Source organism: Calonectris borealis, chromosome W, assembly GCF_964195595.1.
Source record: "Calonectris borealis chromosome W, bCalBor7.hap1.2, whole genome shotgun sequence".
Classification (NCBI taxonomy): Eukaryota; Metazoa; Chordata; class Aves; order Procellariiformes; family Procellariidae; genus Calonectris; species Calonectris borealis.
In genome coordinates this window covers 36,306,178-36,378,064 of record NC_134351.1, presented here as the reverse complement: position 1 = coordinate 36,378,064, position 71,887 = coordinate 36,306,178, and the positions used below count along the sequence as shown (strand labels likewise).

Sequence of the window (71,887 nt, the reverse complement as noted above, 5' to 3'; positions counted from 1 at the left end):
TAGGTCAGGTTGGCAGATGGGTGCTTCCATCCCCCCACAGCAGGGAGTCACCCATTACAATCACTCACTGCTTCTTCCTGGTGGTCTTGCATGGTTTACGATCAGGTGAATCAGATCCTTTGCTTGAAAACACATCTGTCTCCCCTTCAACTTTGAGGGCAGTGAACCTATTTTGGAGTTGTAAGCTCTTAGAGCAGAAGCCTTCCTCTTAATGCCAGAAGCCACCAGCTTTCATTCTTCACCCTCTCCAGAGGTTGCACTTACCTTAATACTAAGGGTGGACACTGCCTGCATCTCTACTGCAGTTGGGGTACGGGGCTCTTCAAGCTTCTGCGTGTCTCAGAAAAGATCCTGTCCATCTCCCTTTCACCTTCTCTGATGCTGCACAGCCTGCTCACTTCCTCCCATAACTCCTCCGTTTGGTGACACAGCTCCTCCAAGACAGCATACCTCCTGCAGGACAGAGAGCCATCTCTCCTGGCATCAGAGTCCCCAGGCAGTCCCTGCAGCCTGGGACTTGGAGAGCTGCTGCCACCATCTGAAGCTCCATCAGCATTGAAACCTCTGCCCTAGCAGGGACAGCTCTCTAACACCTTCTGTTCTGGGTTCTGACAAGGCTGCCATAAATCCAGTAGTTTTCCAATACACATATGCACTGTTACTGTATAACACATCCATCATCTATAGTGTATCTAAATCCTAAATGATCCTTACTGAGGATGGGAAGTGCAGCTATTCTGAGCATCTGCTTTTGTAGGAAGCACAAAGTTAGATCTACTGCATGTGCTTTTTTATGTTAAGCTTCGCATATTCAGTAGTCCAATAAGTCAGTAAAGTGTTAGATTTGGTATGCATGTAGAGACCATCCATGCAGAAAATCTTCTGCTTTCCAGACAGAACTACGGTCTCTATAAAGTTGACCAACTTCAGACAGGTTTGAAGGAGTTTGCACTAACTCAAGCCATATTTGAAATATTTTTCTCAAAACTTCAGGTGCACGTGCACACCCATAAACAAATGAAAAAAAACACAACAACAGAATACCCAAAACCCACTCAGGGACTGGGTCAAGGTGAATACTGACAATTTTCTTGTCTAGAAAAAAGGTTAGGAAACTCTGTTATAAACTATGATGGCTTTAATACTGGCTAAGATGTTTTTTAAGCTAGCGAGGATTTTAATCCATAGGAAGCATGCTAAGGGAAAGAGCCAAAAATCCAATCTACTGTGCAGACTCCCTAGAGGGCATTACAATCAAACACAGTGCAGAACACAACCATGTCCCTTCTAAACTATATTTAGTATTCTAGCTCTGGCCCCTGTTTGACTGTCCATCATCATCTACTAAAGCAGATATTTCAAGCACATGCTTATATATTACTGACTGCAACTGTAAGCTTGTCCTTTGGTGGTGTTTTCCAGAAAAGACTGATTTAAGTATGTGTTTAATTGTTCATTTTTCTCAATTGAACAGCACTAGCAAATATTTTCTCAAACCAAGTCTTGGAAACATTCAATTCAAGTGATTAATACTCAACTTGAATTCTACTGAGGCTTATTTACTATTAAAAAAACTCAAATTACTCTAAATTATTACTTAGCAAATCTTTAGAATAAAAAGAAAATACATTTAACTAAAAAGTTGCAAACAAAAAGTTTTAATTTGAATATTTGTTACATATTTATGCACTAATACCAGAACATGTATTTCTTTCATAACTAATTATCACAAAATGCTGTGCTAGGTATTTGTATGGAATGTTGGAAGCTACTCATTCTCGAGAGTGAAACAGACCGCCCAACATACCATCAATGAATACTCCACACGGATTATACTACAGTCAAGGATTGAAGGGGAAACAGGTGGAATTTTCAACTGTTTGCCATTCCAGGTTTCTGTTTTGCCAGATGACAAGGATTCCCCACGGAGGTTGGCAACAAGCTGTTTGACTTCCTTCATTTTCCCTTTGGCATAGAATGCCTGTGTTTGGTAAATGGTTGCCTTTGGCACCACCATACGGGAAGAGCAATTCTCAATCTCAGCAAAGATCTGAATTGATTCACCTGAAACAAACAAAAAAAAACCCCAGAATTTCACGTTCTCTTTACGTTTACAAGGCAGCTTAAGCAAACTGTCACATTCTGTATACTGTTATAACGCACCAGATGCTGCTATCACTGCTCTACCTGGAAAAACATCCACTGATGCTAATAGAAGCAAGATCCCCATGAGCTGTTCCAAAAGGAAAAAAAAACTACAAAAAAACCACCCCAAATATACCGGTCTAATAGATTAGGTCCTTTAATAATCTAGAGATACAAGTAGTGCTGTCTTAGTTAACAGACTATACTGAGAAGATTGCTAAATGCAGACTGAGGTGGTAAAAATATTCTTAATGTTTCATTTATATAAAACCACTAAGTACAAACTGTAGCTTTAAAAGGGAAGGAAAAACATATCCTATAATTACTTCTATTACATACCTGGGGTGTAGCCCTTTCTTTCAATTTTGGCACTTAAGGATATTGGGCCTGAGGTACAAAGCCAACAACATAGAGTCTTTTCTTTTGTGCCTGCTTGGGGTGACTGCAAGAAGAGAAAAATATTGTCCATTAAATTAGGAGCTCCATGAATCTCTTCAGGTATTTAAATCAACACAGGAAAATAATCATTTTCATAATGCGCTTATTATTACATATTTTGATAAACAAAGCTACTTTCATAGGAAAAGTCTCAAGGAATTTAAACAGCATTATACAAATACAATGTTTGTCCTAATTCCATTGCTGTATTAGTATTGCTTTTTCTGCCATCCTCCATACTACAGCCATACTTAAAACAGTTTTTAATACTAAAAATAAATACTGTATAGCTTAAAACAAAAGGCTTCATCCTAACATACTGTTGCAGAGCTTTTCATTTAACTAACAGTAAATTAGAACATCTTCGCACTTTCCATTAAGCTGTATTTCAGAAACAAAATAACTAAGCTAAACTACTGTAATCTTGACTCCTGCTATTTCCTCGGTTTCTGAATGATCCTGTTTCATCTATATTAAAAAGACTTATTTTACACAACATCAGGATTTAGGGCTTGATCCAAAGCCCATTAAAGTCGAATTAGACACCTTTGATTTTAATGGAGTTTGTGCAAGGTCCCTTTGCAAGCCTGATTTTTCACCCATACACACAAGAAACCTATTTCAATGGACTTCTAAATTTTTTTTTCCTCTAGATTAAAATTTGAAGAAGGGATAAAATAAAGGAATTTTAGGCCAGACTGAAATCAAATCCTCATTGAAAGCAGTTGTGATATTAAAGTTATTTTAATAAAATGAAGTTTCAGGAAAGGATTATACAGAATTGTGATAATTTCTCCCCATCAGTAGAAAACTATCCATATGGAAATTATCAATTATGCACTGCAGTAAATTTTTTACTTTGCATTTTTAAGTTAGCAGTCCCTCACTAAAATATTAAGAATTGCACCGTTCCTTCCATAGATTATTCTTTATTTATAATTGAAGAGGAACAGTTCACCAAATTTTCCTACTTAATGACATTCTACAATTTAGTAGTATCAATTTAGATTGACAAATGCATTTTATGTATCGTAAAAATCAAGCAACTCCAAGTACAGGATAACTTAGCCTTCAAAATACCAGCAGTTAAAGAGTTGCTAAACTGATATAATACTTAAAAGAAGAGCTAACTAGCAAATAAATATTAGGTAAAATTACATGTTGATGTTGTTTCAGTTATTATACTTCATTATTTTTATGCCAGAAAAAGAATGAGTAATTCTGTCAGTTCTTACCAGTAATGAAGGAGTGTTGATATCTATATGTTCAAAAACTGTAAATTCCTTCTTTAATTTTACCGGTAGAAGCCAAGGCCTATGCAATTCAGCTTTCACCCAATAGCGCACACTGCCATGTCTGCCTTCGAACGAGGTAGCAAGTGGTCTGTGCAGGACAAAGGTCAAAGTTGAGTAAAATTTTTCTCTCTTTCCAATAACGATACAATTGATCAGATTAGGAATTAGTATGTAGAACTGTATTTTTAGTGCATCATAATAAGCATAACTTATTTGCAAAGTTTCCATATCTCAGAAAAACATAAGACTAAAGTTGGGAGAAAATATCATCTCCAATTCATCCAACGGTAGTTTTGTAGAAGTTTTAAGAGTCAATTAAAGAATTGTGCTAGAAAATGCCAGAAGAGTACACATTTCCTTTAGACTTAAGAGGCCACTTTCAAGTGTAGAATAAAGCATGCCCTTTTAAGGTCAAATTAAGACCACCAAATAAAATTAGCATTAGTACCATCCAATTATTGTTTTGGACATTGTATTCTGTAAATAATTGTGTATTATTTACTTGGCTGGTATCTCGGTGGTTTATTTTAGCTATAACCGAGTGCTTTTGTAGTTTGTTTTGCCTTTGTTTTGCCTAAATGTTTCAATTTAGAGTTCTGAATAGAGAGGCTATTTTGAGCATCTTCTATTTTTCCTTTACCCTGATGAGGCCATCTTAAAACATTTTTTTTTTTTTATATATATATATATATATATCTATATCTATCTAAAAATATATATATATATATATATATATCTCTAAAAAGATAAAGACTATTCTGCTCCGAACGCTGAAAGACAAAGGAAGTCCTTTTGGGGAGTTGGAGGGAAAAAAAGATGTGGAAAGGGACTCCAAACCTTTCAGCATTACCTGTTTTTCCTCCCCTCCCCCTCCCCCCAACATCATAAGATGAAGGACATAAGATTTTTATATTCCAGTCATGTCCAGTTAACTGTAACTTGTCTTTTCCTAACTTTTTTTGCCTTTAATCTCAAAGGAAGAATTTTTATATTGCACTATGTTTGAAATGCATCATAATAAAAGATAAGTTATGGGCAAAGCTTCCCTCCCTAACTTCTATAGGGAATAATACTAGCTGTGCTAGTACTTCACTAGAATAATTCTTTCTGCTACAGGTTTGACATCTCTATTTGTACATCTGAAATGTTTACTTTTTTTTCTTAATAACACAAATGAAAGGATTTTCTAATCAGTCTTCAGTGTTTCATCCTGCCCCAGTATCCTTTAAGGCAAAATCAGTAAGGACAGTCAGTGTCTTGTTTTTTTCACTATTGCTTTGTATTTGGTTGTACTGGGTCTGGCTGGGATGGAGTTAACTTTCCTCATAACAGCCCATATAGTGCTGTGCTTTGCATTTGTGGCTAGAACAGTGTTGATAACACACCAATGTTTTAGCTATTGCTGAGCAGTGCTTGCACAGCATCAAGGCTGTCTCTCCAACACCCCATTCCCAAAGGCCAATAGGCTGGGTGTGGGCAAGAGGTTGGGAGGGGACATAGCCAGGACAGATGACCCAAACTGACCAAAGAGATATTCCATACCATATGAGGTCGTGCTCAGCAATAAAAGCTGAAGGGGGGGAGACAGACAGGGCTCACAGAGACATTCATGGTTATGGTGTTTGTCTTCTCAAGCAACCACTACACATACTGAGGCCCTGCTTTCCAGGAAGTGGCTGGACATCTGCCTGCCATTGGGAAGTAGTGAATAAATTCTCATTTTTGCTTTGCTTCCATGTACAGCTTTTGTTTTTCTTATTAAACTGCCTTTATCTCAACCCACAAGCTTGTCCATCTTATTTTCTCTCCCTGTCCTGTTGATGAGGGGGAGTGAAAGAGCAACTGCATGGAAAGCTGGCAGCCAGCCAAAGTCAACCCACCACATTGGTTTTGTTTTAAATAAATTTTAGAAATATTCTATGGATACAAAATAGCAAGAAACAGTAAGGAGGCAGTGGCAAACTAGTGTTCTTCAGGCCTTTTATTACCAGCCTTCATTTTTTCAGTATTATCAAAGATGGCTTCATAGTTATTCCTTCAAGTCACTTGAAAAGAGCTTTAGTGTTTTAATCAATGCTTGTGCTATATTTTACTGGTCATCTATTTAATCTCAAACATAATATTCCATTTCACATATACTGTTTTGTTCTTTCATATTTGAACATCCCTTCTAACTCAAGGGAATATCGGTATCATCCTTATCACTTCTTATAGATGAGATTTTCACCTGAACCTTAAATTGACTTCTAAAAGTCTCCATATATATGGGTCTTCTTCAGTGTTCCAATAATATCTACTGTAAAACCCTGTGCTATTCACTGAAACTGATCCGTAAAAGCGTTTATCATCTACAGGTTCTGCTAAAGCCAGTCCCTCTAATAAGCAGATGGTTTATTAGCTTTAATATTAGGTATTAGTCTAATATTCTGCCAACTTTTTTTAACCTTAATGACTTCAGCGCTTGGCTTTTACAGTAAAAGGCTCCTCCTGCCTCCCTTCTTTCATCTATTTCCAGACTCTCTCTGTTCCTTTATATTTAAATTTTCCTGCAACTTGTGTTTTAGCTAATTTCCATGTTGGCAACTCCTCTACGTATAAATCTTCCCTTCACAATGTATACATTAGACACCTCAAACTTTTTTTTGTGTGTGTGTGTGTATGTGGCAATTTATCTTAAGACTTCTGCTATCACTCTTGCTTCACCTTTGCTTTCTGAGACAAGCGGGATTAGGTATGGGAATGTTTCTTGCTTCATCCACCCATCCATTTGCTTATTTCCATCCTGGCTTTTTGCATAAAGGTCAGCCTGAGTACATATATCCTATTTAAACTAGAAAAAATATCTTATTTTGTTCAAATGTGGTTAAGCTTGCCACATCTGTTTCAGACTGAGCCCGAACAGTTAAGCTGTTATCTTATCACTAGTTCTGATGGCCTGCATGGCTCCAATAAAATCTTGTTTCATTTAGAAGATACCTCAGCCACTCTGCAGGACTCAAATGACACAAGTTCCCCTCCCTTCTCCTGTGAAGGGGTAAAATACTACAAGACATAATGAGTCAATAGACCTCAGTCAAAAGAGAGAGTAACCAACCGGGCAACAATTACTCCTGTTTTGTGAAAAAAACTCTTAACCAGTTTAAAAGCAACCTCTTCAGTTTAATGAGATTATGTCCTCTATTACATGTCTGAGCACAACTACTACCATTGAAAAGGTTTCCCCTCCACCCACAAGAATTTTTCTTAAGCAGGTATGTATCTTAGCCTTCTCTCACACAAGCTGTGTACTGCATGTAAGTACTTACATCTGTGGAAGCTCAAAGCTGAATGCATATTCATGCCTTCCTGAATGAATGGTGTGAAGGCCTTCTTCAGAATTGTCATCATCTAGGAGGGAAAAAACTCAATATGCTATTCCACCCGTGAACATTTTACACAGCATAATATATTATATAGGTTTCTTTTCCAGAATAAGAGGGATTTACACATTCTTTACAATACTAAGAACACAGCGTCCCAGAAACAAGTCTCTCCAGCCCATTTGTATTAACTGCTAGATGTATGGCTGCAGAATTTTTAAGGTTAGGTGAGATTCCAAGATTAACCTTACATAAAAGCAGAAGTTAACTTGTATTAAGTCTGCTACATTAATAGATTAAATTTAGTAATTCAGCTTCCTTCTATCTCCTGCCTAGCAAGTGTCCAAAAATTGATTTTTTTAAAAGTGCACAAGCACCACCTAGAAAGTACCAAACAAATTCAGGGGCACAAAAGGTGGCAAGCTGTCCAATTAATGTTGTTTAGAGCTAATGTATCAAAAATTCAAAGTTTAGCTCGATTTTGCTTGGATAGCAAAGACCCAAACATTTCCTAATTTCAACAAGAAAGCTGACCTTGGTTTATAGTCATGATTCCTTGTATTGCTTTAAATGCTCCAACAAATTTGTGGTTTGTTCTGATATAATTACCATAAAACCAGAAAAATGCTGATTCCATCAAAATAGAAAGTTATTTAGAGAAAATAATTGAGCATCTCATATACAAAAGGGTTGGGGTAAAAAAAACACATATAGTGGGATTATGCAAAAGACACTACCTATTGTTAATAGTCTGAAACATCATGAAGGAATGTTGGTACATTTTAAGATTTTTTTTAGTTCCCATTGTCCTACAAAAATGCTGATGCTCTAATTTCTTTAGTGCACCAGAAATGCTGAAAAAAAACTATGCAAAAATATAAAACCACTAGAACACTATTTACACAAACGCATCCTCAGCACGTAATGTCATGAAATAAGAATCTTCAATACACTGAAAGAGCAAAACAATGTGTATAATGCTTTTTTGTTAAAAAACACTTGGAGGTTTTTGTTTGTTTGTTTTTTAAAAAATTAAAAATAATAATCTTTTCCTTGCACATAAGTTTTTTCATCCCTTCTTCACTTCCTTCCTGCCAGATCAGCAGTCCCATTGAGCCTGAGCAGCAGAACTGTGGTAAACAAGTACTGAGCTGTCAATCACAGACTAGGCTGGAGCAGGAGAGGACCGGCCTAAACAGGCGCGAGTAGATCTCCTGCCAGCCACTCATATACATACAGTACACATTACACCCCACCACGTTTGCTCAGCAACTCTGCTCACAGCCTAGCCTGACTACCGCAGAGGTAAGGAGAGAGGGAGGGGCACCACCCATGCCTCAACATCCGGTCTCGTCATATACCACAGGGCCATGCTGCTGGCTTGCCCCGGCCTGCCCTGCACTATGTGCAAGGCGACACCCCAATCCTGCACTTCTCTCAGGAGCATGTGCTGACCATTACCGAAAGGCGATTACGGATAGTGCTGGCCGGGGGCACGGGAGGGGAAAGACAACCGAGTGAGGGATGTGAGAGGTTGCAGGGTCCCAATGGCCGCCCCTGCTCACAGCTCCTTGCTGGCCCAGTGGATGTGCGCGGCAGGAGCTTGAATGCTTCTGTCTGTCTGTCCCCAGAGATGGGCTTTCCCGAGAAAGGCAGCGTGCCCTCTGAGCCGACAAGGCCGACATTGCCAGGCAGGCCCCGTTCCCAACAAAAAGTGACCAGGGTGACAGCACTCCCCCTTAGCAGTGCAGCGCCCCCAGCGTCCTACCAAGGCCGCGATCGGATCCATAACTGGGGGGGGGGGGGGGGAAGGCAGGCAGCAAGGGAGAAAGCAGTAACTGCTGAATTGAAACGCCCCGCCCCACCCCACCCCCCCGGTTTCCCAGCAAGGTAAATTTGTACTCCTCGCTTCACAGATAGTGCCCTCCCCCACCGTGAATACTCTGTAACTCCTCAGGGAAGCGGGGCCCGGAGCGCCCCCAACCCCGCACAGAGCTGACCTCGGGGTGGCCAGAGCCCGTTCGCCCCGCCCCCAGCACACACCAGAGTGCGGGCAGGGGAACCTGCTCCCTCAGCCTCGCTCTTCCCCCACGTCCCAGCCCCCTATAATCAGCGGCTGGCATCGCCTTAGCAACAGGCTAACAAACCCCAGCAGGCCAATGACAAGGCGGGGACAGGGCGTGGCCTTCCGGACTATGCTAGGGTACGAGGTGTTGAGTTAAACTCCACTCCGTGCGGCGGGCGTTCGCAGTCCTGCCCCTGCAGCCGAGGGAGGGGCAGTGATGTCCCGGGACAACTGCTTAAGTTTTTACGTGCCGCACATGCAGCGGTGCGCACCCTGTCTCGCTTCTGGTGTCGGAACGTGTCAGATCTGTCCCTTCCCTGCCACCTTTTGTTCCCTTTTCAGCCAAAACCAAGCACCTACTATCGGGGTCAGCATTTGGATCTACAGTCCACATGCAAAGTCATTGCTGCTGCTTAAGCAGACAGAAGCATGGGGTCGCCCTCCTACTTGTAAGCATACATCCTGCTATGAACGACTCGTGCATGTTTGCACGTTTCTGTCATCTGCAAACCAGAGGTGAACGAACTTTCACATGAGAGAATTATTTCTAAGGCGGCAGTATAAAGAACATTTGAGCTACAAAGCCACCTCATGAGTGACCCGCGCTTGCTTGCATCACGATAACATAATTAAAATCAATAGCAACTCCACTCTGCTACAGTATTTATTTCAGAAGTGCTTAATAAAAGGCTCAATGCAATCTATAGTCGAACTTCTTTAAAAATTGCATTTTACTGCAGAGGATCTCTGCAGTAAATATGCTGCATATTTAAAACAAAACCAAAACAACACACCAAAACACCCGACCCAAATTACGTAATCAGTTTTAACATTTTCTTGTGCTAGGAATTAAGTCATCGCCACCACCTGACGTGTGCAACCAATCTGCGGAGAGGAGGAGTACTCCCTCCCTTCTCCCCAGGACCGGTCCCAAACAGGATTGAACCGCTTCTAACAAAGGGTGGAAACTTCAGAAAAAACAAGCTTGGAGTCCCTTATACTTTCACAACGTAACTATGCGAACAATAGATTACCAAACTTAAGACCCACAATCCCGCTCACAATGTAATACTCCATTTCCATACCCAAAATAAGGGAATTTGCAGGGCACTTTCCGTTTCTATAGGGGCTTAGCAGACCAGGTTTTCATTGAATGCAGGTTCCAGAACTCCTCAACTCAGAAGCGATGCTCCGATCGCACAACCATGAACTCTTATTTGGCCTTTCAGACAGATTTTTACATTTGGGTCCCCCATAGAGGAGTTGAATAAAAGAAATGAAAGTAATTTACAAGTATACTAGCTTAGAACAAAGGAAGAGATGGAAAAATACAGGTGGGGTGGTGATAGCATGTCAAAGTAAGCCCCAGGGAATCTTTTATCTGCCAACAATGAACCAACCTTAAAAATCATCGCATATCAGTCTGAAAGTCAGACCTGTATCTATTATGTGTCAAAAAGTCTAGTGTTATGTTTTAATTACACTTACGATTCGATAGGATGCTACCAAGAAAGTAATTTACTGCATATCTGGTTTTGATTTAACAGTTATTTTCCCCATAGAAAAACAAATCCTGCTAATATCACTAAGAAAAAAAACGACATTGCATATCAAAAAAACGCAATTCCTTATGAAAAGGCTCTGTTAAAAGGCAGGTATTTTAAGAAAGTCCTGTTTGCAGGTACTTTGAAAACGCACCTCAACACGGTTTTAATATTAAGTAAATGTTCAAATAATAAAAAATAAAACCTAAGAACGTAACCGGCATTTCCTCATCTTTAGAAATAGTGAACTCTATGAGACTGCATATTAAAAAGGGATAAACCAAGACGATGCAAAGATGTGTCTTTTTCTGGAAAAATGTCTACATGTAGTGAATGAATAAGTGAAAAGCTTACCTCTTTCGTGCCCGAGTAAAACGTCCTTATGGTTAAAATACTCTACTTCTTCAGTGTAATTTTGTGTATAGGCAGTGTTGGATCCAGCATTTCTAGATTCAGTCCAACGTACTTTTGCATGTCCTCTTGCATGAATTTTAAGAGATTTTACTCTAATTTCCCCAGTAACTTCTAAATTGACCCTTCCTGAGACTGTGTCCCCGCTAGAATAGACGGGGATATTGCTGTCATTGAGACAGTCAAAGCTTATTGTCAAACTCTTCACCTTCCCCAGCACCATATTTTATAACAAAGTGTATAAAAATATACTGTAAGGAAAAAAAAAAGTCAAGGTCTCATACAAAATGCGATCTTCACTTTACACCAAACGACGCCTCTGCCACGCAAAGAGCCTGCCAACAAGATCAGCGTGTCCCCTACAAACGCTTCATCGGAATTACTGAGAAAACCCCAACTTTGGCGGTGGCAGCGGCCGCCCAGCGCTGCGATCTCCTTACAAAGACAGCTGCCTGCACGCTGCCAGCTCACTTTAACAGCTTTGTGAAAAACAACCCCGCCGCGCATGCGCGAGTCGAGTCGTGGCGGCGGTTTCCTCCATCGCTTGCGCGTATCTTCCCTGTTGTGTGTGTTTTTCTTTTGTTATTGCTTCAGTCTCGCGCAGAGAGCCGGAGCATTCCCTGGTGGAGCCAGGGCTCCGCTGCGAGCCTGCAGTGCGGTGTTGAGATAGGTGCCGAAGAACTGAGAGAAAAACGTCTGCGGCGGGGGGTGTGAGGGCTCCTTGTCCGGAGGGCTTCGACGTCTCGTCTCGTCTCGTCTCGTCTCGTCTCGTCTCACTGCCTGGCACGGCCTGGGGGCCCTGGCTGGCTGGCCGGGAGGTGTCTCGGAAGGAGCTGGCAGCTGAAATCGGGCAGTGGGCGGTGAGCGCTGGGCCCCGGAGTCTGGCCGCGGCCGGCACGGGTTCTCCCTCTCAGCCACGGGTTGCCTGGCTAACAGCAAAAATAGCAACGATTCTGTCAGGGAAATGCTCGGCATGTCGCTCAGTTACAGATCTCGCCCAAAGCTTTTGTTCGTGAAGCGGCTAGTCCTGAGCAGGTTGTAGGCAGGGAGCCGGGCCGAGGCCGGCAGGTGAGCGGGGCACGGCCGCCTTTGCCGGCCTGGCCCTTCCCCCTCTTCCCCCCCAGCAGCACCCGCCGTATTCACTGAGGGGTGAGGGTACAAAAGCGAGGCATTATGCAAAAGTAAACATTTAAACTTCTATCAAGGTGAAGTTTCCTATGTTAATCCTTTTAAATATAATTGTTCTACAGTATCTTAGTTTGGGGTCTGGTTTGTTTGCTGCTGCTGTTTTTTTATCCAAGAAATGGCACCATTTCTTCCATCCATGGAGTTCAGACAGGAGGGTCACAATTCCTGTCCTTCCAGTTCTGGGTTCATTGTCACCATGTACCTCTGTCAGCATGGATCTGCACAGAATTTAAAGTGCACAGCAGTTACCTTCTGCAGGTCCTTGAAGATCTGCGAAGTTTAAAGACCCAAATCTTGCTAACCAAGTGGATATTCGTATGGATTTTTTTGTATATGTGTTGATAAGGAAGGGGACCTTCTTACATAATTTGGATATGGCATTATGGTGTTTTCTCATTTATTTTTTTAATACAGATGATGTATTTTGTATACTTGCTGGGTTCGCCCATTCCAGGCTTGTTGGAGATGGATAAAACATTTTGGTTTGCTGGTGTAACGCCACCCCACCCCCCATTATATATGATCTACAGACAGTGTAGCCCTAACTTGCCTTCCTCTCTCAGTAGAATTGCTGTCTCTTGCCAAGCCATTTTTGGACACACAACTTCAGAATAACATGGCTGCTGTCATGATGTGGGATGTGTTCTAAGCATTTCATGCGAGTAGGCTATTAGGAAGATCATTTCATTTGTGAGCCAACTTGTAGTATATTAGATTTGAGCAATATGCAGACTGTTGGAATCCTGATCATATGTCATACTGGGCAGCAGACAGCTCTTTCCGGTTTCTGGATTATAGTCTGGTGGAAAATGCAGTGGATGGTAACCCTACTTCTCAGACATATTGGATATGTTGAGAACAGCACTGATAAATTTAAGTTTCACTGCAACAGTGGCACAGCAGCAATTCAGAGCAATTTCTGGGGCTGCAGGCATAGTTCAGACTTCTTGGATGTTTTTCTAAACACATAGAACTGAGTCCATTGAAATTTCTGGGAAATTTGGATTTCTACGCAATGCAAAAATCCACAATCTTTGAAGCTCTCCAATTTGCATATATTGATATGCTGTTGTTCTGAGTTGATTAAAAGAGATCCTGAGTGATCAGATGTACTGATTTACATGAAAATGACCTAGTTTTCAAGACTAGCTAGTAGTATAGGGACAACTTTTATCCAAGATAAGAAGTAACGGGTGCCCCCCCCCCAGCAACCATGTGTACCATTTGCCCTGGAGGTCACGCCCCCTCTTCTGGTCACGTGGTCTGTCGCGATTGGGTAGCAGGACCAGTTGCCCCTTCCAGTTTACCCATAAGTACATCAGACCGGGAAGTCCCTTCCCCCTACATACACAGGGGGCCACTATTTTTTTTCTTTTTTTTTTTTTTTTTTCCAGATGCCATTTTATGGCAGGGAGCTGCCATTTTGTTAAACATCAAAACCCATGTGTTTTCATACTGCTCTGTGATTGGCTGACAGCCATTTCTTGATATCGTCATACCCACGTGTTCTCAGGCAGCCCTGTGATTGGCTGGCAGGACCAGCCACCCCTTTCTGTTTACAGAAGCATGTCAGAAAAGGAAGCCCCCTCTCACTACAGGCAGGCAGGGAGGATGCCACTTTTGACAGCGTCATTCCCCATGTGTTTTCGAACTGGTTTGTGATTGGCTGAGGGCTGTTTTTGACACTGTCATACCTACATGTTCTCAGTTCTCCCTCTGGTTGGCTGCCTGCTTCCTTTGGACCAGGAAATGCTCAGATATAAAAATATATACTTTTATATACAATGTATACAATATATACATATATAGAAATATATATATAAAGGAGTGTACAAATATATATAAATATGTATTTTATTTATGTATACATAGTTACACTATTTTTTATGTATCCTTATATATGTATACGTGTATCTATAGATAGATAGATAGATACATTTATAAAGATATAGCACGATTGGCTGTTGCTGTCAGATGACCCGGACATCAAGTGTCCCTGATAGTCCGCCAGAGACATGGCATCGCTTACGATCCTGTGTTTGCCATCGGTGATCGGGTGAGTCGCCGCGTGGGCGCATTGATGCTCATCTTTCTTACTGCCTCAGTAAAGTTTGGTTTATAATGTGTTGTCAGACTCCATTACTGTTTGGACCACACACTCCCGAGTCCTGAAAGGGCATTTGAAAGCCCAGCTTCACCCCCACCCTCAAATGTAGCAGGGGTGGTGTAGGAGGCAGCAGACCAACCCTGTGGCTTCCATGGAGCATGTTCAGCAGTGGGAATGGCCGATCCAGAGTTTTGGAGCTAGATGTTATGTAGAAGAATACAGATTTGTTAATTTAGATCAGGTATCAATATATGAAGCTTATGAAACATTTGTTCAGGGTCTAAAGCAAATTTTTTATCATTTACACCAGCTGTTTGAACCTGGTGATTATGCTCAGTTCTGTCTTGAAGCTGTCAGCATGCATGACACTATATTCTCCCACTATTAATTGAAATAATATGAATGCTGCAGAATTTTTAGACTGGGTCGGTACTCTCCTTCAAAGTAAGAGAGAACTGTGTTTTGATCAGAGTTTCCGCCTGGCTGTCATTATTGTAAAAAGCTGTTGGGGGTGGGGTACATAGAATCCTGCAGTCTGTCCTCCATTCCAAAATTATAGATAAAAAGTGTTTCTATTTAATTGATCTAAATAACAGTGACAATAATCTCTGTTTTTCTGGGAAACTTGCAGTGCTTACAGCCATGAGGGACCTGACAGATGCAGAATTGTTAAGCAGAGCAAAAGTCCTACTTGACAGACTGGGGTGGCCTGTGCACAGGAAGGCCATGCTGAGTGACATCCCTTTGTCTGAGGATCTGCTACATGTTAATATATGCATCATCCACCTATCTGTGGGGAAAAAGGGTTGGGGGATTTTTAAGCCAAACGACAGTTTTAGATATCCCAAGACCTGTTTCCTCCTTTTACATGATGTACATTATTATGGTGTTAAGGATGTCAGGAAGGTATTTGGGGTGAGCTTTGTCATACATTGTATAACCATGGCCATAGCTGTAAATATTATTGCTGGCTCTGCTTGTCTCATGACTGTGCATTTAACTTGGGGACAAGGATAAGACGCCCAAGCTTCAGGCTGTTGTGCGGGTCTAGGAAATGCTTACAGATGCACAAGGCTCTGGCTATTTAAAACCAAATTGATTGTTTGGCTTTGATTTTCTGTGAAAAGTGTAAGGCCTATGTAGAAAAGCATCATGAATGTAAAGGCTGGAAGTGCAGAATGTGCTATAAACAGATCTGTAGCATAAACCAGCACCAGTGTTTCATGCCCGTGATTGAAAATCCAGAAGGGCAAGGATATATTATTTATGGTATGGAATATATGTGGGAAACCGTGACATGTATCATGAACTATATTTTTGCCATTGAGTTAGCTCTGAATGCCCCTTGGGATGAAGAAGGAGCAGAAAGGAAAACTGAAGGAGAAAGAATGGGAATTTAAAGGGGACACATGTTTTATGGACTTTTTTCAGTTGTTTATGGATACAAAGTTTTGGGGCTACACTTTCCTAGCACTTAATGCCAAAGGCTATGGTAGCTACTTTGTTGTTAGTCAGCTTCTGAAGGACAAAATGTGTGTGCAATTAACCACCCAAGGTGGTAAGCTCATGTACACAGAAGTACCCAGCCTGAGTATACATTTCACAGACTCTTTAAATTCTTTACCCATGAAACTAAGCAGCCTTCCCAAGCTTTGGGTATCGAGGGCTGCAAAAGTTATATTTCCCCCATTTTTTCAACACTGCTGAAAATCAAAGTTATGTGGGCCCTCTTCCACCACTGGAAGATTATGGGGTGGACAGCATGATGCTTGAAGAGAAAAAGCAGTTCTTAGAATGGCACACAGCTCATCAGGAGAAGATGTTTGACTTGCACAAAGTACTGAGTTACTATTGCCAGCAAGATGCAAAAATTTTGAGGGAGGCCTGCCGATCATACAGGAATGAGATTATGGTGATGACCCGTTGAACATTCTATGAGAAAGATGGCGATGAAAAGGTGAAGGTGTATCACTGTATAGATCCTTTTCAGCATACTATGCTGGCCTCTACTTGCATGGCCATGTACCAGTTTATGTTCCTTAAACCTAATATGGTTGCACTTCTCCCTCCAGATGGCTATCACTGGAGGAAACAAATATTTGACCCCATCTATTGAATGGCTTCTGTATGTGGATGAAAAGGAAAGGAAAATATTCAAATCCATCATGCATTACAAGGTAGTGAATATCAAGTAGGATCCTAATTCTTGGATGGCTGTGCATTCATTGATGGGGTACTGACAGCTTTTGAATTTAATGGATGCTTCTTCCATGGCTGTATCGAATGCTACCATGAAAATGACTGGAATCCTCTGACGGGGACCTCCTTTGGTTATTTGTATTACACAACACAAGAAAAGATGGACCACCTAAAGAGAGCGGGTTTTAACATCGGATCTATATGGGAGCAGCAGTGGGTTGCTATGACAAAATCAGATGGGGAGCTTGCAGAGTTCTTAGCTAGGACCAAACTGCCCACGCTGCTGGTCCCCAGATATGTGCCTTTCAGTGGCAGGACAAATGCCATTTGTCTGTATCACAAAGAAGCCCCTGATGAAAAGATACATTACTATGATTTTACTAGCCTCTCTCCCTTCATCAACAAAGCAAAACAATACCCTCTTGGGCACCCCAAAGTTATTTTTGAAAATTTTGACACCCTGACAGCCTACTTAGGGATGGTCAAAGTACACGCCTCGGGGGCTCTTTTCCCCTGTGCTTCCCATGAGGATAAATGACAAGCTATTGTTGCCCTTGGGCTGCACTTGTGCTGAAACCTGCCCGGTCCTCTGCAGCCACAGTGATGAAGAAAGAGCCCTTTGTGGGTACCTGGTATTCCCCAGAACTGAACAAGGCTCTGGAGAAGGGCTAGAGAGTTTGTGAAAACTATGAGGTTTGGCATTTTGAGCAGAGGGGTAGCAGTCTTTTCTCAGATTATATAAAACTCCACCTCGGCCAGAAGCAGGAAGCTTCAGGCTACCCAGCCTGGTGCACAGATGATGACAGAAAAGCTAAATACATTGAAGATTACAGGCAGAAAGAAAACATCATTTTGCATCCTGAACATATTAAGAAAAACCCTGCCAAATGCCAAATTGTGAAACTGTTTTTAAATTCTCTGTGGGGAAAATTGGGACAGAGGTCCAACCTACCCAACACCACCATTGTAAGAGAACCAGACGAGTTGTATGGTTACCTCTTTTTTCCAGCTTACGATGTGTCCTCCTGTGATTATATCGATGAGGATGTGGCCACTGTCTCATGGAAGTACGCCAAAGGATGTGTGACCCTGGAGTGCAACACTAACATTTTCATAGCTTGCTTCACCATGGCATATGAGTGCCTAGAGCTTTATGATCTCTTAGATGCCCTGCAAGACCGTTGCCTTTATGATGACACAGACTCTGTAATATTCATGAATCGTCCTGGGGACTGGAACCCCTTGCTTGGTGACTATTTAGGCGAGTTGATGAGCGAGTTGCTGCCAGATGAGCACATTACAAAGTTTGCATCATCAGGCCCCAAATCTTACAGCTACTTGCAGTCTGGAGGAAAGTGTTGTTAAAAGGTTAAAGGAATCACTCTAAATGCAACAAACAAACAGAGAAAAGATGAATTTTGAGGCCCTGAGGGATCTCGTGTTGGATTATGACATAAATCCAGACAGTGACGACCCTAAAAAGATCATGATAGAACTGTGCTCTATCATCAGGAACAAGCAGAAGTGGGCAATAGAAACCAGGCCCCTTGGGAAGACGCAGAAGGTGGTCTATGACAAAAGGGTACTAGCTAAAAAATTTAAAAGCCTCCCCTATGGTTTTTTATTATGGGCATGTGCTGGAGGCACCTCTTTTCTGTTATTCTGGTAGAGCCTAGCCAACTGTGGGAGAAGTTATTTTGTCAAAACTCTTTTGGAGAATGCCGACTGCTTGCTGTCTGTTATGCCTGAGAATATTGCGTGGTGTGGCAGTTGTTGGCAACTGCTGTGTCAGGAACTGCTCCGTAAATAACCTTTCATCAAATTTGTGGAGGACTTACATGAAGGCCTTAGCCATAATCATTTATTTCCCCCCAGTAAAGTAAATATGGTTGTGGTTGATGATTTGATGAACTCTGCTTGTGAGTGATGAAACTGAGAAAGCTTTGACTAAGGAATCTTTGCATCCTGTACATTGTCCAGAATGTTTCTTGCCAGAGTAAAAAGATTCACACCATCACTCTCACCACTAAATATATGGTGCTATTTAAGAACCTGTGAGATAAGCTCCAGGTTGCATCCCTAGCCAGGCAGATGTATCCTGACAAGGCCCAGTTCTTTTTAGAAGCGTTTGAAGGTGCTACGAAGGCACCATGTGGGTAGCTGGTTGTTAATTTAAATGCTTCTACCCCAGAGGCTTTTAGGCTAAGAACTGTTTTTTCCTGCCAGAGCAGCCAGCCATTTACATCTTGGGGAAAAAAAAAAAAAAAGACTGATGTTTGGCAATAAATAAAGAGGGGCAGGTCTGACACCCTGAGCTATTGGTGCAGACTTGGGAACATGATGTCCCAGTGTCTGAAGAGTAACCTGTCCCTCCTGGAGCTGTTGATCCGGTTTTCCCCCCCAGCAGAGGAAAGTAATGCTCTGTGCTGCTTCTGATGATGACCTGATAAAAGCCATTTCTGAAATTCACCTGAATACTTTGAAGGGGAACATTCCGTTAACACCCCACCAGATACGCATGCTGAAAAAGGACCATAAATTCATTAAAAGTCTGAGTAGTAAAAGTGTGTTCTTCAAAATAAAAGCTACCGGTGAAGCACGCTGGTGGGTTTATCAGTCATCTTCTAAGTTTTGCTCTTCCACTCATCACGGAGCTTTTGGTAAAGCAGTGATGGAATATGCGGAAAAACTGTATCTGGTGCCTGCAAATAAGGTAGAGCAGCTAAGGGTGCTGCCATTACCCAAGGAAGACATGAGGGCTGATGCAGTCCTCTCTTTGGATGCTGAAATGAGGGACATTCTCCAGAAACCAGGCTTGATGGCCTACAAGAAAGCTAAGGTGTATGCAGCCACTCATTAAAAGTACTTGGCACATGTGAAGCAGACCGATCAGGAAAGGGAGAAAATAACTTGTTTTTCTGGAAGAAAATGAGACAGAAGTGGAAAAGCCCCTGGAGACTCCTGAGATGCATGTCTGGGTCTTCTGAAACATATTTTGAGTAGCTCTGGTCATAGGGAAAGCTCCGTATTCATATTTTACAAAAGGCATCACCATCTGCTCATTTTGTGCTAGCTCATTAGAATATAGTTTTAAAAGCTGTTCAAGAGGTAATCCCTTGTTATGATAATGTAGGAAAAAGACACAGTGGTATACGCAGGCCATGGATAGGGGATGCTGCAGTTGCTTCCTCTGGAAAGCAATATCTGTAGTGTCATGGTTTAAAAAGGACATGATGCTTTCCGGAAAGAGAGTGCTGTTTGTAGGGTAGCCATATGAGTCAAAAAACTCTGCAGTTCTGATCTGCCAGGAAATTCCTAGCCAGTTGTGGGTTGACCTCGGCTAGCAGCTAAGCACCACACAGCCACTCGCTCAGTCCCCCACAGTGGGACGGGGGAGAGAATCAGAAGGGCAAAAGCAAGAAAACTTGTGGATTGAGATAAAGAGAGTTTAATAGGTAAAGCAAAAACTGCACGTGCAAGCAAAGCAAAATAAGGAATTTATTAATTACTTCCCATCGGCAGGCAGATGTTTAGCCACTTCCTTGAAAGTATGGCCTCACTATGCTTAATGGTTACTTGGGAAGACAAACACCACAGAAACAAATGTTCCCCCTTCTTCCTCCTTTCCTTGAGCTTTTATTGCTGAACATGACTTCATATAGTATGGAATATCTCTTTGGTCAGTTCAGGTCAGATGACCCGGCTGTGTCCCCTCCAAACTTCTTGCACACACCCAGCCTACTTGCTGTGGGGGCAGAATGGGAAAAAGAGAAAGCCTCGACACTGTGCAGGCACTGTTCAGTAGTAGCCAAAACATTGGTGTGTTATCAACACTGTTTTAGCCACAAATGCAAAGCACAGCACCATATGGGCTGCTACGAAGAAAGTGAACTCCATCCCAGCAAGACCCATTACACCAGTGCTTTCCAGGTTGGTTATGTGGATGCGTATTCACCAACCCACTCACTGGTCTTGGAGAAACATGGGCCATAGGGAGCCAGTTGCTTGTGTAAATGCCTAGAAAAGTTCCTCTGGAGTAGGGGTCTACTGAAGAAAACCACAAGAGCTGTTCAGTGTCCATCCTCACATGTAGTTGAAGAGCACGTCTCCTCTGGTTTATTTCTATCATGTTGTCAAATTCACTGTACACGATCATATTAATGGTTGTGCTGAAGGCCCCTGCAAAGTAGTTTCCTGTTGTAATCAGGGAATAGTGATCAGCACATTCTTGGTCTGGAGACAGCTCAAAGGCGAACAGGGTATAGCCACTAGTGAATTCTTCCCTGTCAGCCAGCAGGGAAAAGTCTTTCGTATAGCTGCCAATCATCTGAATGAGCTGCGTGTATTTTCTCACACAGCAGCCATTCTCAAATTCAGGCTGCATTGATTTCGCTGGCATTTGTTCACCATCCACATACAGGGCTACAAAATTTACATCATAATGTTTAAAACTGCCGCTAAAAGTGTCATTATCTATGAACCCAATAACAACAAGCTTGGGCAGCTGTCCCAGAAACAAATTTTCTTGGTTGCTGACATGACTGATGGCCAGTATGCTGAACACTTTGAAATTTTGGCTTCTTTGATCATGGGGAGGTTTACACGGCACCGGGCCTGCTGGCGACAGACGGAGTTCAGCTGTCTCACAGGGGGAAAAGGATTCTTGCGTATGAGTTGGCGGGGCTCATCGAGAGGGCTTTAAACTAGGTTCGAAGGGGGAAGGGGATAAAACCAGGCTCACTAGAGAAGAGCCTAGGGGCGGCATGCCAATGTTGGGGGAGAAATCAGTAGCCCAGCTCAAGTGCATCTACACCAATGCATGCAGCATGGGCGGCAAACAGGAGGAGCTGGAAGCCATTGTGCACGGGGGTAGCTATGACTTAGTTGCCATCACGGAAACATGGTGGGATGAGTCTCATGACTGGAGTGCTGCAATGGATGGCTATAAGCTCTTCAGAAGGGACAGGCGAGGAAGGAGAGGCGGTGGGGTAGCCCTGTATGTTAGGGAGTGCTTCGACTGTCTAGAGCTCAATGATTGTGATGACGAGGTCGAGTGCTTGTGGGTAAGGATGAGGGGGAAGGCCAACAAGGCAGATATCCTGCTGGGAGTCTGTTATAGACCACCTAACCAGGACAAGGAGGCAGACGAAATATTCTACCAGAGGCTCGCAGAAGTCTCACAGTCGCTAGCCCTTGTTCTCGTGGGGGACTTCAACTTTCCAGACGTCTGCTGGAAATACAACACGGCAGAGAGGAAACAGTCGAGGAGGTTCCTGGAGTGTGTGGAAGATAACTTCCTGACACAGCTGGTAAGCGAGCCTACTAGGGGAGGTGCCTCGCTTGACCTGCTGTTCACAAACAGAGAAGGACTGGTGGGAGATGTGGTGGTCAGAGGCTGTCTTGGGCTTAGCGACCATGAAATGATAGAATTCTCGATACTTGGTGAAGTAAGGAGGGGGGCCAGCAAAACCGCTACCATGGACTTCCGGAGGGTGGACTTTGGCCTGCTCAGGACACTGGTCGAGAGGGTCCCTTGGGAGACAGTCCTGAAGGGCAAAGGGGTCCAGGAAGGCTGGACGTTCTTCAAGAAGGAAGTCTAAAAGTCGGAGCAGTTATCCTCAGGGTACTCAGCCCCCTGAGCTGGAAGACAAGGACGACGAGCAGGATAAACCCCCCATAATCCAAGAGTAAGAAGTTAAAGATCTGCTATGCCACCTGGATGCTCACAAGTCTATGGGGCCGGATGGGATCCACCCGAGGGTACTGAGGGAGCTGGCGGAGGAGCTTGCCAAGCCACTCTCCATCATTTACCAGCAATCCTGGTTAACAGGGGAGGTCCCGGACAACTGGAGGCTTGCCAATGTGATGCCCGTCTATAAGAAAGGCCGGAAGGAGAATCTGGGGAACTACAGGCCGGTCAGCCTGACCTCGGTGCCAGGGAAGATCATGGAGCGGTTTGTTTTGAGGGCGCTCACGAGCCATGTCCAGGACAACCAGGGGATCAGGCCCAGCCAGCACGGGTTCATGGAAGGCAGGTCCTGCTTGACCAGCCTGATCTCCTTCTATGACCAGGTGACCCGCCTAGTGGATGAGGGAAAGGCTGTGGATGTGGTCTACCTGGACTTCAGTAAAGCCTTTGACACTGTCTCCCACAGCATTCTCCTAGAGAAGCTGGCGGCTCACGGCTTAGACAGGTACACTCTTCGCTGGGTAAAAAACTGGCTGGACGGCCGAGCCCAGAGACTTGTGGTGAATGGAGTTAAATCCAGTTGGCGGCCGGTCACGAGCGGTGTTCCCCAGGGCTCAGTTTTGGGGCCGGTCTTGTTCAATATCTTTATCAACGATCTGGATGGGGGATTGAGTGCTCCCTCAGTAAGTTTGCAGTCGACACCAAGTTGGGCGGGAGTGTTGATCTGCTCGAGGGTAGAAGGGCTCTGCAGAGGGACCTGGACAGGCTGGATCGATGGGCTGAGGCCAACTGTATGAGGTTCAACAAGGCCAAGTGCCGGGTCCTGCACTTGGGTCACAACAACCCCATGCAACGCTACAGGCTTGGGGAAGAGTGGCTGGAAAGCTGCCCAGAGGAAAAGGACCTGGGGGTGCTGGTTGACAGCCGGCTGAACATGAGCAGGGAGTGTGCCCAGGTGGCCAAGAAGGCCAATGGCATCCTGGCCTGCATCAGAAATAGTGTGGCCAGCAGAAGCAGGAAGGTGATCGTGCCCCTGTACTCGGCACTGGTGAGGCCGCACCTCGAATACTGTGTTCTGTTTTGGGCCCCTCACTACAAGAAAGACATTGAGGTGCTGGAGCGTGTCCAGAGGAGGGCAACGAAGCTGGTGAAGGGCCTGGAGCACAAGCCTTATGAGGAGCGGCTGAGGGAACTGGGGTTGTTTAGTCTGGAGAAGAGGAGGCTGAGGGGAGACCTCATTGCGCTCTACAACTACCTGAAAGGAGGTTGTAGCGAGGTGGGTGTTGGTCTCTTCTCCCAAGTAACAAGCGAAAGGACGAGAGGAAATGGCCTCAAGTTGCGCCAAGGGAGGTTTAGATTGGACATTAGGAGAAATTTCTTTACTGAAAGAGTGGTCAGTCCTTGGAACAGGCTGCCCAGGGAAGTGGTTGAGTCACCATCCCTGGAAGTATTTAAAAGATGTGTAGATGAGGCTCTTAGGGACATGGTTTAGTGGGCATGGTAGTATTGGGTTGATGGTTGGACTTGATGATCTTAGAGGTCTTTTCCAACCTTAATGATTCTATGATTCTATGTGCACCCAGTCCATCTGGTAGTTACTGTTGGCCATAATTAATACCTCAGCATTCCCCAAACACACTCCAGGCACCACTTGCACCTTCTTCACAAACACCGAGGCATAGGTAATAACCAGCTTGCTGGCGAATTCTTGCTGTAGTGCTTGGATGGCATCGGTTGTTGCGTTTCCTATATTTTCCAGGGTAGCAGAGAGATTAACGATCGCTTTCTCCAACTCGGAGACCCCTAGACAAGGAAGGAGGGCCCAGGGCAAACTGGTGAAATACAGATCCTTGTTCTGCCAAAGGGCTGATACCACGTTGATGTTGCAGGGAGTCAGGGTAATTGCGGACATGGGTCATGAAGAGGCTTTCTTCAACATTGTCGTGGTTTAACCTGGCAGGCAGCCAAATACCATGCAGCTGCTCGCTCACTCTCCTCACACACAGTGGGACGGGGAGAGAATCGGAAGGGTAAGAGTGAGAAAAATTTGTGGGTTGTGATAAAGACAGTTTAATAGAACAGAAAAGGGAAAATAATAATAATAATAATGATAGCATATACAAAATGAGTGATGCACAATGCAATTGCTCACCACCCGCGCTGACCGATAACCAAGTAGCGATCGCTACTTCCTGGAACACGCCTACCGTTCATATACTGAGCATGACGTCACATGGTATGGAATACCCTGTTGGCCAGCGGGGCTGGCTGTTCCGATTATGTTCCCTCCCATCTTGTGCACCTAGCTCAGTCAGTAGGCATGGGAGCTGTCCTTGGACTAGGAGGGTACTTAGCAACAACTGAAAACATCAGTGTGTTATCAACATTCTCCTCATACTAAATCCAAAACACAGCACTAGGAAGAAATTTAATCCTATCCCAGCCAAAACCAGGACAGTATCCACCCCTTATTCTATACCATTTACATCATGCCTAGGTTTCACAGTTTTCGATACATTTTAATTAATCACCACCATCTTTATTTTTTATATATATACACACACACACAGAGATATCATTCCCTTAGTCTATGGACTATCCCTTTAAAATGCCCATTGAGTTCATTTAGTCCACGACTTTTGGCTCCATCTGTTATAACAGTCTTTCAGGGCAGGAGAGATGGTGTGTGGTGTTGGGCCGTTGCATCCTGAAGCCAGTTCTCATGTCAGTATTGCTGTGCTCGTCTGGTTCTATCATCGTTGCACTTTGCTCGGTTTCATCGGAGTTAGTTCATTCTTCATTAATCTGGGTGATTTCTACTGCTAAACCATTGATAGCAACCATAGAAATAATGATATACAATATCATATAACAATTAACATCATACAATTCAGTTCACTGGCTATTTTCACCCAAAATCAAATCTCCTTGAGGTACACACCGGACTTCCCCATCCTTTCGCATCACCCACCAAGTGCACCCAGGTCCTTGAGCAAAAGCAATCCCACGGATGGGTTTTCCCTTGCCTGAGGCAGGAGTAACACAGACTGTCTTCCCCAGCATATTTCTTATATGCACGACAGGGACTTTATCTCCATCTACAGTACGTAAGAGTTTTGATTGGGCAGGGCCAGCTCGATTGAAAGATCCCCTACTGTTGACTAACCAGGTGGCTTTTGCTAAATGTGTGTCCCAATGCTTGAATGTCCCACCACCCATTGCTCTCAGCGTAGTCTTTAGCAGTCCATTGTATCGTTCGATTTTTCCGGAGGCTGGTGCATGGTAGGGGATGTGATAGACCCACTCAATGCCATGCTCTTTGGCCCAGATGTCTATGAGGGTGTTTCGGAAAGGAGTCCCATTGTCTGACTCAATTCTTTCTGGGGTGCCATGTCGCCACAGGACTTGCTTTTCAAGGCCCAGGATGGTGTTCCGGGCAGTGGCATGGGGCACAGGGTAAGTTTCCAGCCATCCGGTGGTTGCTTCCACCATGGTGAGCACATAACGCTTGCCGTGGCGGGTTTGTGGGAGTGTGATATAATCAGTCTGCCAGGCCTCCCCATATTTATATTTCAACCATCGTCCTCCATACCAGAGAGGCTTTACTCGCTTGGCTTGCTTGATTGCAGCGCACGTTTCACATTCATGGATAACCTGTGCAATAGCGTCCATGGTCAAGTCCACCCCTCGATCACGAGCCCATCTATATGTTGCATCTCTTCCTTGATGGCCTGAGGCGTCATGGGCCCACCGAGCTATAAATAATTCACCCCTATGTCGCCAGTCCAGACCATGAGAGGCACTTCAATCTTGGTCCACCTGCTGGTTGTTTTGGTGTTCCTCAGTGGCCTGACTCTTGGGTACGTGAGCATCTACATGACATACTTTTACAACCATGTTCTCTACTCGGGCAGCAATATCTTGCCACAATGCGGCGGCACAGATGGGTTTACCCATCTGGTAAGTTGTTCTGCTGCCAGTTGTTCTGCTTCCACTGCTGCAACCACCCCCACAGGGCATTTGCCACCATCCATGAATAAGGGCATATTGCTTCTCGTTTTCTGGTAGTTTATTATACAGTGGGGCCTCTTCAGCATGCGTCACCTCCTCCTCTGGGGATATTCCAAAATCTTTGCCTTCTGGCCAGTTCGTGATCACCTCCAAGATTCCTGGGCGACTGGGGTTTCCTATTCGGGCCCGTTGTGTGATCAGTGCGACCCACTTACTCCACGTAGCATCGGTTGCATGATGTGTAGAGGGGACCCTCCCTTTGAACATTCAGCCCAGCACCGGCAGTCGGGGTGCCAGGAGGAGCTGTGCTTCATTACCAACCACTTCCAAAGCAGCTCGAATCCCTTCATATGCTGCCAATATCTCCTTCTCAGTTGGAGTGTAGCGGGCCTCGGATCCTCTGTATCCCCGACTCCAGAACCCTAAGGGTCGACCTCGAGTCTCCCCTGGTGCTTTCTGCCAGAGGCTCCAGGTAGGGCCATTCTCCCCGGCTGCGGTGTAGAGCACATTCTTTACATCTTGTCCTGCCCGGACTGGCCCAAGGGCTACTGCATGAACTATCTCCTGTTTAATTTGTTCAAAGGCTTGTTGTTGCTCAGGGCCCCATTTGAAATCGTTTTTCTTCCTGGTCACTTGATAGAGGGGGCTTACAATCAGGCTGTAATCTGGAATATGCATTCTCCAAAAGGCCACAACGCCTAAGAAAGCTTGTGTTTCCTTTTTGCTAATTGGTGGGGACATGGCTGTTATTTTCTTGATCACATCCATTGGGATGTGATGATGTCCATCTTGCCATTTTATTCCTAAAAACCGGCCTTCAGAAGGATTTGAATTATTTTCTTGCCTTTCTCAAAAACTTCTTCTGCTGTGTTGCCCCATGCAATGATGTCATCAATGTATTGCAGGTGTTCTGGAGCCTCACCCTCTTCCAGTGCGGTGTGGATCAGTCCATGGCAAATGGTAGGGCTGTGTTTCCACCCCTGGGGCAGTTGGTTCCAGGTGTACTGGACGCCCCTCCAAGTGAAAGCAAACTGTGGCCTGCACTCGGCCGCCAAAGGGATTGAGAAGAACGCATTAGCGATATCCATTGTGACGTACCACTTGGCTGCCTTCGACTCCAGTTCGTATTGAAGTTCTAGCATGTCCGTCACGGCAGCACTCAGTGGTGGCGTGACTGCGTTCAGGCCACGGTATTCTACTGTTAGTCTCCACTCTCCATTGGACTTTTACACTGGCCATATGGGACTGTTAAAGGGTGAGCGAGTCTTGCTGTACACTCCTTGGCTCTCCAGTCGATGAATCAGCTCATGGATGGGAAGCAGGGAGTCTCGGTTGGTGCGATATTGCTGCCGGTGCACTGTTGTGGTAGCGATTGGTACCTGCTGTTCTTCAACCCTCAACAACCCCACAACAGAAGGGTCCTCTGAGAGACCTGGCAAGGTGGACAGCTGTTTAATTTCCTCCATCTCCAGGGCAGCTATACCAAAAGCCCACCGATACCCTTTTGGGTCCTTGAAATACCCTCTCCTGAGGTCGTCTATGCCAAGGATGCACGGAGCCTCTGGGCCAGTCACAATGGGGTGCTTCTGCCACTCCTTCCCAGTTAGGCTCACTTTGGCCTCCAATACAGTTAACTCTTGGGATCCCCCTGTCACTCCAGAAATACAAATGGGTTCTGCCCCTTTATAGCTTGATGGCATTAGGGTACACTGTGCACCAGTGTCTACGAGAGCCTGATACTCCTGTGGGTCTGATGTGCCAGGTCATCGAATCCACACAGTCCAGTAAACCCGGTTGACCCTTTCCTCCACCTGGCCGGAGGCAGGGCCCCTCTAGTTCTGGTCATAGTATCCATCTCTCACTTCTTGCAAATGCGAGTCAAGAATTCCTTCGTTACAATCCAATGTAAGATCAGCCCTTCTACTCTGTCTGGGGAACTGTTCACTGGAAACTGGACTGTCATGAGACAGGTTTTTCCTGACAACTGGAGCAGCATTTTTTCTGGGAGAACCCCCTTGTGTGATTGTTTTTCCTTGCAACTCACGTACCCGTGCCTCTAGGGTCAAGGTAGGTTTTCCATCCCACTGCCTCATGTCCTCTCCGTGGTCACGCAGGTAAAACCACAGGGTGCCCCGTGGTATGTACTTTCTATATCCTCTCTCTTGAGGAGAAAAACGCTGACTCCTAATGGCTGAGATACTGGTCCATACAGGTAGAGAATAGGTCCTATCATCTTTGAATTCCTGGACCTCCAGGGACAGTTTCTCCACAGCCGAGACAAGGGAGGAGGAGACACTTTCTTCGTATTCCCGGAGTCTGCCAACCACGTCATCCACCGTTGGTGCTTCTTCCTCTGCCCAGGACAGTACTGCCAATGAACTGGCATATGATGCTGGTGCGCTCCGTACCAACTTCCACCATATGGGTCGCGTGCACTGGACTTCATCTGGATCTTTGGGCGTTTGGTCATTTTCCAGGTCACTATAAACCACCTCCAGCATGCCTAATTCTCTCAGGTACTGGATACCTCTCTCCATAGTGGTCCATTTGCCTGGGCGATATATAACATCTTCCTTGAAGGGATACCTTTCCTTCACGTCTGACAGCAGTCGCCTCCAGAGGCTGAGGACCTGTGTCCCTTTTCCAATTGCTTTGTCAATACCTGCTTCCCTAGCAAGGGATCCCAGCTGTTTGGCTTCCTTCCCCTCTAATTCCAGGCTACTGGCCCCATTATCCCAGCATCGGAGCAGCCAGGTAACAATATGCTCGCCTGGACGACGGCTGAAATCTTTCCGCATATCTCGCAGCTCACTCACGGATAGGGATCGGGTGGTTTCTGTCTTGTTTATGAGTTCTTCCTCTTCCTCCTCCCCTCATCGTGATGGCCCTGCTTTTCCATCATCCCTTTCTAAACGACCTGACTTCCGCTTCCAAGATTTCTTCTTCTGTACAGGGGCGACGGATACCAGCAAGGGTTGATCCTCTGGTTCAGCTGTAGTACCTGTTGCTGGGGTTTGGGTAGCCGCAGTGCCTGTCGTGGTGGTTGGAGTAACTGTAGTGACTGTTGCCGGGGTTTGCGTGGCTGCAGTGCCTGTGACGGGGGTTGGAGTAGCCGTGGTGTCTGTTCCTGGGGTTTGAGTAGTCACAGTGCCTGTCGCAGTGGTTGGAGAAGCTACAGTGACTGTTGCCGGGGTTTGAGTAGCCACAGTGGTTGTCGTGGGGGTTGAAGTAGCCGCAGTGCCTGTCGTGGGGGTTTGAGCAGCCACCGTGTCTGTTGCCGGGGTTGATTTCTGGACAGTATTCCTGAATAGTTGTTTAACCCTAAAGAAGGCCTGAACCACATTCAGGAGACATAGCAATATGTACACGCTTGTTTGAACATCCCAAGGATATTCAAAATTCTCAGGGAATATTGTGGACATCTTCGTGAAGAGGATAGAAGATAAAGGAGTTTCTGGAGATATGGAAGGTTAGATGAACAAGTGGGAGAAAGTGTCCCATCCCGTCTCCCCCTTAAATTCATTCTCCGAGGAGAAAAAAGTGTAATTACTAATAGTTTCTAAGAGGTGGTTCCCGAGGTACAGAGGTGACGGCAGTGCTGAGTACAGATACCAGATTAGACTTACGACCAATGGTTTTATCACATCATAAAACAGCAGCAAAATGATAACCTTGGCCCAGTTCCGAATAATGTTAAACAGCACAAAAGGGAACATATACTGCAAGCAAGGTGTTACATAACCCAACATTGAGAGCCAGCCCCACAACTTTGACAGCCAATACATCAACATTGTGACCAATCAATATAATGAATGCTTATAACAATTTTGCCTTAACACACTTTGGTCAGATCTATCATTATCTCAACCCTTCGAGCCCCACGTTGGGCACCAGAAAGGACTGTTGTGGTTTAACCTGGCAGGCAGCCTAATACCATGCAGCTGCTCGCTCACTCCCCCCACCCCCCCAGTGGGATGGGGAGAGAATCGGAAGGGTAAGAGTGAGAAAAACTCGTGGGTTGATATTAAGACAGTTTAATAAAACACAAAAGGGAAAATAATAATTATAATAATAATGATAGAATATACAAAATGAGTGATGCACAATGCAATTGCTCACCACCCGCGCTGACCGATAACCAAGTAGCAATCGCTACTTCCTGGAACACGCCTACCATTCATATACTGAGCATGACGTCACATGGTATGGAATACCCCGTTGGCCAGCTGGGCTGGCTGTCCTGATTATGTTCCCTCCCATCTTGTGCACCTAGCTCAGTCAGCAGGGCATGGGAGCTGTCCTTGGACTAGGAGGGTACTTAAAAACAACTGAAAACATCAGTGCGTTATCAACATTCTTCTCATAGTAAATCCAAAACACAGCACTAAGAAGAAATTTAACCCTATCCCAGCCGAAACCAGGATAAACATGCACTCCAGGCACTATTCATCCGGGTGTGCAGGTCCCCTCCTGGCTCCATGGGACGTTTTTCATGGCACGGTTGCCACACAGCCAGTATAGGCCGAGTGTACCTATTTTGCTAAGGTCACGGCAGTGAGTGGTGCCTCTCAGGCAATTGCCAATATTGGCATGGTAGGTTTGCCTGGTGTAGGATGGACCCTGCTGCATGGTTAGTAGTTGATCAGAGTACGGATCACAGCCCGTAAAGTTCTGGAGGATGTAGAATTCTAATCTGTTCTTCACCAAGGCAGCAGTGGATAGTCACTCTACTGTAAAGGCGGAGCCCCCCCCCCCCCCCCCCGAGACCCAGAGGTTGATCCGGAGTGGTTAACAGCTGTTACAGATTCCCCACTCAGATTGTGGGCAGTGAAGTTTCCCTTGAGGTCAAAAGTATAAGTAGTTTTACAAAAGGGATAGCTACCCACTGGTTGAGACTGGTTGGGAAATGGATGACCTGTTGCCCTGTAGCATAGAGAGGCCTCTACCCATGGGGCTACAATCCAGTCATCGCATGCCCTCCTCCAAGCGTCGGTGGTTGAGAGAGTAGCCCGAACAGAGTAATACCTGACAAAAGTTTTAGGTGCATGGCCCCAAAATTCCACCGATACCGGCATTCCCACCATGGGAACCCCTTCGTCCCCAGATGCAGGATGTTGTGTACAAATCCAACAATCAGTTCCCTTTCCAACATCCGCCAGCACCTGAAATGTGCGAATTAACAAGTTAGAATCCCAACCAGCCCTGTTGGACTGTCCCTAAGAACAGTATCCACAGGCTTGCACAGAATAACCAACAGTAGTACAAGTAAAACAACTACAGTAAACAGCAATATAGCAGGAGGATTTTCCAGATCAGTCCATCCGTCCAGTGTGGTCCAGTAGTTGGGTCGAGTCGGCGGCTCTAGGCATTCGCAACAACTTCTAATCTGGGGCTAGGACATAGGGTAAGCAAAAGGGTCTGCCGGAAAACAGAGCTAGGAGGCAGATCTCCGTCTGGCTGCAGATACCTGCCCACAAGTTTTCTGGCAGCACCTTAGAGAGGGAGGAAGGAGGGGCCGAAGGAGTTAACACCAGGGCGCTGGGAGGTGCTACAAGGCTCACGGACGCCACCTGCCGATGGCCATTCAAAAGCTGTAACAAAACATTGTTTGGCAATTTATCAATTTGGGGGGGTCGGTTTGTGTGTAAGCCCCCTTTCCAGCAGGAGCCGCCAGAGGCAGCCTCTCTCTGTTTGGCTGGCAGAGGTGCCCCGTCCTCTGCCTGGGTGAGAATTCCTCCATATCTGACTGCTGGGCACGGAAGCCATTGCCACAGCATGTACTCGAGAAGTGGGGGTCTTATCAAAAACTGACCACTCATCCCCTCCCAGTCTGACAATTTCTGTCCACGTGGGGGGTCCGTCATCAGTACCCTGTAGCTGCTGTAGCGCTATACCCAAGGGCGTCAGATGGGGGGCCACGGTTTTGGCCAGGCAGCACCGTCTCCCATAGGATGCCTGGAGGGCCAGGGGATTTCTTCTGATACCAGCTTGGTCGAGTAAATCGTGGATGGCTAGAGTGCTCCACAGTAGTTTCAAACTGCTCGACTGTGGCCCATGATTTGGGTTTCCCTTCTCACTCATCACGGGGCAGAGCCCACACCATGCCCAAGGTGGCGTCCCACAGAGTGAAAACATTACCTGCCCCTGGGACTGTTTGCAACTGCACCCTGGGTCCAAAGGACAGGACAGCCACTTCCCCCTCATTGAGGTAAGTTTGAGCTGCCCCAGTGCACCAGAGCCACTTGAGCCACTCCACCCAGCCTTCCCCTGGCTTTTTATGAAACCAGATGCCCAGGGAGCATAACTGTTCCCCAGTATAGGCTTGCATCCAGTGAGTGCTTGAGGCAGGTAGGGGAGGGGCTTCTGCTCCTGGGCTATGACCATGCCAAGGCCTGGGAGTAGGGTCAGCAATTTCCTCCTTAATTACAGGTACAGCAGTGTGGGGATTTCAGGTCTATGTAATCTTGCTCATTCACAGCTATGAAAAAGTCCAGAGGTGCAGACTCTGAAATAGCAGAAAGTGGAGGCACCTCAATAAACAGGCTTTTCTCAATCCTGGTCTGTGCTGGGGACACTTCAAACAAATCCAGCTCAGATTTGGTACATTTTTATGAGCAGCCATGAATGAAAGCCATCCCTTTTAAAATGATTTCCTTTTCTAGCGGTAGAATGGGACCTCTTTATCTGGGTTTTCTGTTTCTTTTGCACTGTTTGGCCTGATGACTTGTTCTTTTTCTTCTTCTTGTCCTGGTCAGACTGTTGTCTGGTGCCCTCCTACCTTTTTCTTTTAAAGGGCTGAAGCAGGCCTTCCCTTTGGGGGCGTGACATGGATTTCTTTCTTTTAAGGCTTTTTCTTTGGATATAAGCAAGTTCTGAACCCTCCTGATTTGATGGTGTTTCCAACTTGTCCATGAGAAACTTGGAAACATGTCCAAACACATTTTTTTGCAATATCTTGAACAGTGCTTTTAACATGTGTCTTAACACGTTAAACACCTGCACCATTCTTCACAGGAATGCCTTGAAAACCAGGGAGACCATTGCCGGCCTGGGCTCTGTAATAATTAATGTACAAGGACGGGTCCCCAAAATTTCTTACCACTACCATTTTGGTGTGGTTTCTTAAAATATCAGAGAATTCGGGGGCCAAAGATGCAGCTTCACACTTCCTCAAAGCGAAATGAGATGTGCTTGTTCTTTATTTCAGTGCTGATCGTGTCGATGCGCCGGCAGTTTACAGGCACATAGTGCGACTTATCATACGTTGCCATAACGACCTCGTCGTTATTACCGCCAGTCAGAACGCAGCAGAATAATGGAACTAAAAAGTCTCTGACAAGCTGGTGCTCTACAAGATCCGTGTAGAGGTAGAGTGAGTTAAACCCACCGGTGATGTCCACCACAAAGGGAAATTTCTTAGCAGCAACATCCAGAGAAGCCCCCAAAATATGTGCTAGATCCCCAGTAGTAGAAAAAGTGTAAGGCTTTTCATCCATTTTGAGCTTTGTTTTCCTTATGACAGGGTCATAGACCAGGCCCACTGCTGGAGAGTCAATGGCTGAAGCTTTGTTTTGGGGGTTAATAAGATGGTTCATACATTCCATCAACACAGAGAGGGACAGATAATAGCCTTTCCCCAAAGTATACTACCATGTCTTACCCTGCAGCGCTATTTCAAAGATGGTGTCTTCATTGATGTTATTCCAGCTGTGCGGGTACTGTATTTCTGCCAGCCCCACCTCCCACTTCCTTGAGAACTCCAGGGATGTCACCAGCTGTACAGTAAAGTTCGAGCTGGTGTTTTGTGGGAAGATTCTGGAGCTGGCATTGCTGAGTAGCGCGATGTAGAAACTGCCATCCTTCTCCCCACACTAGATGTCCTGAACTTGGAAGGCTTCTATCCAGCTGCTAAATTTCTGGGGCCAGCAACCCCACTTCACCATCAGCTGTTTCTTTCTTCCTTTCCCTTTTGCAGCAATTGTCTTCTCAATTTTGTAGATTCTGTCCTCATCAGGATTCACTTTCTGAAGTTCTTCAGGGTAAAATGTCCCCTCAGTTGCTTCATGACCATAGTCTATTAAGTGGTATACAGGTATCTGTCCCCTTCTCACAATTTCAGCTACTACGAAAATTCCATCTGTGAAAGTCTGCTCATAACCTTTCTCAAATCTCTCTTTTGTTCTAGACACCCTGATGTGGTCTCCCTTTTTGAGCAGAGGCACAAGTTCTTTAATTTTAAACACAGCCACGTATATGGTTTTCCAAACCCTCACAGAGTTTAAAGGGTTCATGTCCACAGGCCTGGCTCTGATAGTTCTGTGGAAGCTATGGTTATAGCTCTTTATAAACTCCGACAACACATCAATGTAGGGAAAATTGTTGCATGCTGTAAAATATCTCCACATCTTGGTTTTGAGCGTCCTGCTAAAACACTCTATGACAGAGGCTTTTACTTCATTATTAGTAACAAAATAGTGAACATTGCACTACTTTAACAGCTTGTTTAAAGGCTGGTTTAAAAATTCTTTTCCCTGATCAGTCTGTAATTTCTGAGGCTTCTGCCCCCCACTAAAAATTGTTTTAAAAGCCCCATCTATTTCAGAACCTGTTTTGCCTTTTAGACCAATAGCCCAGGCATGCTTGGATAATATGTCTATCACCGTTAAGAAGCACTTAACACCATCGTTGTTTCTGGAAAACTGTTGCATATCCACTAAGCCTGCCTGCCATTGTGCATCATCCTGTTTCCTTTAAAGTGCTTTCTTGCCACTCGGTTTAAGCTGTAAGCATCCTGGCTTGCAAGCCGGGTTGCTGCTTGGCATCTGTTCAGAACAGCAATTCTCCTTTTAGCACCTTCAAAAAGGGGATTTATACCCCCAAAGCTTCCCACCTCCCCAGGAGCATAGTAAATATCTTTTAACAGAAGTGGCGGTGTGGACATGCGTACATAGTTGTTTCCTCTCACATATTCTTGCTCCTCTCTCTCACAGCTGCTGCGCAGCGTTTTTTTACCTTTTCTTAAATATGTTATCACAGAGGCGCTACCAATGTTGCTGATTGGCTCAGCTTTGGCCAGCGGCAGGTCCGTCTTGGAGCCAGCTGAAACTGGCTCTGTCTGACATGGGGGCAGCTCCTGGTGTCTTCTCACAAAAGCCACCCCTGCAGCCCCCCCCCACTACCAAAACCTTGCCACATAAACCAAATACAACAAGATATAAGGAGAGTGGAGGGGAATATGGAGGGGCAGGTGTGTCTTCCTCTATAGGGTCGGAAGGGGGTCAGGGTCTGATCTCGGGCCAAAAATGTCCCCGTCCCAGTTATCATCATTATCATCGTCTTGGTAGATGGTGGCCCTAACTTGGGCTGTTGTAACAGGACGCTGGGCCTCGAGGGAACTGGGCCCCACTGGGCCAAGGGGGCTTACTTACGCTCCAATATTGATACGTGGGTTTGAGAGGCCAGGCAGTTGGATCACCATTCTGCTGCGTCCCTCTTGTCCTCTTGCTTAGCTTCTTCCTCCCGTTCAAGGGCGCTACACAGCCCGGTAATTTAAAGCCCAGGCAGCATCTAGGGCACAACTCAGGAGGCCGATCAAGGCACCTTTGCCCTTACCCTGTTTGCAATGGCTGGCCTCACGCCACTGTTCAAATTCATCCCTGATAGCCTGGTGGTTCATCCAATTATCTCGGACCCAATCCTCTACCCATTGGGGAGAGCTCCAACCTTGCTCCTTTCCTAAAGTCTCCAGCAGGTGTTGGAAAGACTCCATCCTGCCGACTATACCAATTAGTGTGGTCCGAACAGTAATGGAGTCTGACAACACATTATAAACCAAACTTTACTGAGGCAGTAAGAAAGATGAGCATCAATGCGCCCACGCGGCGACTCACCCGATCACCGATGGCAAACACAGGATCGTAAGCGATGCCATGTCTCTGGCGGACTATCAGGGACACTTGATGTCCGGGTCATCTGACAGCAACAGCCAATCGTGCTATATCTTTATAAATGTATCTATCTATCTATCTATAGATACACGTATACATATATAAGGATACATAAAAAATAGTGTAACTATGTATACATAAATAAAATACATATTTATATATATTTGTACACTCCTTTATATATATATTTCTATATATGTATATATTGTATACATTGTATATAAAAGTATATATTTTTATATCTGAGCATTTCCTGGTCCAAAGGAAGCAGGCAGCCAACCAGAGGGAGAACTGAGAACATGTAGGTATGACAGTGTCAAAAACAGCCCTCAGCCAATCACAAACCAGTTCGAAAACACATGGGGAATGACGCTGTCAAAAGTGGCATCCTCCCTGCCTGCCTGTAGTGAGAGGGGGCTTCCTTTTCTGACATGCTTCTGTAAACAGAAAGGGGTGGCTGGTCCTGCCAGCCAATCACAGGGCTGCCTGAGAACACGTGGGTATGACGATATCAAGAAATGGCTGTCAGCCAATCACAGAGCAGTATGAAAACACATGGGTTTTGATGTTTAACAAAATGGCAGCTCCCTGCCATAAAATGGCATCTGGAAAAAAAAAAAAAAAAAAGAAAAAAAATAGTGGCCCCCTGTGTATGTAGGGGGAAGGGACTTCCCGGTCTGATGTACTTATGGGTAAACTGGAAGGGGCAACTGGTCCTGCTACCCAATCGCGACAGACCACGTGACCAGAAGAGGGGGCGTGACCTCCAGGGCAAATGGTACACATGGTTGCTGGGGGGGGGGCACCCGTTACTTCTTATCTTGGATAAAAGTTGTCCCTATACTACTAGCTAGTCTTGAAAACTAGGTCATTTTCATGTAAATCAGTACATCTGATCACTCAGGATCTCTTTTAATCAACTCAGAACAACAGCATATCAATATATGCAAATTGGAGAGCTTCAAAGATTGTGGATTTTTGCATTGCGTAGAAATCCAAATTTCCCAGAAATTTCAATGGACTCAGTTCTATGTGTTTAGAAAAACATCCAAGAAGTCTGAACTATGCCTGCAGCCCCAGAAATTGCTCTGAATTGCTGCTGTGCCACTGTTGCAGTGAAACTTAAATTTATCAGTGCTGTTCTCAACATATCCAATATGTCTGAGAAGTAGGGTTACCATCCACTGCATTTTCCACCAGACTATAATCCAGAAACCGGAAAGAGCTGTCTGCTGCCCAGTATGACATATGATCAGGATTCCAACAGTCTGCATATTGCTCAAATCTAATATACTACAAGTTGGCTCACAAATGAAATGATCTTCCTAATAGCCTACTCGCATGAAATGCTTAGAACACATCCCACATCATGACAGCAGCCATGTTATTCTGAAGTTGTGTGTCCAAAAATGGCTTGGCAAGAGACAGCAATTCTACTGAGAGAGGAAGGCAAGTTAGGGCTACACTGTCTGTAGATCATATATAATGGGGGGTGGGGTGGCGTTACACCAGCAAACCAAAATGTTTTATCCATCTCCAACAAGCCTGGAATGGGCGAACCCAGCAAGTATACAAAATACATCATCTGTATTAAAAAAATAAATGAGAAAACACCATAATGCCATATCCAAATTATGTAAGAAGGTCCCCTTCCTTATCAACACATATACAAAAAAATCCATACGAATATCCACTTGGTTAGCAAGATTTGGGTCTTTAAACTTCGCAGATCTTCAAGGACCTGCAGAAGGTAACTGCTGTGCACTTTAAATTCTGTGCAGATCCATGCTGACAGAGGTACATGGTGACAATGAACCCAGAACTGGAAGGACAGGAATTGTGACCCTCCTGTCTGAACTCCATGGATGGAAGAAATGGTGCCATTTCTTGGATAAAAAAACAGCAGCAGCAAACAAACCAGACCCCAAACTAAGATACTGTAGAACAATTATATTTAAAAGGATTAACATAGGAAACTTCACCTTGATAGAAGTTTAAATGTTTACTTTTGCATAATGCCTCGCTTTTGTACCCTCACCCCTCAGTGAATACGGCGGGTGCTGCTGGGGGGGAAGAGGGGGAAGGGCCAGGCCGGCAAAGGCGGCCGTGCCCCGCTCACCTGCCGGCCTCGGCCCGGCTCCCTGCCTACAACCTGCTCAGGACTAGCCGCTTCACGAACAAAAGCTTTGGGCGAGATCTGTAACTGAGCGACATGCCGAGCATTTCCCTGACAGAATCGTTGCTATTTTTGCTGTTAGCCAGGCAACCCGTGGCTGAGAGGGAGAACCCGTGCCGGCCGCGGCCAGACTCCGGGGCCCAGCGCTCACCGCCCACTGCCCGATTTCAGCTGCCAGCTCCTTCCGAGACACCTCCCGGCCAGCCAGCCAGGGCCCCCAGGCCGTGCCAGGCAGTGAGACGAGACGAGACGAGACGAGACGAGACGAGACGTCGAAGCCCTCCGGACAAGGAGCCCTCACACCCCCCGCCGCAGACGTTTTTCTCTCAGTTCTTCGGCACCTATCTCAACACCGCACTGCAGGCTCGCAGCGGAGCCCTGGCTCCACCAGGGAATGCTCCGGCTCTCTGCGCGAGACTGAAGCAATAACAAAAGAAAAACACACACAACAGGGAAGATACGCGCAAGCGATGGAGGAAACCGCCGCCACGACTCGACTCGCGCATGCGCGGCGGGGTTGTTTTTCACAAAGCTGTTAAAGTGAGCTGGCAGCGTGCAGGCAGCTGTCTTTGTAAGGAGATCGCAGCGCTGGGCGGCCGCTGCCACCGCCAAAGTTGGGGTTTTCTCAGTAATTCCGATGAAGCGTTTGTAGGGGACACGCTGATCTTGTTGGCAGGCTCTTTGCGTGGCAGAGGCGTCGTTTGGTGTAAAGTGAAGATCGCATTTTGTATGAGACCTTGACTTTTTTTTTTCCTTACAGTATATTTTTATACACTTTGTTATAAAATATGGTGCTGGGGAAGGTGAAGAGTTTGACAATAAGCTTTGACTGTCTCAATGACAGCAATATCCCCGTCTATTCTAGCGGGGACACAGTCTCAGGAAGGGTCAATTTAGAAGTTACTGGGGAAATTAGAGTAAAATCTCTTAAAATTCATGCAAGAGGACATGCAAAAGTACGTTGGACTGAATCTAGAAATGCTGGATCCAACACTGCCTATACACAAAATTACACTGAAGAAGTAGAGTATTTTAACCATAAGGACGTTTTACTCGGGCACGAAAGAGGTAAGCTTTTCACTTATTCATTCACTACATGTAGACATTTTTCCAGAAAAAGACACATCTTTGCATCGTCTTGGTTTATCCCTTTTTAATATGCAGTCTCATAGAGTTCACTATTTCTAAAGATGAGGAAATGCCGGTTACGTTCTTAGGTTTTATTTTTTATTATTTGAACATTTACTTAATATTAAAACCGTGTTGAGGTGCGTTTTCAAAGTACCTGCAAACAGGACTTTCTTAAAATACCTGCCTTTTAACAGAGCCTTTTCATAAGGAATTGCGTTTTTTTGATATGCAATGTCGTTTTTTTTCTTAGTGATATTAGCAGGATTTGTTTTTCTATGGGGAAAATAACTGTTAAATCAAAACCAGATATGCAGTAAATTACTTTCTTGGTAGCATCCTATCGAATCGTAAGTGTAATTAAAACATAACACTAGACTTTTTGACACATAATAGATACAGGTCTGACTTTCAGACTGATATGCGATGATTTTTAAGGTTGGTTCATTGTTGGCAGATAAAAGATTCCCTGGGGCTTACTTTGACATGCTATCACCACCCCACCTGTATTTTTCCATCTCTTCCTTTGTTCTAAGCTAGTATACTTGTAAATTACTTTCATTTCTTTTATTCAACTCCTCTATGGGGGACCCAAATGTAAAAATCTGTCTGAAAGGCCAAATAAGAGTTCATGGTTGTGCGATCGGAGCATCGCTTCTGAGTTGAGGAGTTCTGGAACCTGCATTCAATGAAAACCTGGTCTGCTAAGCCCCTATAGAAACGGAAAGTGCCCTGCAAATTCCCTTATTTTGGGTATGGAAATGGAGTATTACATTGTGAGCGGGATTGTGGGTCTTAAGTTTGGTAATCTATTGTTCGCATAGTTACGTTGTGAAAGTATAAGGGACTCCAAGCTTGTTTTTTCTGAAGTTTCCACCCTTTGTTAGAAGCGGTTCAATCCTGTTTGGGACCGGTCCTGGGGAGAAGGGAGGGAGTACTCCTCCTCTCCGCAGATTGGTTGCACACGTCAGGTGGTGGCGATGACTTAATTCCTAGCACAAGAAAATGTTAAAACTGATTACGTAATTTGGGTCGGGTGTTTTGGTGTGTTGTTTTGGTTTTGTTTTAAATATGCAGCATATTTACTGCAGAGATCCTCTGCAGTAAAATGCAATTTTTAAAGAAGTTCGACTATAGATTGCATTGAGCCTTTTATTAAGCACTTCTGAAATAAATACTGTAGCAGAGTGGAGTTGCTATTGATTTTAATTATGTTATCGTGATGCAAGCAAGCGCGGGTCACTCATGAGGTGGCTTTGTAGCTCAAATGTTCTTTATACTGCCGCCTTAGAAATAATTCTCTCATGTGAAAGTTCGTTCACCTCTGGTTTGCAGATGACAGAAACGTGCAAACATGCACGAGTCGTTCATAGCAGGATGTATGCTTACAAGTAGGAGGGCGACCCCATGCTTCTGTCTGCTTAAGCAGCAGCAATGACTTTGCATGTGGACTGTAGATCCAAATGCTGACCCCGATAGTAGGTGCTTGGTTTTGGCTGAAAAGGGAACAAAAGGTGGCAGGGAAGGGACAGATCTGACACGTTCCGACACCAGAAGCGAGACAGGGTGCGCACCGCTGCATGTGCGGCACGTAAAAACTTAAGCAGTTGTCCCGGGACATCACTGCCCCTCCCTCGGCTGCAGGGGCAGGACTGCGAACGCCCGCCGCACGGAGTGGAGTTTAACTCAACACCTCGTACCCTAGCATAGTCCGGAAGGCCACGCCCTGTCCCCGCCTTGTCATTGGCCTGCTGGGGTTTGTTAGCCTGTTGCTAAGGCGATGCCAGCCGCTGATTATAGGGGGCTGGGACGTGGGGGAAGAGCGAGGCTGAGGGAGCAGGTTCCCCTGCCCGCACTCTGGTGTGTGCTGGGGGCGGGGCGAACGGGCTCTGGCCACCCCGAGGTCAGCTCTGTGCGGGGTTGGGGGCGCTCCGGGCCCCGCTTCCCTGAGGAGTTACAGAGTATTCACGGTGGGGGAGGGCACTATCTGTGAAGCGAGGAGTACAAATTTACCTTGCTGGGAAACCGGGGGGGTGGGGTGGGGTGGGGCGGGGCGTTTCAATTCAGCAGTTACTGCTTTCTCCCTTGCTGCCTGCCTTCCCCCCCCCCCCCCCCCAGTTATGGATCCGATCGCGGCCTTGGTAGGACGCTGGGGGCGCTGCACTGCTAAGGGGGAGTGCTGTCACCCTGGTCACTTTTTGTTGGGAACGGGGCCTGCCTGGCAATGTCGGCCTTGTCGGCTCAGAGGGCACGCTGCCTTTCTCGGGAAAGCCCATCTCTGGGGACAGACAGACAGAAGCATTCAAGCTCCTGCCGCGCACATCCACTGGGCCAGCAAGGAGCTGTGAGCAGGGGCGGCCATTGGGACCCTGCAACCTCTCACATCCCTCACTCGGTTGTCTTTCCCCTCCCGTGCCCCCGGCCAGCACTATCCGTAATCGCCTTTCGGTAATGGTCAGCACATGCTCCTGAGAGAAGTGCAGGATTGGGGTGTCGCCTTGCACATAGTGCAGGGCAGGCCGGGGCAAGCCAGCAGCATGGCCCTGTGGTATATGACGAGACCGGATGTTGAGGCATGGGTGGTGCCCCTCCCTCTCTCCTTACCTCTGCGGTAGTCAGGCTAGGCTGTGAGCAGAGTTGCTGAGCAAACGTGGTGGGGTGTAATGTGTACTGTATGTATATGAGTGGCTGGCAGGAGATCTACTCGCGCCTGTTTAGGCCGGTCCTCTCCTGCTCCAGCCTAGTCTGTGATTGACAGCTCAGTACTTGTTTACCACAGTTCTGCTGCTCAGGCTCAATGGGACTGCTGATCTGGCAGGAAGGAAGTGAAGAAGGGATGAAAAAACTTATGTGCAAGGAAAAGATTATTATTTTTAATTTTTTAAAAAACAAACAAACAAAAACCTCCAAGTGTTTTTTAACAAAAAAGCATTATACACATTGTTTTGCTCTTTCAGTGTATTGAAGATTCTTATTTCATGACATTACGTGCTGAGGATGCGTTTGTGTAAATAGTGTTCTAGTGGTTTTATATTTTTGCATAGTTTTTTTTCAGCATTTCTGGTGCACTAAAGAAATTAGAGCATCAGCATTTTTGTAGGACAATGGGAACTAAAAAAAATCTTAAAATGTACCAACATTCCTTCATGATGTTTCAGACTATTAACAATAGGTAGTGTCTTTTGCATAATCCCACTATATGTGTTTTTTTTACCCCAACCCTTTTGTATATGAGATGCTCAATTATTTTCTCTAAATAACTTTCTATTTTGATGGAATCAGCATTTTTCTGGTTTTATGGTAATTATATCAGAACAAACCACAAATTTGTTGGAGCATTTAAAGCAATACAAGGAATCATGACTATAAACCAAGGTCAGCTTTCTTGTTGAAATTAGGAAATGTTTGGGTCTTTGCTATCCAAGCAAAATCGAGCTAAACTTTGAATTTTTGATACATTAGCTCTAAACAACATTAATTGGACAGCTTGCCACCTTTTGTGCCCCTGAATTTGTTTGGTACTTTCTAGGTGGTGCTTGTGCACTTTTAAAAAAATCAATTTTTGGACACTTGCTAGGCAGGAGATAGAAGGAAGCTGAATTACTAAATTTAATCTATTAATGTAGCAGACTTAATACAAGTTAACTTCTGCTTTTATGTAAGGTTAATCTTGGAATCTCACCTAACCTTAAAAATTCTGCAGCCATACATCTAGCAGTTAATACAAATGGGCTGGAGAGACTTGTTTCTGGGACGCTGTGTTCTTAGTATTGTAAAGAATGTGTAAATCCCTCTTATTCTGGAAAAGAAACCTATATAATATATTATGCTGTGTAAAATGTTCACGGGTGGAATAGCATATTGAGTTTTTTCCCTCCTAGATGATGACAATTCTGAAGAAGGCCTTCACACCATTCATTCAGGAAGGCATGAATATGCATTCAGCTTTGAGCTTCCACAGATGTAAGTACTTACATGCAGTACACAGCTTGTGTGAGAGAAGGCTAAGATACATACCTGCTTAAGAAAAATTCTTGTGGGTGGAGGGGAAACCTTTTCAATGGTAGTAGTTGTGCTCAGACATGTAATAGAGGACATAATCTCATTAAACTGAAGAGGTTGCTTTTAAACTGGTTAAGAGTTTTTTTCACAAAACAGGAGTAATTGTTGCCCGGTTGGTTACTCTCTCTTTTGACTGAGGTCTATTGACTCATTATGTCTTGTAGTATTTTACCCCTTCACAGGAGAAGGGAGGGGAACTTGTGTCATTTGAGTCCTGCAGAGTGGCTGAGGTATCTTCTAAATGAAACAAGATTTTATTGGAGCCATGCAGGCCATCAGAACTAGTGATAAGATAACAGCTTAACTGTTCGGGCTCAGTCTGAAACAGATGTGGCAAGCTTAACCACATTTGAACAAAATAAGATATTTTTTCTAGTTTAAATAGGATATATGTACTCAGGCTGACCTTTATGCAAAAAGCCAGGATGGAAATAAGCAAATGGATGGGTGGATGAAGCAAGAAACATTCCCATACCTAATCCCGCTTGTCTCAGAAAGCAAAGGTGAAGCAAGAGTGATAGCAGAAGTCTTAAGATAAATTGCCACATACACACACACACACAAAAAAAAGTTTGAGGTGTCTAATGTATACATTGTGAAGGGAAGATTTATACGTAGAGGAGTTGCCAACATGGAAATTGGCTAAAACACAAGTTGCAGGAAAATTTAAATATAAAGGAACAGAGAGAGTCTGGAAATAGATGAAAGAAGGGAGGCAGGAGGAGCCTTTTACTGTAAAAGCCAAGCGCTGAAGTCATTAAGGTTAAAAAAAGTTGGCAGAATATTAGACTAATACCTAATATTAAAGCTAATAAACCATCTGCTTATTAGAGGGACTGGCTTTAGCAGAACCTGTAGATGATAAACGCTTTTACGGATCAGTTTCAGTGAATAGCACAGGGTTTTACAGTAGATATTATTGGAACACTGAAGAAGACCCATATATATGGAGACTTTTAGAAGTCAATTTAAGGTTCAGGTGAAAATCTCATCTATAAGAAGTGATAAGGATGATACCGATATTCCCTTGAGTTAGAAGGGATGTTCAAATATGAAAGAACAAAACAGTATATGTGAAATGGAATATTATGTTTGAGATTAAATAGATGACCAGTAAAATATAGCACAAGCATTGATTAAAACACTAAAGCTCTTTTCAAGTGACTTGAAGGAATAACTATGAAGCCATCTTTGATAATACTGAAAAAATGAAGGCTGGTAATAAAAGGCCTGAAGAACACTAGTTTGCCACTGCCTCCTTACTGTTTCTTGCTATTTTGTATCCATAGAATATTTCTAAAATTTATTTAAAACAAAACCAATGTGGTGGGTTGACTTTGGCTGGCTGCCAGCTTTCCATGCAGTTGCTCTTTCACTCCCCCTCATCAACAGGACAGGGAGAGAAAATAAGATGGACAAGCTTGTGGGTTGAGATAAAGGCAGTTTAATAAGAAAAACAAAAGCTGTACATGGAAGCAAAGCAAAAATGAGAATTTATTCACTACTTCCCAATGGCAGGCAGATGTCCAGCCACTTCCTGGAAAGCAGGGCCTCAGTATGTGTAGTGGTTGCTTGAGAAGACAAACACCATAACCATGAATGTCTCTGTGAGCCCTGTCTGTCTCCCCCCCTTCAGCTTTTATTGCTGAGCACGACCTCATATGGTATGGAATATCTCTTTGGTCAGTTTGGGTCATCTGTCCTGGCTATGTCCCCTCCCAACCTCTTGCCCACACCCAGCCTATTGGCCTTTGGGAATGGGGTGTTGGAGAGACAGCCTTGATGCTGTGCAAGCACTGCTCAGCAATAGCTAAAACATTGGTGTGTTATCAACACTGTTCTAGCCACAAATGCAAAGCACAGCACTATATGGGCTGTTATGAGGAAAGTTAACTCCATCCCAGCCAGACCCAGTACAACCAAATACAAAGCAATAGTGAAAAAAACAAGACACTGACTGTCCTTACTGATTTTGCCTTAAAGGATACTGGGGCAGGATGAAACACTGAAGACTGATTAGAAAATCCTTTCATTTGTGTTATTAAGAAAAAAAAGTAAACATTTCAGATGTACAAATAGAGATGTCAAACCTGTAGCAGAAAGAATTATTCTAGTGAAGTACTAGCACAGCTAGTATTATTCCCTATAGAAGTTAGGGAGGGAAGCTTTGCCCATAACTTATCTTTTATTATGATGCATTTCAAACATAGTGCAATATAAAAATTCTTCCTTTGAGATTAAAGGCAAAAAAAGTTAGGAAAAGACAAGTTACAGTTAACTGGACATGACTGGAATATAAAAATCTTATGTCCTTCATCTTATGATGTTGGGGGGAGGGGGAGGGGAGGAAAAACAGGTAATGCTGAAAGGTTTGGAGTCCCTTTCCACATCTTTTTTTCCCTCCAACTCCCCAAAAGGACTTCCTTTGTCTTTCAGCGTTCGGAGCAGAATAGTCTTTATCTTTTTAGAGATATATATATATATATATATATATTTTTAGATAGATATAGATATATATATATATATATATAAAAAAAAAAAAATGTTTTAAGATGGCCTCATCAGGGTAAAGGAAAAATAGAAGATGCTCAAAATAGCCTCTCTATTCAGAACTCTAAATTGAAACATTTAGGCAAAACAAAGGCAAAACAAACTACAAAAGCACTCGGTTATAGCTAAAATAAACCACCGAGATACCAGCCAAGTAAATAATACACAATTATTTACAGAATACAATGTCCAAAACAATAATTGGATGGTACTAATGCTAATTTTATTTGGTGGTCTTAATTTGACCTTAAAAGGGCATGCTTTATTCTACACTTGAAAGTGGCCTCTTAAGTCTAAAGGAAATGTGTACTCTTCTGGCATTTTCTAGCACAATTCTTTAATTGACTCTTAAAACTTCTACAAAACTACCGTTGGATGAATTGGAGATGATATTTTCTCCCAACTTTAGTCTTATGTTTTTCTGAGATATGGAAACTTTGCAAATAAGTTATGCTTATTATGATGCACTAAAAATACAGTTCTACATACTAATTCCTAATCTGATCAATTGTATCGTTATTGGAAAGAGAGAAAAATTTTACTCAACTTTGACCTTTGTCCTGCACAGACCACTTGCTACCTCGTTCGAAGGCAGACATGGCAGTGTGCGCTATTGGGTGAAAGCTGAATTGCATAGGCCTTGGCTTCTACCGGTAAAATTAAAGAAGGAATTTACAGTTTTTGAACATATAGATATCAACACTCCTTCATTACTGGTAAGAACTGACAGAATTACTCATTCTTTTTCTGGCATAAAAATAATGAAGTATAATAACTGAAACAACATCAACATGTAATTTTACCTAATATTTATTTGCTAGTTAGCTCTTCTTTTAAGTATTATATCAGTTTAGCAACTCTTTAACTGCTGGTATTTTGAAGGCTAAGTTATCCTGTACTTGGAGTTGCTTGATTTTTACGATACATAAAATGCATTTGTCAATCTAAATTGATACTACTAAATTGTAGAATGTCATTAAGTAGGAAAATTTGGTGAACTGTTCCTCTTCAATTATAAATAAAGAATAATCTATGGAAGGAACGGTGCAATTCTTAATATTTTAGTGAGGGACTGCTAACTTAAAAATGCAAAGTAAAAAATTTACTGCAGTGCATAATTGATAATTTCCATATGGATAGTTTTCTACTGATGGGGAGAAATTATCACAATTCTGTATAATCCTTTCCTGAAACTTCATTTTATTAAAATAACTTTAATATCACAACTGCTTTCAATGAGGATTTGATTTCAGTCTGGCCTAAAATTCCTTTATTTTATCCCTTCTTCAAATTTTAATCTAGAGGAAAAAAAAATTTAGAAGTCCATTGAAATAGGTTTCTTGTGTGTATGGGTGAAAAATCAGGCTTGCAAAGGGACCTTGCACAAACTCCATTAAAATCAAAGGTGTCTAATTCGACTTTAATGGGCTTTGGATCAAGCCCTAAATCCTGATGTTGTGTAAAATAAGTCTTTTTAATATAGATGAAACAGGATCATTCAGAAACCGAGGAAATAGCAGGAGTCAAGATTACAGTAGTTTAGCTTAGTTATTTTGTTTCTGAAATACAGCTTAATGGAAAGTGCGAAGATGTTCTAATTTACTGTTAGTTAAATGAAAAGCTCTGCAACAGTATGTTAGGATGAAGCCTTTTGTTTTAAGCTATACAGTATTTATTTTTAGTATTAAAAACTGTTTTAAGTATGGCTGTAGTATGGAGGATGGCAGAAAAAGCAATACTAATACAGCAATGGAATTAGGACAAACATTGTATTTGTATAATGCTGTTTAAATTCCTTGAGACTTTTCCTATGAAAGTAGCTTTGTTTATCAAAATATGTAATAATAAGCGCATTATGAAAATGATTATTTTCCTGTGTTGATTTAAATACCTGAAGAGATTCATGGAGCTCCTAATTTAATGGACAATATTTTTCTCTTCTTGCAGTCACCCCAAGCAGGCACAAAAGAAAAGACTCTATGTTGTTGGCTTTGTACCTCAGGCCCAATATCCTTAAGTGCCAAAATTGAAAGAAAGGGCTACACCCCAGGTATGTAATAGAAGTAATTATAGGATATGTTTTTCCTTCCCTTTTAAAGCTACAGTTTGTACTTAGTGGTTTTATATAAATGAAACATTAAGAATATTTTTACCACCTCAGTCTGCATTTAGCAATCTTCTCAGTATAGTCTGTTAACTAAGACAGCACTACTTGTATCTCTAGATTATTAAAGGACCTAATCTATTAGACCGGTATATTTGGGGTGGTTTTTTTGTAGTTTTTTTTTCCTTTTGGAACAGCTCATGGGGATCTTGCTTCTATTAGCATCAGTGGATGTTTTTCCAGGTAGAGCAGTGATAGCAGCATCTGGTGCGTTATAACAGTATACAGAATGTGACAGTTTGCTTAAGCTGCCTTGTAAATGTAAAGAGAACGTGAAATTCTGGGGTTTTTTTTTGTTTGTTTCAGGTGAATCAATTCAGATCTTTGCTGAGATTGAGAATTGCTCTTCCCGTATGGTGGTGCCAAAGGCAACCATTTACCAAACACAGGCATTCTATGCCAAAGGGAAAATGAAGGAAGTCAAACAGCTTGTTGCCAACCTCCGTGGGGAATCCTTGTCATCTGGCAAAACAGAAACCTGGAATGGCAAACAGTTGAAAATTCCACCTGTTTCCCCTTCAATCCTTGACTGTAGTATAATCCGTGTGGAGTATTCATTGATGGTATGTTGGGCGGTCTGTTTCACTCTCGAGAATGAGTAGCTTCCAACATTCCATACAAATACCTAGCACAGCATTTTGTGATAATTAGTTATGAAAGAAATACATGTTCTGGTATTAGTGTCCTGACAGGAGATCTGGTAAGTAAATTTAGTTTAAATCATTCAAGTTCTTAAAACAGTTGTATGTCAACTAAGCAAGCATTTAATGAGTAGACTGCATTTGTATGTGAGGGCTCATGTTAAGACTCTTCTTTTAACTTGAAGAGCTCATGACTTCATAGGGGCATGGGCCCTAAAAGAGACTATTAGAAACAAGCTCCTCGTGGAAACTTCCAGGGAAAGACAACTTGGACTAATACTTATGAAGTGCTAATAAAACCCCACATTTTAATCATACACTTGTTTCTTTTTTCTTCAGGTATATGTTGATATTCCAGGAGCCATGGATTTATTCCTTAACTTACCACTGGTCATTGGTACCATTCCTCTACATCCATTTGGTAGCAGAACATCAAGTGTGAGCAGCCAGGGTAGCATGAACATGAATTGGCTTGGTCTGACACTGCCTGAAAGACCAGAAGGTAACTTGATAATAGAAATCCCAATCAATTTGCTAGTCTGTTTTGATTTTTGTCTGCTTTATTCATTGCAGTCTTGCTAACAGAGTCAAATTACATCCTTTCATAATAAAGCCCACAGGAAATGTTTTGTGGATGTTTTCTTGCCACCTGCTTGTTCTGTGTAGAACAACAAAGTTTCTTCCCTCCCTGCCTTTCTCTCTTTAGGACAGGCAGTGAAATCCAGCTGCCTTGGAAGGTGGCAGAAATGAAAGCACAGGATGCCATTGTATCCGTGCACAACTTCATTACTTCCACCTCCAGTATCCCAATCACATCCTTGGTTGTAAGGCATTGCAACCCATAATAGCAGTTTCTGGGGTCTCTCACCAGCCTTAGTAGCCAAGGCTTTGTGAAAAGATAATTTTCTTTTCTATGGGAAATCTCTTATGGCCAAAGAAAGAATTATGTATGTCCTTCCTTCTGTTTTCACATATCTAATATCCTGGATTTTTTAAGTACAAATCCCAGACCTGGAGACTTCTGGAGTCCAGAGGACTGCAATGTTCTGTCATTCCTACCTGTACAGAAATAAATTATCTTTGGTATGCTTTAAATTTTAAGGGGATAATTAGGCCACAATAAACAGTGGTCAGTCTGTTTTTGAACATAAGCTTAATATTAGAATAAAATGAAATAGTCTAGTCTCCCTTTTCTGTTTAACAATTTTTTTAAGAAGTCACCTACCTGCCAGTGAATCTTACAGTGATTAAAGTTTAGTATTTATCATGTTATATATTTTGACATGCATAAGAACTAGTTGTTTGAACTGCATGTACTTTCTCCCTTCAGCACCTCCTAGCTATGCAGAAGTGGTCACAGAGGAAAACAGACAGTCCAGCCTTGCACCTATAGCTGCTTTTGATGATTTTGAGAGAGCACTTCAAGGACCATTATTTGCATACATCCAAGAGTTCCGTTTTCTGCCTCCGCCCCTATATTCAGAAGTAGGTATATCTGTCAGAATATGATGATTCATGTATTGTTTGTGTCTGATTTTTTTTTTTTGTCTTGTGAAATAAGTTTAGGAAGCTGTTTCTCCTTCCTAAAATTAGGAGAAACCATTAACATGATGAACATGGAATAAGTTGTTTTTGGGGAGGATTTTTCTTTGTTTGTAAGATGCAGATGAATTGCATCAAGAGTTTTCCATGCCTTTTACAGCATGGGTTACCCTTTTTTATTTTTTTAATCTTTTTTTATTTTTTTATTTTTATTTTTAACATGAACTCTGCAACCTTAAATTTAAAAGGTGCTCTGTGAGGTGCCTTGGCTTCTCTATCATGCTATTTCCTGGAGCTGCAGACCTGGAAGGTAATTTTCCTTGGCAGCACTCTTCCCTAGTCTAATACTTTCTGGAAATTTTCAAAGTGTTGTTTACCATTTTAGCAACATCATTTTTTTAATTTGTGTATTTAAAATAAAAAAATAAGGTTTCAACTCTTTCACCTCTACTGCTTCCTAACATTTTATAGCAACCACTAAACTGTTTTGCCTGCATGTGTGTTTAAGTTCTGTGGATGTAGAGCTTTCAGAAGCTTCATGTAGAAAAGTGACATACTGGTATTCATTTCTGACTTCAGAAAACTTAAGTACACAGTTCTTCAACACTTTTGGCCATTACAGAACTAAAAATGCAGCCACTGAATAACCATGAATGAGATGCAAATTTCAAAGCTTTTCATGTTTACATTTTTCAAGAAAAAGCAGTGATATAGGGCAAAAGAAAAAATGTGTCCTCTGGCCAAATTTTGCCTGAATTCACCCACTTCAGGAAAATAGCATTATGTAGCACGATTCCCACCCCCAGCCTTGAAACACTACTGTGCTAATGAGCGGGCAGAGGGGCGTTTTTTGTGTGCTAGACACTTTACTGAGAACTCTGCTATAGCTTAACTCTAGAGCACAACTCTTAAGTCCTTTTCATTTTAGGTACTTTAAGATTTAGAAAGAAGCTTTTTTTTTTTGAACAAGAAAAGGCTATATGAAGTTAACTGATGCAATGTTGTCTAAAAGATGCACTGTACACTTAAACTATTCTTACCATCCAGTTTTTTGAGACCTAAGTTAGCAGGCTGTACCCCTTCTTTCTCCTATAGAAAGGAAGAAGAGGTAAGGTTTAGAACACATGAACTTTGAAATATCCCATAGGATATTTGAGGGTTAATTGCTTTTAAATGAAAAAGTAGAATGATTTTTTTATTGGTAACTTTCTGCCTTTTCAAGCAAAACTTCTTTACTTTTCTCAAATCAATTAAATATTTCTTAAGTTACGTTTCTAGTGATGTGTTGACATCTTTTTTTATATATCAGATAATTCAAGAGACTTCTATGCTAGTAAAGCAGAAATTTTTTAAGTTTTATAGTAGTTATTCATGCTTATCCTTAAATTACCATCAACCTGTAGTTTAAAGTCTTCCACTGTATCTAATATTAATATTTCTATTAATTTTTATTCAAAGTTTTGTCTGACTAGAAGTTTTTCAATTATTTCAATAACCTTTGGACTGGGAATGCCATATATCATTATAATTGTCTTAAACTTGTGAATTTTGATTTTTGTTTCTAGCAGTTGATTCTAAAATGCACTGGGTTGTTGTGGTTTGTTTTGTTTTGGTTTTGTTTTATTTGTTTTGGTCGATTGGGGTTTTTTTGGGGTTGGTTTGTTTGTTTGTTTTCTTTTCCCTTTTGGTTAGATTGATCCAAACCCAGATCAGCCCACAGATGAGAGACCATCTTGCCCCTCTCGTTGAAGGAATCTATAAAAAGCTGACTTGACTTGGGTTTTGAATCATACCTGCTATGTTCAAGATCAAGGTGTCATAGTGGAGACTTGCTTTTAAAGGAAATGGTATTGCTCTTGCCTGTATGGTGATTAAATGAAAACAACCTGTGATCATGCTTTGACACCTACAGCACATCATAGGACTGCTCCACATGCTTGAAAACCTGAGTGCTGCCCCCCCCCCCCCTTAAATAGTGGCACATACTAGGAGCAGCCTTACTGGCATACAGTCATGTGTTTCAAAACACCCAAACCATGTTGTAAGAGAGGAATGGCTGCTTCTTATGATTTAAAAATTTGCACATGCTTATTGCTTATGTTATGCAGTTCAGTGTCACTACAGCTTTCTCGTTTATGATGGACTGTTGTTACCCTCCCTTAATTGTTTGTGATCTGCACAACAAGGAACAAAAGAAAGCTTTGACAAAAAAAAAAAGCGATGAAGACTGACAAATGCACTGACTTTTTTTAATTTTAATGTAGCCTGGACTTTACCTGCATATGCACATGCTCAGAATTGTCCTAGTAGGCTGATCTTCAGCTTGGATCCTATTGTGGATTTATTTACAAACGTCACATGCCTTCAAGCCAATCCTTCTTGCTGTATGTTTTGCAGCCAACTGTAGTAGACAAGCAACAGATATGTGGGGGTGGGGGAAGAGATAACAGAAGGAAACTAATAAGAGACTTTGTCAAGATTGTATACCTTCTTGATTTCTTTTAAGAATTTGTTGCCTTTCTGCTATTATTGCAAAGCAATGTTTTGTTACAGACTGCCTAAAGATCACTTAATCTCAGGTGAACTCATCACTTGCCAAACTGTTAGAATGCTATTTGTTTTGTTACGTTGCACTGTTATTTCTTTTGTTTTGTGTTCATGTTTTGGTTTTGTTCTTTGAGGGGGATTTTGAATAGGGACATGTACAAAACTTAAAGTGAAAGCAGCACCAGCAGATACCAGCAAAGTGTGAAAAGAACTTTAAAAGGGGATAGTCATATGCTGTCCAGGGTTCATAGGCAGAGAGATATCTCAACTAGTAGGGATGGGGAAGGAGAAGGTTTGTTTGTTGGTTTGTGTTTGTTTTTTTTAAAATAATACATAGTTACCTAATCACCAAAAATTATATATAAAATGAGTCTCCAGTAGAAAGTATATTTCAGACTGCAAGAAAAGTTTGAACTATGGCAACTAAGCAACAGCTCAGTTTGTGCACTTTGTATTATCTTCAGGGTTTATGATACTGTAAAAATAGTAAGACTAAAACTATAATAAAACCGGGCCAGAGTATCAGTGTTACCAGCCATACTCAAATTAGTTTGTGGAGAATTGCTCTGATTGTCTTCTGGGCTAGTCCTGAGAGCTTTAAAACAAACAAACAAAAAAACCCCCAAGAACTTTAAACATACATTCATCTAGAATGTGAGAAATTATATAGAAAAAGCACTCCCCCCTTGAGTGTCCCCTAAAGAAGAAAAGAATGATGGAGCCATTAGATCTGACCAGTGCTTTTATGCTAGAGATTTGTAAATGTAAATTTCCTTTTCAGAAATCATGTAAAAAAACCTATTGTCAAAGAGACATGTCTGATGTTGACTACTTAAAAACTAATCCATTGTGTATATCCTTGTGCAATAAAACAGCTCAGAAGGGAGGGGGAGAGGAAAAGCTGGTGTTTCTGCATTGTGCTCATTCTTACAAAGTTCTGCCTTATTTTTAAGGCTTCATAAATATGAAAAAAATAGGCTTTTCCATAAGTGGCCTTTATGAGAACATGAAAGATATTTCATGTTTCAGAAATGATGACAGGGTGATTAAAATGAGAGTCACATTTTAAGTGATTCAGTTCAAAGGTTTGGGCTTTGATTAGCAAGAATTGGAAATTGGGTGATGTCTTATGCTGGCCAATTTTGTGAATGTCCCTTCCTTCTACCCTCTCCAACCAGACAAAATTTTAAAAGTTGATAAGATTGTTGGCATAAAAGGGCATTCGGTGATTTTACTTTTTTTCTTTTTTGTTGTTTTAACAGACTAGGGAACAATTGCTGATATACATAGCATTAAAGTACTTATCCCAGTATAATGGAAAACTATATATGAAGCAGAATTGACCGATGTTATAGTAATTGACATTGCATCACAGGCTGTGATCAGAGTGAGAAATTCTAAAACCTTATCAAATAAAGACTTCCCATTTAAACTTTTTTGTTAGTTGTTCAGAGGCATTACAGGTTCATAGTTGTAGCCCAATATTTGATATAGAATCTTGATCTGAATTAGGAAAAAAAGTAAAATCCAAGCATTAGAGAAACAAAGTGCAATATTAAATGTTTGCTTTATAGATTATATTCTATGGCTGTTTGTAATATTTTTTTTTTTTTTTTTTTTTTTAGTTTTGGTGCTGAATATGTCCTTACGGACTCTGTTTTAAGAAAACTATGTGGAAAACAAATTAATTTTTCCTATTGTTCTTCCTTGTGGAAAATAAACTTCTTTTTTAAATGCTTTAACTGTAAGCCATAAGATTGTTTGTGACTTAAACATTTAATATGTGTCTTTGTATAAAATAATAGCCATAAGGATTAAATTACTATAGAAATACATATGCTATGTATCAATGACATGGGGGGGAAAACTATTTCTGGAGCAACACCACTGATTAGCAAAAGAGCTAAGTTTCAGCACCTTGAGTTCCTTTTTCTTGTTTATATCAATGATTTCTTGGGGCTAGGTTCCAGATGGGAAGCTACAATACAATCTCCTAAATTTAGAAAATACCAAAAACTTACAGGATATGAATGTCTTTCCAGGACACTGTTTAAAAATTATTGTAACTGGTGACCTCTGTTCAAGTTGTCTAGTATTTTCCAGTACGTATGGTGTTGGCAGGGATTGCACATTTTGGTAGGGGTGGGGGGAAACTGGGGAAGGGGAATTATTTTAAAAGCCAGATAACTCAGTGGTTTGTAGTTGGGATCTGAAGGTTGGTTTGTTGAACTGGGGTCAATAAGGTGCATCTTTCTGTTTCCTTAGAAGTCTAATGTTACCAGATGTTGAAAATCACTATCTGCTATTTGTGTTTTGGTCAGTAGAGCTTTGCAAGATATTAATACAGCTCCTCAACATTCCAGAAATGAAGCACTGCCATAGCATCTTGTTTCTGCATACTGCACACAGCTGAACCTCTGACAGAATGGACTATCATCATTGTTTGGTATCAAAATGTCATTTGACCTAAGGCAAGGTTTACTAGGCTAGCAGCCAGGGACTCAGGAGTCCAATATATGCTGTTCCTGTCTGTTGGTGTTAAAGGTACTGAAGACCACTAAATTCTCATGGTACTGTAAAGTAGGTTTTATGGGTGTATGCTACTAACATAGACAACCCAAACATTTGATTTAACTCCATGTATAATGCAAACGGTAGACATCCTGAATGTGTGAATTCTTGTGTGAAATAAAGCATTCTGATTTAATTTTGAATTTGTAACTGCCAACTATGGAGAATCCAGGAAGATCTTTTAGGTTTTTCACCCATTAATAACACTGTTAATCATTTGTGCCTGAGTTCTGGTTGAAACTAATAGGAAATATAAAAAATAAGGTTGTCTCTCATTATGATCATATACTCAGAACTCCTTTATAGCTGAGTGACAAGGATTAGAATATTTTTTTTCTAATAACAGCACAACCCTTTTTAATAACTAAAGTTTCTAATGCTATGTGGCAATGTTAGAATTTAATTTATCATCAGTGTCATTTAAGGGACACACACTTTGAGCATTTTTGTGCAATATTTTCTTGAAAACACATTTTTAGACCAGAACCACTGCTTATGATTTTTTTTTTACCTTTAGGTTTATTGTTAGCATAAATAAAAAATTGGAAATTACCAGTTTTATTCTGAGATCTGGGTTTTTTATAAAAAAAAAAAAAAAAAAAAAAAACCAAAAAACAAATGTTTGATATTCCTGAATATTAAAATACCTGTGCACTCATACAAATCTATGCTACACCAGGATATAAAACTCATGGCTCTTCTACATCAGCTATCCATAAAAATATACAAAAGGGTGATAAATTCTAAAACTCGAATATGTGAGAGATATTAGGCAATATTGCAAAATTTATCAACTTTTTTTTTTTGCAATTATCTAGCTAAAATAGCACTTCTTAATCCTTTTTTAAATTTAAGCCTTTCACGTTTTAGAAAAATCAACCAGTAAGTCACCATAAACTACAGCTACCTTAGTTTTTCACAGCACAGCAACACTCACGAAAGTTCAGGTACAGAATCAAAGAACAGTCTTCAGAACAAATAAAGTAAGCTGGGCCTTTGCCCAATAATGAACTTTCTACAGGGAAACTTCTTTGCTAATGTGAATGCTGCTGATTTGAACCGAATCCTGTAAAGCGAACTATATGGCTATATGTAACTCTGCAAAGAGTCCAACAAATTTTCAGTAGGCTGGTGTTACAAGAGGACAGCTGCTCCTAGGAATATTGATTTAGCAGGAGAGTTGAGCCTGACTCAGAGAGTCCAGTCACAGACTTTCCACACTCCATGGATTTTGAGCGGAATCTTCTTCAGAGATTCTCAGAACTTTAGGAGGTGTCAAGGACTTGTACTTGCATGACAGTTAATTAGAATTATTATATTTTTTCTAGTGAAAGCACCATACAAAGGTGTGTCATCAGGCATGTTTCACCTGCCCTCCAGGTGATATCCTTGAAATAAGAAAAAAGTAATCTATTTGTTCTCTAAGTAATCATTTATTCCCTGTCAGCTACAGCCTGCTCTTTTTAGAGCTGCATCTCCATATCTCCTGACATAGTGGTAGCTTCAGAGTAGAGGCCAGATGATGCTGCGACATACAAGTTGAACAGTGTACCTTTAATCTAATCCAGTTCATAACAGGAAAGATTCAGAATTTAGAAGGACATTGTATTTTGAGTTTGTTTCAGGCACCTTGCTATAAATGTTTGCCATATTTGGATGAAAGACAATAACTTAAAACAGTGAAGGTGAGAGCATGCATTTTTAAGGGGGTAGGAATATACAATCACAAAAAACCAAACCAACCCCAAACCCACATCCAGGAACTAATATTTAAGTGCAAAATCAGGTATTAAGCATTAAGTCTCTGCCTCTTCAGCAGCAGAGTCTGATCTTTTATACAAGAAAAACAAAAATCTAAGATGGTGAATCACCACGTATGGCAGCACTGAGGTCTACCACAAAATCCCTGTATGGGTTCCCACTAAGGAAAATGGAGAGAATTATGAAGTGAAAGATGGTTCTCCTCTTGTTCCTGTGCATCAGGCTAGTCTAAAGCATGCCTTTGACTTGCCCACTCTTCAACAAATGTTGAGAATGGGGGAAGTCAAAACCTGTTAGCCGTTCATTGATTTAATAAATGTTATGTCTAAAATGGTTTTATGAGTAGGATATCATTCAATCTTTCTCAAAAGAGATATGACACTTGTTTTCAACTGAATACAATGGGGAAACATAGGAGAAGGGAAAATCGCTACAAAATCTAATGCTTTTTTATTTTTATCTGAAAATTCATGCAATTATCTAAATATAAATAATGCCTTAGTGTCATCAAACTGCCTAGAATCCAAATTAAACTTCCCACTAGAGATGGTCATGTTAATATTCAAGGCAAATTTGTCATGCTTGTCCATTAGTTAACAAACAGAATATAATAAATTTTTCCATGGTTCATTCAGCTCTGTAGAAGATATAGACCATTTACTGGGTAATGATTTCTGATTAAAAAATGAAATTTTTATTATTTGCACCCTAGTTTTGGGACCAATTCTAAATCAGTTGAAGTCTGTGGGGTTAACCAGTCCATTTTTACCAGTTAGCATTGCTAAGTTCAGAAAACAGATCACCATAACATATTAAAGTGTGCCAGGGAAGGTTATGGAGCAGATCATCTTGAGTGCCTTCACGCAGCACGTACGGGACAACCAGGTGATCAGGCCCAGTCAGCATGGGTTTATGAAAGGCAGGTCCTGCTTGACTAACCTGATCTCCTTCCATGACAAGGTGACCCGCTTAGTGGACGAGGGAAAGGCTGTGGATGTTGTTTACCTGGACTTTAGTAAAGCCTTTGACACTGATTCCCACAGCATTCTCTTGGAGAAACTGGCTGCTCATGGCTTGGACGGGCGTACTCTTCGCTGGGTTAAAAACTGGCTGGACGGCCGAGCCCAGAGAGTTGTGGTGAATGGAGTTAAATCCAGTTGGCAGCTGGTCACAAGTGGTGTTCCCCAGGGCTCAGTATTGGGGCCAGTTCTGTTTAATATCTTTATCGATGATCTGGACGAGGGGATCGAGTGCACCCTCAGTAAGTTTGCAGATGACACCAAGTTGGGCGGGAGTGTTGATCTGCTTGAGGGTAGGAAGGCTCTACAGAGGGACCTGGACAGGCTGGATCGATGGGCCGAGGCCAACTGTATGAGGTTCAAGAAGGCCAAGTGCCGGGTCCTGCACTTGGGCCACAACAACCCCAGGCAACGCTACAGGCTTGGGGAAGAGTGGCTGGAAAGCTGCCCGGAGGAAAAGGACCTGGGGGTGCTGGTTGACAGCCGGCTGAACATGAGCCGGCAGCGTGCCCAGGTGGCCAAGAAGGCCAACGGCATCCTGGCCTGTATTAGAAATAGTGTGGCCAGCAGGAGTAGGGAGGTGATCGTGCCCCTGTACTCGGCACTGGTGAGGCCGCACCTGGAATACTGTGTTCTGTTTTGGGCCCCTCACTACAAGAAAGACATTGAGGTGCTGGAGTGTGTCTAAAGAAGAGCAACGAAGCTGGTGAAGGGTCTGGAGCACAAGTCTTATGAGGAGCGGCTGAGGGAACTGGGGTTGTTTAGTCTGGAGAAGAGGAGGCTGAGGGGGGACCTCATCGTGCTCTACAACTACCTGAAAGGAGGTTGTAGTGAGATGGGCATCGGTCTCTTCTCCCAAGTAACAAGCGATAGGACGAGAGGAAATGGCCTCAAGTTGCGCCAAGGGAGGTTTAGATTGGACATTAGGAAAAATTTCTTTACTGAAAGAGTGGTCAGGCCTTGGAACAGGCTGCCCAGGGCAGTGGTTGAGTCACCATCCCTGGAAGTATTTAAAAGATGTGTAGATGTGGTGCTTAGGGACATGGTTTAGTGGTGGACTTGGCAGTGTTAGGTTTACGGTTGGACTTGATGATCTTAGAGGTCTTTTCCAACCTAAATGATTCTATGATTCTATGAAAGTCCAGCTGTGATTTCAAAATTATTTCAGTATTAAATATGTGGTATAAACAAAGAGAAATTTGCATCAGTGTTTTAGAGCTATTTAATTGTCACCCATAAATTAAATAAATGGTCTTCTTACCAGTCTTAACAGCTTAAGACAGGAAAGACAGTTTTACTGCTGCCCTTTCTTTTTAATCCATCAGGCACCATATATCGTGACCAACTTGCACACCTCTAAAGCAATACAGTGATTCATTGGTTGTACCACATAAGGCTATCATCTCAAAGAAAGCAAATGAAGAAAACAATACCTGGTCAATGCAGAAGTAAACCAATATAATTTAAATGAACTTTCAAATCACATCATTGTGTTTACTTTTCTACTTTCTAATTTTTCCCTATTTTTTCCTTTGTAATTCAAAGTAATTCAAAGAAGGTAACAATCTTCTCTTAATCCCTTCACTGTTGTGGTGGGTTGACCCCAGCCAGCAGCCAAACACCCACCCTGCCTCTCATTCACTCCGCTCTCCCGGGGGATGAAAGAAATAGAAGGAAGGCAAAGACTCGTGGATCAAGATAATGACAATTTAATAAGGAAAGCAAAAGCTGCCTGTGCAAGGAAAGCAAAAAGAGGAATTCATTCCCTACTTCCCATCAGCAGGCAGATGTCCAGCCATTTCCTGGGAAGCAGGGCCTCAGCACGTGTAGTTGTTGCTTGGGAAGACAAACACCATAACCATGAACATCCCCCCACTTCCTCCTCCTTTCCCTGAGCTTTTATTGCTGGGCACAACATCATACGGCATGGAATATCCCTTTGGTCAGTTTGGGTCATCTGTCCTGGCTATGCTCCCTACTAACCTCTGGCCCACCCCTAGCCTAGCCAAAGACAGACTTGCTAAAGCAAGTCTTTGGGTGGAGGGCAGAGGGAAGAGAGAAAGCCTTGACGCTGTGTGAGCACTGTTCAGCAGTAGCCAAAACAGTGGTGTGTTATCAACACTGTTTTAGCCACTAATGCAAAGCACAGCATCATACAGGCTGTTATGAAGGAAGTTAACTACATCCCAGCCAGACCCAGTACAACTGTCCTCCCTTTTTTATATCTTATTCAAACTTTTTAATGCTCCAAAACATCCTGCTTCTTTTAGTGCTTGTATTTCCTTTTATATCCTATACCACCAACAATGCCAAATATAAAGCTTGATTTCCTCCAAAAAAACCCTTTCATCTACCTTTTATACCTGAAATGCCTTCCCAGAATGCACTATCCATTTTTTCCCCAAAACAATATTTTTATTAAAAAATGCCAAAAGTAATGATTAGATAGAAGACTTGTGGGAATTTCTAGTATAAAACTTACTTTTATTCATGGCATGACCTAGTAAATAGGCAGTTGCAGTATGGCAACAATTTTATGATATTTCCACAGCTTTACCCTGAAGTATCTCATAATGAATGCAAATTAACTTATCTTGAGAGTGATTTTATCATAGATTAAAAGCATACACATAGCAGATTAATATCAGAGTACTGTGCAGTAAACTTATATCCTTGCTTTACCTGTGACATGTCTTACCAATGTCTTACAATTACCCCTTCTCCCCACAAAATAGCTAATTAAAGCTTTAAATGGCTTATAAACATCATTTATATGTAGCTAACATATGGAAACCCTTTTCTAATTAAGGTTATATCATCCTACATATGCTGATACTTTTTGTTTACAATATCCAATTATAAAGTAATTTTAAAATACATTAACTCCTTTGGCATCTTCTGACTGATAACAAACCCCTACAATGGAAGAAGGCTCAGAGGAGATGGACACAGGCAATGTGCTCATGAAGATCAGGGAAGAATATAGGGAGTGAACATAACTGTTGTAAAGAAATCTGAACTTAACAAAAAGGGGACTGGAGGGTGGCCTTTCTTTTAGATAAATGGATCAGCTGGCTCTCTATCAGTTGAGTGGATCAGCTGGTTGTGTAAAGGGCCTTCCCTGAGTTAATAAAAAAAAGCGTGAATGTCTTCCTGAGCCAGCCAGACCAGCATGGGGGAAGCGTATACATGGCTCAGCCCAACATAAAGTATAAAAACTGAGCAACTAGCAAAATGAATTTTAAAAAGAGCAATGGACTTGAGCTGGCTTCAACCCGTATATTCCTTCCCAACAATTGGGGATGCTCAGTGTCATGATGGTGAGCATACTGTCGTGGTTTAAGCTGACAGGCAGTCAAATACCATGCAGCCGCTTCCTCACTCCCCCCACACACAGTGGGACGGGGAGGGTAAGAGTGAGAAAAACTCGTGGGTTGAGATAAAGACAGTTTAATAAAACAGAAAAGGGAAAATAATAATAATAATAATAATAATAATAATAATAATAATAATAATAATAATAATAATAATAGAATATACAAAATGAGTGATGCACAATGCAATTGCTCACCACCCGCGCTGACCGATAACCAAGTAGCGATCGCTACTTCCTGGAACACGCCTACCATTCGTATACTGAGCATGATGTCACATGGTATGGAATACCCTGTTGGCCAGCTGGGCTAGCTGTCCTAGCTGTGCTCCCTCCCAGCCTCTCCTTGGTAGCATGGAAGCTATCCTTGACAGGACGGTGTACTTAGCAACAACTGAAAACATCAGTGTGTTATCAACATTCTTCTCATACTAAATCCAAAACACAGCACTAGGAAGAAATTTAACTCTATCCCAGCCGAAACCAGGACAGTATCCACCCCTTATTCTATACCATTTACATCATGCCTAGGTTTCACAGTTTCTAATACATTCCAATTAATCACCACCACCTTTCTTGTCTTTATATATATATATATATACACACACACACACAGAGATATAATTCCCTTAGTCTATGGGCCATCCATCTAAAATGTCCATTGAGTTAATTTAGTCCACAACTTTGGGCTCCATCTGTCATAACAGTCTTTCAGGGCAGGAGAGATGGTGTGTGGTGTTGGACTGTTGCATCCTGAAGCCAGTTCTGATTCCAGTATTGCTGCGCTCGTCCGGTTCTATCATCGTTGGACTTTGCTCGGTTTCATTGGAGTTAGTTCATTCTTCATTAATCTGGGTGATTTTACTGCTATAGCAACCATAGAAATAATGATGATATACAATATCATATAACAATTAACATCATACAATTCAGTTCATTGGCTATTTTCACCCAAAATCAAATCCCCTTCAGGTACACATTGGACTTCCCCATCCTTTCGCATTACCCACCAAGTGCACCCAGGTCCTTGAGCAAAAGCAATCCCACGAATTGCCAGTTGTTCTGCTTCCACTACTGCAACCACCCCCACAGGGCATTTGCCACCATCCATGAGTCAGTATAGAGATAAAGTACTGGCCGTTTTTCTCGTTCAGCAATGTTCAAGGCCAGCTGGATGGCTTTCACCTCTGCAAACTGGCTCGACTCCCCTTCTCCTTCAGCAGTTTCTGCAACTTTGCGTATAGGACTCCATACAGCAGCTTTCCACCTCCGATGCTTTCCCACAAGGCGACAGGACCCATCAGTGAACAGGGCATATTGCTTCTCGTTTTGCGGTAGTTTCATATACAGTGGGGCCTCTTCAGCACGTGTCACCTCCTCCTCTGGGGATATTCCAAAATCTTTGCCTTCTGGCCAGTTCGTGATCACTTCCAAGATTCCTGGGCGACTGGGGTTTCCTATTCGGGCCCCCGTTGTGTGATCAGTGCGACCCACTTACTCCACGTAGCATCGGTTGCATGATGTGTAGAGGGGACCCTCCCTTTGAACATGCAGCCCAGCACCGGCAGTCGGGGTGCCAGGAGGAGCTGGGCTTCAGTACCAAGCACTTCCGAAGCAGCTCGAATCCTTTCGTATGCTGCCAATATCTCCTTCTCAGTTGGAGTGTAGCGGGCCTCGGATCCTCTGTATCCCCGACTCCATAACCCTAAGGGTTGACCTCGAGTCTCCCCTGGTGCTTTCTGCCAGAGGCTCCAGGTAGGGCCATTCTCCCCGGCTGCGGTGTAGAGCACATTCTTTACATCTTGTCCTGCCCGGACTGGCCCAAGGGCTACTGCCTGAACTATCTCCTGTTTAATTTGTTCAAAGCCTTGTTGTTGCTCAGGGCCCCATTTGAAGTCGTTCTTCTTCCTGGTCACGTGATAGAGAGGGCTTACAATCAGGCTGTAATCTGGAATATGCATTCTCCAAAAGGCCACAACGCCTAAGAAAGCTTGTGTTTCCTTTTTGCTAGTTGGTGGGGACATGGCTGTTATTTTGTTGATCACATCTATTGGGATGTGACGATGTCCATCTTGCCATTTTATTCCTAAACTGGATCTCCTGTGCAGGTCCCTTGACCTTACTTTGTTTTATGGAAAAACCGGCCTTCAGAAGGATTTGGACTATTCTCTCCCCTTTCTCAAAAACTTCTGCTGTGTTGCCCCACACAATGATGTCATCAATGTATTGCAGGTGTTCCGGAGCCTCACCCTGTTCCAGTGTGGTGTGGATCAGTCCATGGCAAATGTTAGGGCTGTGTTTCCACCCCTGGGGCAGTCGGTTCCAGGTGTACTGGACGCCCCTCCAAGTGAAAGCAAACTGTGGCCTGCACTCTGCCGCCAAAGGCATTGAGAAGAAGGCATTGGCGATATCCATTGTGGCGTACCACTTGGCTGCCTTTGACTCCAATTCGTACTGAAGTTCTAGCATGTCCGGCATGGCAGCACTCAGTGGCGGCGTGACTTCGTTCAGGCCACGGTAGTCTACTGTTAGTCTCCACTCTCCATTGGACTTTTACACTGGCCATATAGGACTGTTAAAGGGTGAGCGAGTCTTGCTGATCACTCCTTGGCTCTCCAGTCAACGAATCAGCGTATGGATGGGAATCAGGGAGTCTCGGTTGGTGCCATATTGCTGCCGGTGCACTGTTGTGGTAGCGATTGGTACCTGTTGTTCCTCAACCCTCAGCAACCCCACAACAGAAGGGTCCTCCGAGAGACCAGGCAAGGTGGACAGCTGTTTAATTTCCTCCGTCTGCAGGGCAGCTATACCAAAAGCCCACCGATACCCTTTTGGGTCCTTGAAATACCCTCTCCTGAGGTCGTATATGCCAAGGATGCACGGAGCCTCTGGGCCAGTCACAATGGGGTGCTTCTGCCACTCCTTCCCAGTTAGGCTCACTTCGGCCTCCAATACAGTTAACTCTTGGGATCCCCCTGTCACTCCAGAAATACAGATGGGTTCTGGCCCCTTTATAGCCTGATGGCATCAGGGTACACTGTGCACCAGTGTCTACGAGAGCCTTGTACTCCTGTGGGTCTGATGTGCCAGGCCATCGAATCCACACAGTCCAGTAAGCCCGGTTGTCCCTTTCCTCCACCTGGCTGGAGGCAGGGCCCCTCTAGTTCTGGTCATTGTATCCGCTTCTCACTTCTTGCAAACGCGAGTCCAGAATTTGATTCATTACAATCCAAAGTAAGATCAGCCCTTCTACTCTGTCTGGGGAACTGTTCACTGGAAACTGGACCGTCGTGAGACAGGTTTTTCCTGACAACTGGAGCAGCATTTTTCCTGGGAGAACCCCCTTGTGTCATTTTTTTTCCTTGCAACTCCTTAAAATTTGTTTTAACCCGTTCGGGTCAGATGTGTCATTATCTCAACCCTTCATTCCCCACGTTGGGCGCCAAAAAGGACTGTCGTGTTTTAACCTGACAGGCAGCCAATACCACGCAGCCGCTCACTCATTCCCCCGCAGTGGGATGGGGAGAGAATCGGAAGGGTAAGAGTGAGAAAAACTCGTGGGTTGAGATAAAGACAGTTTAATAGAACAGAAAAGGGAAAATAATAATAATAACAATAATGATGATGATGATGATGATGATGATAATGATAGAATATGCAAAAATGAGTGATGCACAATGCAATTGCTCACCACCCACGCTGACCGATAACCAAGTAGCAATTGGTACTTCCTGGATCACGCCTACCATTCATATACTGAGCATGGCGTCACATGGTATGGAATACCCCATTAGCCAGCTGGGCTGGCTGTCCTGATTATGTTCCCTCCCATCTTGTGTACCTAGCTTAGTCAGTAGGCATGGGAGCTGTCCTTGGACTAGGAGGGCACATAGCAACAACTGGAAACATCAGTGTGTTATCAACATTCTTCTCATACTAAATCCAAAACACAGCACTAGGAAGAAATTTAACCCCAACCCAGCCGAAACCAGGACAAAGGTTAGAAAATACAACAGTGTGTTTAAGTCCAAAATGTCCTTGTTTGAACTTGAAAGAACTCTGCTTTGTGTATTAGTAAACAGACTTCTGAATTACATAAATCAAAGCTGTTCCTAATCCAGAGTCTACTCTGTGTGTGTGTGTATGTGTGTTCATGTTCCTTACAGACTTACACAGGTGAAAGGTGATTCAGCTTGGCTAGTAATTTGCTATATAAGACATTGCAGGAGGGTTTTCACTGCATTCTGTGAGAGACTTTCCTGTTAAAACGCACTTATAAACTGCAGATTGCATTATTTCGCTAAAGATATCCCTATATTTATCAGTGATGAGATGACTGGCTTTTCTCTCTGTGGTTGCTAGAGGCTTTGGGTAGAGAGGCCAGTAGCTAGTGCAAAATTTGGGTTTCTTCCTTCCCCCTGTAATACTCTTTATATGTAATAATAGCAATTTTTCTTCTTTCCCTTCAGATCTGCTCACAGTGAGCCAAGGAGAAAGAAATTATTTGTTGCAATATTTTTTATTTATTAAATAGTAACCAAGAGAGTAAAAAGTTTAGCATAGTGGAGCTTGCCTTCTGTAGCAGCAAATAAATGGAAGCAATGTACTACTTGTACTCTGCTTCAACAGTTTGTTCTAAGCATTCTCTCAAGTATATTTATTCTTTTTTCTTCTGGCAGTTCCAGAAGCCTAGTTAATATTAGAGCACACAAAATCAGTTAAGAGTACAAAATATAGGTGTCAGAGTCCAATACTCTCTGACTAGGTTCCTTTAGATATTCCACATGAGGAGGATTTAATGTTTTAAAACCAAATTTACTTTTTTGAAGATATTTGACATTACACAGGATCTTGATTCAGCAGAGTGATACAGCAATGTACTGAAATAACAACACAAGCACAATATAGCAATTGAAGTATACAGTTGGATCACAACACAGATGTGATTCCCATTACCAGTCTCTATATGTGCCCTGGTTTTGGCAGGGATAGAGTTAAATTTCTTCCTAGTGCTGTGTTTTGGATTTAGTATGAGAAAAATGTTGATAACACACTGATGTTTTCAGTTGTTACTAAGTACACTGTACTATCAAGGACAGCTTCCGTGCTACCAAGCAGAACTGGGAGGGAGCACAGCCAGGACAGCTAGCCCAGCTGGCTAATGGGGTATTCCATACCATGTGACGTCATGCTCAGTATATGAAGGGTAGGCGTGATCCAGGAAGTACCGATCGCTACTTGGTTATCGGTCAGCGCAGGTGGTGAGCAATTGCATTGTGCATCACTCATTTTGTATATTCTATCATTATCATCATCATCATCATTATTATTATTATTATTTTCCCTTTTCTGTTCTATTAAACTGTCTTTATCTCAGCCGACGAGTTTTTCTCACTCTCACCCTTCCGATTCTCTCCCCGTCCCACTGGGGGGGTGGGGGGAGTGAGCGAGCGGCTGCGTGGTATTTGGCTGCCTGCCAGGTTAAACCACAACAGTCCTTTTTGGCACCCAATGTGGGGTTTGAAGTGTTGAGATAACGATAGATCTGACCAAAGCATGTTAAGGCAAAATTGTTATAAGCATTCATTATATTGATTGGTCACAATGTTGATGTATTGGCTGTCAAAGTTGTGGGGCTGGCTCTCAATGTTGGGTCATGTAATACCTTGCTTGCAGTATATGTTACCTGTTGTGCTGTTTATCATTATTCAGAACTGGGCCAAGATTATCATTTTGCTGCTGTTTTATGATGTGATAAAATCATTGCTCGTAAGTCTAATCTGGTATCTGTACTCAGCACTGCCGTCACCTCTGTACCTTGGGAACCACCTCTTAGAAACTATTAGTAATTACACTTTTTTCTCCTTGGAGAATGAATTTAGGGGGAATACAGGATGGGGATGGGACACTTTCCCCGACTTGTTCATCTTCCTTTCCATATCTCCAGAAACTCCTTTTTCTTCTGTCCTCTTCATGAAGACGTCCACAATATTCCCTGAGAATTTTGAATATCCTTGGGATGTTCAAACAAGCATGTTCATATTGCTATGTCTCCTGAATGTGGTTAAGGCCTTGTTTAGGGTTAAACAACTATTTAGGAATACTGTCCAGAGATCAACCCCGGCAACAGACACGGTGGCTACTCAAAACCCCACAACAGACACTATGGCTACTTCAACCCCCACAACCCCTGTGGCTACTCAAACCCCCACGACAACCACTGTGGCTACTCTAACCCCCAGGACAGGCACTGCAGCTACCCAAACCCTCGCGACAGCTACTACAGCTGAACCAGAGGACCAACCCTTGCTGATATCTGTTGCCCCTGTACAGAAGAAGAAATCTTTTAAGCGGAAGTCAGGTCGTTTAGAAAGGGATGATGGAAAAGCAGGGCCATCACGAGGAGGGGAGGAGGAAGAGGAAGAACTCATAAACGAGACGGAAACCACCCGATCCCTATCCCTGAGTGAGTTGTGAGATATGCGGAGAGATTTCAGCCGTCGTCCAGGCGAGCATATTGTTACCTGGCTGCTCCGAAGCTGGGATAATGGGGCCAGTAGCCTGGAATTAGAGGGGAAGGAAGCCAAACAGCTGGGATCCCTTCCTAGGGAAGGGGGCATTGACAAAGCGATTGGAAAAGGGGCACAAGCCCTCAGCCTCTGGAGGCGACTGCTGTCAGACGTGAAGGAAAGGTGGCCCTTCAAGGAAGATGTTATATATCGCCCAGGCAAGTGGACCACCATGGAGAGAGGTATCCAGTACCTGAGGGAATTAGCCGTGCTGGGGGTAGTTTATAGTGACCTGGACAACGACCAAACGCCCAAAGATCCAGATGACGTCCAGTGCACGTGACCCATGTGGCGGAAGTTGGTATGGAGCGCACCAGCGTCGCATGCCAGTTCGTTGGCAGTACTGTGCTGGAAAGAGGAAGAAGCACCAACGGTGGATGACGTGCTTGGCAGACTCTGGGAATACGAAGAAAGTGTCTCCTCCTCCCTTGTGTCAGCTGTGGAGAAGCTGTCCTGGAAGGTCCAGCAACTTGAAGAGGGTATGTCCTATTCCCCACCTGTACGGACCAGTATCTCAGCCATTAGAAGTCAGCGTTTTTCTGCTCAAGAGAGAGGATATAGAAAGTACATACCACGGGGCACCCTGTGGTCTTACCTGTGTGACCACGGAGAGGACATGAGGCAGTGGGATGGAAAACCTACCTTGACCCTAGAGGCACGGGTACGTGAGTTGCAAGGAAAAACAATCACGCAATGGGGTTCTCCCAGGAAAAATGCTGCTCCAGTTGTCAGGAAAAACCTGTCTCACGACGGTCCAGTTTCCAGTGAACAGTTCCCCAGACAGAGTAGAAGGGCTGATCTTACTTTGGATTGTAATGAAGAAATTCTTGACTCCCATTTGCAAGAAGTGAGAAACAGATACTATGGCCAGAACTAGAGGGGCCCTGCCTCCGGCCAGGTGGAGGAAAGGGACAACCGGGTTTACTGGACTGTGTGGATTCGATGGCCTGGCACATCAGACCCACAGGAGTATCAGGCTCCCGTAGACACCGGTGCACAGTGTACCCTGATGCCATCAAGCTATAAAGGGGCAGAACCCATCTGTATTTCTGGAGTGACAGGGGGATCCCAAGACTTAACTGTATTGGAGGCCGAAGTGAGCCTAACCGGGAATGAGTGGCAGAAGCACCCCATTGTGACTGGCCCAGAGGCTCCGTGCATCCTTGGCATAGACTACCTCAGGAGAGGGTATTTCAAGGACCCAAAAGGGTACCAGTGGGCTTTTGGTAAAGCTGCCCTGGAGACGGAGGAAACTAAACAGCTGTCCACCTTGCCTGGTCTCTCGGAGGACCCTTCTGTTGTGGGGTTGCTGAGGGTTGAGGAACAGCAGGTACCAATTGCTACCCCAACAGTGCACCGGCAGCAATATGGCACCAACCGAGACTCCCTGCTTCCCATCCATAAGCTGATTCGTCGACTGGAGAGCCAAGGAGTGATCAGCAAGACTTGCTCACCCTTTAACAGTCCCATATGGCCAGTGCGAAAGTCCAATGGAGAGTGGAGACTAACAGTAGACTATCGTGGCCTGAATGAAGTCACGCCGCCACTGAGTGCTGCCATGCCGGACATGCTAGAACTCCAATACGAACTGGAGTCAAAGGCAGCCAAGTGGTACGCCACAATGGATATCGATAATGCGTTCTTCTCAATCCCTTTGGCGGCCGAGTGCAGGCCACAGTTTGCTTTCACTTGGAGGGGTGTCCAGTACACCTGGAACCGATTGCCCCAGGGGTGGAAACACAGCCCTACCATTTGCCATGGACTGATCCACACCACACTGGAACAGGGTGAGGCTCCAGAACACCTGCAATACATTGATGGCATCATCGTATGGGGCAACACAGCAGAAGAAGTTTTTGAGATAGGAAAGAAAATAATTCAAATCCTTCTGAAATCTGGTTTTGCCATAAAACAAAGTAAGGTCAAGGGGCCTGCACAGGAGATCCAGTTTTTAGGAATAAAATGGCAAGATGGTCGTCGTCAGATCCCAATGGATGTGATCAACAAAATAACAGTCATGTCCCCACCAACTAGCAAAAAGGAAACACAAGCTTTGTTAGGCGTTGTGGGCTTTGGGAGAATGCATATTCCAGATTACAGCCTGATTGTAAGCCCTCTCTATCAAGTGACCAGGAATAAGAACGATTTCAAATGGGGCCCTGAGCAACAACAAGGCTTTGAACAAATTAAACAGGAGATAGTTCAGGCAGTAGCCCTTGGGCCAGTCCGGGCAGGACAAGATGTAAAGAATGTGCTCTACACCGCAGCCGGGGAGAATGGCCCTACCTGGAGCCTCTGGCAGAAAGCACCAGGGGAGACTCGAGGTCAACCCTTAGGGTTCTGGAGTCGGGGATACAGAGGATCCGAGGCCCGCTACACTCCAACTGAAAAGGAGATATTGGCAGCGTATGAAGGGATTCGAGCTGCTTCGGAAGTGGTTGGTACTGAAGCACAGCTCCTCCTGGCACCCCGACTGCCGGTGCTGGGCTGGATGTTCAAAGGGAGCGTCCCCTCTACACATCATGCAACCGATGCTACGTGGAGTAAGTGGGTCGCACTGATCACACAACGGGCCCGAATAGGAAACCCCAGTCGCCCAGGAATCTTGGAGGTGATCCCGAACTGGCCAGAAGGCAAAGAATTTGGAATATCCCCAGAGGAGGAGGTGACGTGTGCTGAAGAGGCCCCACTGTATAATAAACTACCAGAAAATGAGAAGGAATGTGCCCTGTTCACTGATGGGTCCTGTCGTCTTGTGGGAAAGCATCGGAGGTGGAAAGCTGCTGTATGGAGTCCTATACGCCAAGTCGCAGAGACTGCTGAAGGAGAAGGTGAATCGAGCCCGTTTGCAGAGGTGAAAGCCATCCAGCTGGCCTTGGACATTGCTGAACGAGAAAAATGGCCAGTACTTTGTCTCTATACTGACTCATGGATGGTGGCAAATGCCCTGTGGGGGTGGTTGCAGCAGTGGAAGCAGAACAACTGGCAGCACAGAGGTAAACCCATCTGGGCTGCCGCACTGTGGCAAGATATGGCTGCCTGAGTAGGGACCTTGGTTGTAAAAGTACGTCACGTAGATGCTCACGTACCCAAGAGTGGGGCCACTGAAGAACATCAAAACAACCAGCAGGTGGACCAGGCTGCTAAGATTGAAGTGGCTCAGGTGGATCTGGGCTGGCAACATAAGGGTGAATTATTTATTGCTCGGTGGGCCTATGACACTTCAGGCCATCAAGGAAGAGATGCAACATATAGATGGGCTCGTGATCGAGGGGTGGACTTGACCATGGACGCTATTGCACAGGTTATCCATGAATGTGAAACGTGCGCTGCAATCAAGCAAGCCAATTGAGTCAAGCCTCTCTGGTATGGAGGACGATGGTTGA

The 71,887-nt window shown here is 43.5% G+C and overlaps 2 protein-coding genes across 5 annotated transcripts in view; one reads left to right on the top strand and one right to left on the bottom strand.

Annotated features, from left to right (window-relative positions):
• LOC142075071 (arrestin domain-containing protein 3-like) overlaps positions 1 to 12,501 on the bottom strand; it is a 13,584-nt gene extending 1,083 nt beyond the window's left edge. Inside the window, exons 1-6 of the mRNA XM_075136081.1 lie at positions 11,201 to 12,501; positions 7,184 to 7,265; positions 3,819 to 3,966; positions 2,485 to 2,587; positions 1,808 to 2,064; positions 1 to 453 (exon numbers count right to left, since the gene is read on the bottom strand). The exon at positions 1 to 453 is cut by the window's left edge and continues 1,083 nt beyond it. Of these exons, the coding sequence (XP_074992182.1) occupies positions 367 to 453; positions 1,808 to 2,064; positions 2,485 to 2,587; positions 3,819 to 3,966; positions 7,184 to 7,265; positions 11,201 to 11,480 (957 nt within the window). The 5' untranslated portion in view covers positions 11,481 to 12,501 and the 3' untranslated portion in view covers positions 1 to 366. The remainder of the gene's footprint in view (positions 454 to 1,807; positions 2,065 to 2,484; positions 2,588 to 3,818; positions 3,967 to 7,183; positions 7,266 to 11,200) is intronic.
• A 24,469-nt stretch (positions 12,502 to 36,970) lies between these two features.
• LOC142075065 (arrestin domain-containing protein 3-like) lies at positions 36,971 to 54,950 on the top strand. 4 transcript variants are annotated; one of them, XM_075136069.1, is made up of 10 exons: positions 36,971 to 37,176; positions 38,657 to 39,642; positions 43,584 to 43,665; positions 46,883 to 47,030; positions 48,262 to 48,364; positions 48,785 to 49,041; positions 49,459 to 49,621; positions 50,450 to 50,604; positions 50,910 to 50,971; positions 52,354 to 54,788. In XM_075136069.1, exons 2-10 carry the CDS (start codon positions 39,363 to 39,365, stop codon positions 52,433 to 52,435), a joined length of 1,332 nt encoding a protein of 443 aa, XP_074992170.1. In that variant the 5' UTR covers positions 36,971 to 37,176; positions 38,657 to 39,362; the 3' UTR covers positions 52,436 to 54,788. The 4 variants fall into 4 exon arrangements, with proteins under 4 accessions (XP_074992170.1, XP_074992169.1, XP_074992171.1 ...); XM_075136068.1 differs by lacking the exon at positions 36,971 to 37,176 and having other exon boundaries at positions 38,338 to 39,642; XM_075136070.1 differs by lacking the exons at positions 36,971 to 37,176; positions 50,910 to 50,971 and having other exon boundaries at positions 38,341 to 39,642.
• Positions 54,951 to 71,887: the final 16,937 nt, after the last annotated feature.

What these genes read in the sequence shown, in the direction of transcription:
- LOC142075065 (XM_075136069.1), top strand. Translation starts at nt 39,363, where the DNA reads ATGGTGCTGGGGAAGGTGAAGAGTTTGACAATAAGCTTTGACTGTCTC. An exon ending in GTGTGGAGTATTCATTGATG is followed by an intron (nt 49,042 to 49,458) that starts GTATGTTGGGCG and finishes TTTTTTCTTCAG; the next exon opens with GTATATGTTGATATTCCAGG. An exon ending in CTCCGCCCCTATATTCAGAA is followed by an intron (nt 50,605 to 50,909) that starts GTAGGTATATCT and finishes TAAATTTAAAAG; the next exon opens with GTGCTCTGTGAGGTGCCTTG.